General features: G+C 40.7%; 2 protein-coding genes and 1 long non-coding RNA gene across 5 annotated transcripts in view; all 3 read left to right on the forward strand.

Annotated features, from left to right (window-relative positions):
• The first annotated feature begins 2,213 nt into the window (after positions 1 to 2,213).
• Positions 2,214 to 5,998, forward strand: LOC144696526 (uncharacterized). Its single transcript, XR_013580187.1, has 3 exons — positions 2,214 to 2,313; positions 2,390 to 2,473; positions 3,841 to 5,998. It is a non-coding gene; the product is annotated as an uncharacterized LOC144696526 (long non-coding RNA).
• A 5,931-nt stretch (positions 5,999 to 11,929) lies between these two features.
• Positions 11,930 to 29,681, forward strand: LOC144696521 (ras-related protein Rab-21). The gene is made up of 7 exons (XM_078567911.1): positions 11,930 to 12,218; positions 18,088 to 18,147; positions 20,773 to 20,880; positions 22,369 to 22,432; positions 26,553 to 26,607; positions 26,714 to 26,802; positions 27,681 to 29,681. The coding sequence occupies exons 1-7, from the start codon at positions 12,078 to 12,080 to the stop codon at positions 27,812 to 27,814; spliced, it is 651 nt and encodes a 216-aa protein (XP_078424037.1). The 5' UTR covers positions 11,930 to 12,077; the 3' UTR covers positions 27,815 to 29,681.
• Positions 29,682 to 53,232: 23,551 nt separating this feature from the next.
• tbc1d15 (TBC1 domain family, member 15) overlaps positions 53,233 to 72,089 on the forward strand; it is a 67,249-nt gene continuing 48,392 nt past the window's right edge. The window contains exons 1-5 of one of the 3 annotated variants that reach the window (XM_078567912.1): positions 53,233 to 53,322; positions 58,693 to 58,788; positions 62,860 to 62,934; positions 64,349 to 64,490; positions 69,723 to 69,936. In XM_078567912.1, the coding sequence (XP_078424038.1) occupies positions 53,305 to 53,322; positions 58,693 to 58,788; positions 62,860 to 62,934; positions 64,349 to 64,490; positions 69,723 to 69,936 (545 nt within the window). In that variant the 5' untranslated portion in view covers positions 53,233 to 53,304. Of the gene's footprint in view, positions 53,323 to 53,354; positions 53,464 to 58,692; positions 58,789 to 62,859; positions 62,935 to 64,348; positions 64,491 to 66,737; positions 66,774 to 69,722; positions 69,937 to 72,089 lie in introns of those variants that run through there. The other 2 variants (XM_078567913.1, XM_078567914.1) reach the window with 2 other exon arrangements.

Below are 72,089 nucleotides of genomic sequence, written 5' to 3' on the forward strand. Positions count from 1 at the left end.
GTGATAGTTCAAATTCTTTCCTTTCGATCACCTGAGGAGTCACAGTGGATTAGGACTAGTTGTAAGGAAGATTAACACCAACATTAGTTGGACGGAAGATTTTTTTCATTTGAAGTTTTAGTCAAAGGTTTTATTTTCCTTTAAATTTGACATTTGTCTCTTGCCACTGTTGTGCTATCATTTTTTACATTTTAGAGATGAGCAGTGATAATAGTCAGGAAGTGTTTTTTTTCTGGTCTTAGCATGAATGAATCAAGCATGCATCTTGTAATTTGTTTTTATAATCCCTTACTTGATTTTTATTATCCTAAATCCAAAATTGGAATTATGCTATCTAATATCCTACCTGGCCCTCCCCTCAAGTTCAGGGTAGTTGACTTTTCCCCCCTCTGCTTGTTTCTTAGAATCAGCCTTAGCCCTCCTGTGTATCATGAAACTACAGCTAGATACAGTCTCACCAAAGCCAGATGCATATTTCACTCTCTTAAAAACTCTAAATAGGCAGTTTTAGCCAACGAAGCATTCTGACCTCTTCCTCATCTGTTGCCTCAGGCAAATTGCAATATAAAATATAATCCACTTGTTCTTCTACCTAGTATGATTTATGACATTTAACTTATTTATGCTAGATATGAGAAATGAAACTTTAAAATTGCCTAGATTTTAATTAAAACCTATTTTTGTGGAACACATGGAAATTTTGTAAGGGACATATTCTGAATTTGGGAAACAGTATGCTAAATTACAACTTGACTATCTCAACTTGGATTTTTAAGAGCACTTTGCAATAACTTTATCTAATATAGCTTTGAAAGGTACATACCTAAAGCAGCAGATGAGCTTACAGCTGGAGACTCTTTGCCTACACTGCTTGCAAAGAAGTACAGTTCAAAGATGTTGTTTTGGGAGTTAGAGGTAAATTAGGTTAAAAGCATTCAGTGGATCCTGAAAGGCTGTTGTCAGATGAGTCGAGCTTGAAGTTCCTCTGGTTTCAATCTATCGGTATTTGCTGAAGAGGGGGTTGGTTGCACTTTGGACCTTGTGTGCTTTACAGTTCTCCCTCCCCCACCAACTTCAACAGCCTGTCCTAGTTTTGACATGAAGGGTTTTACTTGCATGTTTAAGGTTCATCACCCTCGTGCTTGACTAGCCTATAATCCTGTTGAGTGATCTGTGATTGCTTCGACTATTGCATGCTCCGAAATCTTTAAAATGGTCACCTTTGACATGCACCACATCTAATCTAGGACGGTTGTGTATTTCTGGAATGTGTTAATTCCTTATTTTGTGACCTAGTTAGATTCTTAAACTAAAGCTCTTGCAGTAACCAGTTAGCCTTGTAGCATTTGGTCTGATTGGAGTATAGATCAAGCAACCTAAAGGGCCAATAATTCCGTTACGATCAAAATTTGAGTATTAAGACTGAAAAGAGCATTTAATTTGGGATGTGCCAAGCTTGACTTTTAAATCTAGAAATTTGTAATAGGACGAACTGAAGGAGGTAAGGAGTTTCTCAGTATTGAGTCTTAAAATTTTGGTTGGTTGCTTGCTTCTCCATCTGAGCCATCTTAAACTAGAGGGTAAGACACTCAGATGAGTAGCTAAGTTACTGATGGTTACAAAACAACTTGATAGGTACAGTTTAAACAAATACATTTCCTTTTATGCAAACATACATACCAACATACAAATTAGGATCTGGAGTAGGCCATTCAGTCCTTGAGCCTGCTCTGCCATTCAATAAGATCATGGCTGGTCTGATTTGTAACCTGAACCCCACATTCCTGCCTACTCCAATAACCTTTCACTCCCTTGTTAATCAGTCTATTTAGCCCTGCCTTAAAAATATTCAAAGACTCTGCTAACCACCCTCAGAATTTCTCCTCATATGTCTTAAATGAGTGACCCCTTATTTTAAAACAGTGACCCCCACCCCCGATTCTCCCACAAGAGGAAACATCCTCTCCACGTCCGTCCTGTTGAGACTTTCGATCTTAAAGGTTTCAATCAAGTTGCCTCTTACTCTTCTAAATTCCAGTGGATACAAGCCTAACCTATTCAACCTTTCCTCAGAAGACAGCCTGCAATTTTTTACACCTTTTTTGACTATGGAATGTGGCATTGTAGCCTCCAATACTTGTTTTGTCTATGGATGCATACATTGAACAGTATCAGCCGTAACCTTTTTTCCTCTGCGTTCTTTTCTCTACCAGATTTTGAAATGAACACAAGCAAAGCTTTGACTAAGCACAGTGACCCAAACCAACAGCCCCCAACTCCAAGTTTAACAAAGAGAAAACAGGCACAGGAGAAGTAAGCTTTTTAAAATTCAAACAATTGTGACATGCATACATAGTATTCACATACTAACTACATTTTTCATCTTTAGGAAATTCTTCCGAAGTCCAACTGACAGCATGCTTTCTCCATGCTCTCAAAGGCTGATGAAACCAAAGCATGTGAACCATACAGAGTAAGTTCTTGCAATGTGTAATTTTAACATTAGATATTCTATGTAAATTACACAGGCTTAAATGGCACATTTTAAGTCTTCAATAACTAAATGGAAAAATGTGGCAACTGAACTTGGTATCTGTAGTTATCAAGTAGTTGGGGTGGCTTTTTGAAGAATGGAATTCACTTTGCTTCTGCAATATAACTTATAGTCAAGAAAACAGCATACTGACTAATTACATCATGTGATCATAATGGTGAGTTGATATTTGTGTACCATTAGATGTTTTTGAGTTATCAGTTACCTTGGAAATTAATTACAAGAACGTGCCAGCTTTTATAGATGAGCTGCAAGACTTTCCCAGATGTCTCTACTCTGGACCATTGTGGAATATAATGTTGGCCCCAAAGGTCACTGGGATGAAGCTGTTGCTGGTGATCTCCCAAAGGCTTACTACTTTTGCTCCCTATGGAGTCAGGGGAATAGTTTTAGTACATTTCTTTAAACCGAAAAGGCTTAATGGATCCACTTGCTGCACACTTCATTGGGTACTGATTCAGCATTATTTTCATTGTTAAATTTGTGTAATAGCGTCAGCTGAGATGGATCAGGCTTCAACTGATCTTGAGCCCAGCTTTTAAAGTGCACAATTCTGAAAACAATATAATCTTGGTTTTCTTAAATTTTGTGCTTCAGAAATTGATCTCTCAACTATTGCCTCTAGTTGAGGACTTCCTGCAAACTGAATAATTGAATTTCAAATGTAGCTAATTTCCCATGGGATCTTCTGCTAGCTTGAAGCCACTCCTGTGGTTTCCCTCATTAATGTTTCAATCTTCAGTTATCTGGCAGGAAAGAGCTGTTTAGAGATCAAAGTGGCATCAGCCAAACCACTTTTTTTTATTTTTGGTTCAAGTCTCAGTATAGACCAGCCATTCCAGTTACAGGCCTGGACAGTAGCCCTCTTGTGGTATTGCTAGGAGTTTAAAACTGGACACCAAAATGGGCCTGTTTTTCTTCCCCTTTATCATGGTGATGAATGTTTTGAAGTTGATTATTTTCATAGATATACTTTAACATTGATTTGCCTTAACTTTTAGTTTGAACACGAATACTATTGAATTGGCTATTAAACAGCTATCTGAACCTGTAGAACAGTTGAAGTAGGAGGTATGCACTAGTTTTGCAATTATTATCTATGGGAATTTGACTAAACCACAGATGAGAGGTTGCTGTATAGTGGTACACATTCTAATGTGCTGTCATAAGAATAACATCCCACATAATTGAATGATAGTAGGTAGACACTTAATGCTAATTAGAATATCAAAAGATTACTTTTTACATAAATGTTGATAACACCTGTTGTTTAAATGTGTCCTCAGGCTTCAAAGCAACGAGATTACTACCCAAGTTCATGAATTCTCTTTTGGAGATAAAGAGAATGATTTTACTAATCTGGAACAAAGACTTTCTTTTGGAAGAAGTACTAGTTAACTTTATTCTTTGGATTTTCTTCTTTTGGAAAGGGTAACAATATTTTTGATCTTGTACAGAGAAACATACATATTCTATTTCCTTTCAAATGTAACTCTATCTCCAGGACTAGCTATACTTTAAACTGGATGCTTTTTACAAGGTGCAATCCTCTAACTTCAGTGGGATAGTTGCAATTTTTTCACTATTTATGCTGTTACTTTATTTTGTCAACTAATTGTACAGGTGTATTTTGATCACTGAAATAAAAGAAGCTGTATCTAATATAATTATACCATCGAATGGTATGATCTTACACAGTGACAACAGCCTGAATCAAGTTATTCAGCTTGTGCATTGGCAATCAAACCTTCAGTATTGCAACACATTCAATTAGTATCAAAGCTTAGTTCTTCAGTAGTACTTGGAAACAAAATTTAAGCTTTCAACAACAACTTGCATTAATTGCAACATTCCATGGTGTTTCACAAACAATGTCAGACATTTGACAACCAAAAAATTAGGACAAATGACAAAGCTTTGTCAGAGGTGGATTGTAAGGAAAGCTTGAGAGAATTCCAGGGCTTGGGAGCTGGACAATAAAGCACAGCTGCTCAGTGGTGGAACAATGAAAATTTGATAAGAGCCCTAAATTGGGAGAGCAGAGACTAAAGGTTGTAGAGCTAGACAAGGGGTAAAGCTATGAAAGGATTTGCATACAAGTTTTAGCACTTTTTATATTTAGAGGTTTTGGGTGCACAGGAAGCAATGTAGTGAATTGATGAGTGGACAGGACTTGGTGTGAGGTAAGGTATGGGCAGCAGAGATTTTGATCTGCAAATTTGCAGATGGTGGTAAGTTAGCTGGGGAGCATTGGAGTTGTCATACCTGGAGGCAACTGACAATGGATGAGAGTTTCAACAAACCAGCTGATGCAGGCATGGAGGTGGTTTTGTTATGGAATTGGAAAAAACTGTTATAGGAGACTAAGGTTGCAAATAGTTTCACTCAGACTCTCCCCAGGGAGGGGATGGAGTTTATGGTAGAAAATGAAGACAATGGTTTCGGTCTTCACTACTGCTCAATCAACAAGTTGCTGGACAGGTCATGACAAGTTGAAGGCAGTGGAGAGATCAGAGATGTAACAAGGTAACATGAACATATTTGTATGAGAAAGTAGGATAAATATTTTTGTGTAGCTATGGATTTCCATCCCCATAGGAATACAAGAATGGGAATAGGCCATTCAACACCTTGAGTTTGGTTTTAATTTGTATCTGCTTCCACCACCCTTTCAGGCCATGCATTCCAGATCATCATAGCTGTGTCAACAAATGTTTATGTTGCTCTGGCTCTTTTTGCTATTACTTCAAATGTTGAAGGAGAACAGCCCAGCTTCTCCACCTAACTGAAATTTCTCATCCCTGGTACCATTCTAATTGATCTGTTCTGCACCCTCTCTCAGGACTTGACATCCTTCCTGAAGTGTGGCACCCAGAATTGGATGTAATACTCCAGCTGGGACATAACCAGTGTTTTTAAAGTTCAGTATTTAACACTAGCTGTTTTCTGCACAAGTTATTATTTCCTTTCTCTTCTGTAAGATTGCAGTTATGTTGCGCAGTGCAAAAAGTAGACACCACTTACAAATTGTACTGGGAGATACAAATTTCATGATCTGAGAGCAAGGGCACTGCATCTTGTTTGTATATCTCATTCTGCTTCTGAGTTTCCAGTTTATGCACCAAATTTGGAAAAGCATCAGAAGTTGCCCTCAAATTTTGGGTTGAGATTCAGTTCCCTTCAGTTATACGCCAAGCAATGAGATGACTTTCTTCAGAGACTTGCACTGCATTTTAATGTATTCCAGAATTTGATCAACATCTAACTGGTATTATACATGCATACTAGTTTTTATGTGTATGCAAAATTGCTTTGTATTAGAAAATTTGTTAATATAGCTGTTCCCTAACATCTTTAATTGTGGTGTCTATCCAACATATTATAAATATTTTCTTCCATTGCACAGATCCAAGAATTTTGAAATAAAATGTTCATTCAAATTGTCATATGAGAGTTAATTCATTTATTCTGTTACACAATACTTAAGTGTCAAACACATTCACAAAATCATTACTGGCTGAGAGGATTTTTGAGGTAAAATATCCAGGATTATATTCATTAGTGCAAAGTTGAGATCTAATTGTTTTGAATTTTTACAGATACAATACATTTAATTGAATCAGCTATTGAACTTAATGCTGCCTAAAGTATGGCAATTAAATCAGTAACAAAAAAATTGTTGGATTATAGTCAAAACATAGGACTGGAGTAGATAGCTCTGATTAGAGAGGCAAGAGTGACATCATAGAAATAGTACTTTAAACACAAAAGGAGACTATAGGCTTAAATCCAACAACTTCTCTCCTTGCTACCTTTGCCTTCTGAAGTAGCAAGCTGCATCTTGCTAGGCCTATGCACATCCTGGACGTTGAGCTGGAAGGGAATCGTGAATTGAACTAGGGATGACAATTCAGGTTGTGTGTGTATATAGCAAAGATCTAATTTTCAGCTGAGGTGTATGGGATTAGATAGGACTCTTGTACTTAATTTTAAAACAATTTGCATATTGTTATTAGTTTCAAAAGTGATCCAAAAAGCCCTGAACGTCATTAAGTCCTCCATTAAAAAGGATTATTTATATTTTAGAGATCATACATTTGGTAAACTTTATCAGCACCAGTTTTTAAATGTTTTTGCAAGTGTAAATTATGGAATTTGCTCAGCAAAACTTTGACAAAAAATAAGAGCTGTATCATAAAGAATTTGACATTTTTGTTAAGATAAATGGAAATGCAAATGGTGTAAACCTAAACTGTTGACGAAGATCCTTAATATATTAAAACAAAAAAATCAATTATCCTAAACTAACTATTTCCTTTTATATAATGCTTTTAATGTAATAAAACATCCCAAGGTGCTTAACAGGAATGTTATCAAAATATGACATAACTTTGCAACAGCTTGTGTACATATAAATATCTATAGTACCCATTAACATACCTGCTCCCTTGCCCTGCTCCTGAAGCATCAGCAGACAATGAACCAAGGACCTGCCTTTGGGCAGAGTACATGAATGAATGAAAATGATCATTTAACATGCTATCAAGCAATATTTGACACTGAGCCACAAGGAAATGTTTTTTCATATTCCTCCATGGGATGTGGGCTTTGTCGGCTAAGCTGGCATTTATTGCCCATCCCTAATTGCCCTTGAGAAGGTGGCAACCTGCCACCTTAAACTGCTGCAGTCCATGTAGTGTAGGTACACCACTGTTGTTTGGGAGGGAATTCCAGGATTTTGACCCAGCGACAATGAGGGAACAGTGATGTATTTCCGAATCGGGATGGTGTGAGGCTTGGAGGGGAACTTTCAGGTGGTGGTGTTCCCTTGTATCTGCTGCCCTTGTTCTTCTAGATGGTAGCGGTCGTGGGTTTACAAGGTGCTGTCTGCGGACTATTGGTGAGTTCCTGTGGTGCATCTTGTAGATGGTACACAATGATGCCGCTGTGTGTCGATGGAGGACGGAGTGAATGTGGGTGAGGTGCCAATAAAGCAGGCTGTTCTGCCTTAGATGGTGTTGAGCTTCTTGAGTGTTGTTGGAGCTGCACTCATCCAGGCAAGTGCAAAGTATTCCATCACACTCCTGACTTGTGCCTTGCAGATGGTGGACAGGATTTGGGGGATCAGGAGATGAGTTACTCACAAAATTGTTATGGTGTAGAAGGAGGCCATTCGGCCCATCATTTCTGCACCGGCTGTCTGAGCATTTTAACTTAGTGCCAATCTCCTGCCTTTTCCCTGTAACCCTGCACATTGTTTCTATTTAGATAATCATCCAATGTCCTCTTGAATGCCTCAATTGAACCTGCCTCCACCACACTTCCAGACAGTGCATTCCAAACCCTAACTACTCACTATGTGAAAACGTTTTTTCTCTTCTCGCATTTGCTTCTTTTGCAAAATACTTTAAAACTATGCCCTCTGATTCTCGATCCGTTTATGAGCAGGAACAGTTTCTCCCTATCTACTCTGTCCAGGCCCCTCATTATTTTGAAAACTTCTATCAAGTCTTCTCTGAGCCTTCTCGTCTCCAAGGAAAACAGTCCCAATTTCTCCAATCTTTCCTCATAACTGAAGTGTCTCATACCTGGAACCATTCTCGTAAACCTCTTCAGCACTCTCTCCAATGCATTCACATCTTTCCCATAGTGTGGCACCCAGAACTATACACATTACTCCAGCTGAGGTCTTATATAAGTTCATCATAACCTCCCTGCTCTTGTACTCTATGCCCCGATTAATGAAGCAGAAAATACTGTATGCTTTAGAAAAAGTTCTCTCTACCTGTCCTGCCACCTTTAATGATTTTTGTACATATACACCCAGATCTCTGTGCTCCTGCACACCCTTTAGAATAGTATCCTTTAATTTATACTGTCTCTCCATATTCTTTGTGCCAAAGCGTATCACCTCACACTTCTCTGCATTGAACTTTATCTGCCACCTATCTGCCCACTCCACCAATGTGTCAATGTCCTTTTTGAAGTTCTATACTGTCCTCCTCACAGTTTACAATTCTCCCAAGTTTTGTGTTGTCTGCAAACTTTGAAATTGTCCCCTGCACACCAAGATCTAGATCATTTATATCTATCATGAAGAGTAAGGGTCCCAATATTGACCACTGGGGAACTCCACTACAAACCTTTTTCCAGCCTGAAAAATACCCATTAACCATTACTTTCTGTTTCCTATCACTCAGCCAATTTTGTATCCATGTTGCTACTGCCCCTTTTATTCCATGACCTATAACTTTCCACACAAGTCTGTTGTGTGGCACTGTATCGAATGCCTTTTGGAAGTTCATATACACCACATCAATGGCCTTGCCCTCATCAACCATCTCTGTTACCTCTTCAAAGAACTGCAGCAAATTAGACACAATTTTCCTTTAACAAGTCCATGCTGGCTCTTCCGAATCGATCCAAATTTTTCCATGTGATTATTAATTCTCTCCCGAACAATTATCTCTAGAAGTTTCCCCACCACTGAAGTTAAACTGACTGGTCTGTAATTGCAGGGAAGATCTTTACAAGCATTTTTGAACAAGGGTGTAATGTTTGTAATTCTCCAGTCCTCTGGCACCTCCCCCGAATCCAGGGAACATTGAAAGATTATGGCCAGTATCTCTGCAATTCCCATTCTCATTTCCTTCAATATTCTTGGATGCATCTCATCCGGTCCCGGTGCCTTATCAACTTTAAGTACCGACAGCTTATCCAATATCTCCTCCTTATCAATTTTAAACCATTTTAGTAACTGAATTTCCTCCTCTGTTAACATGGCCCTGGCAGCATCTAACTTGTAGGTAAAGACAGATGCAAAGTATTCATCTAACTCTTCAGCCATGCCTCTTGCCTCTATGGATAAATCCCCTTTTTGATCCCTAATCGGTCCTACTCCTCCTTTTACCACCCTTTTACTATTGATGTGCTTATAGAATACTTTGGGATTTCCTTTAATGTTAGCTGCCAGTCTTTTTTCATAATCCCTCTTTGCTTCTCATATTTGCTTTTTCACATCCCTTCTGAACCTTCTGTATTCAGCTTGGTTCTCAATTGTGTTTGCTACCTGACACCTGTCGTATGCACACTTTTTCTTCTTTAACTTAATTCCTATCTCCTTTGTCATCCAGGGAGCTCTGGATTTGTTTGTCCCATCCTTTCCTTTTGAGGGAACATACCTTGACTGTGCCTAAACCACCTCCTCTTTGAAGGTAGCCCATTGTTCAGCTACTGTTTTTCCCACCAACCTTTGGCTCCAGTCTATCTAGTCCAGCTCCGTTCTTGCTCCATTGAAGTCTGCTCAGTGCCAGTTGATTATTCTTACTCTGGATTGACCAATATCCTTTTCCGCCGTAATCCTAAATCTTTTGATACAATGATCACTGCCTGCTAAATGTTCCCTGGCTGTCACTTGATGTACTTGGCCCACCTCATTCCCAAGAACCAGATCTAGCAGTGCTTCCTTTCTTTTTGGACTGGACACATACTGCTGTAGGAAATTCTCCTAAACACAATCTAGGAATGCTTGTCCCTCACTGCCCTTTACACTACCACCATCTCAGTCAATATACAGGTAATTAAAGTCCCCCATTATAACTACTCTATGACGTTTACACCTCTGTAATTTCCTTGCAGACTTGTTCATCTATATCCTTCCCACCAGCTGGCGATCTATACATTACACTGGGCAATGTAATTGCACCCTTCTTGTTCCTTAGCTCTAGCAAAATTGATTTTGTCCTTGAATCCTCTAACACACCCTCTTTCTCCGGCACTGCAATACTCTCCTTAACCCCCCCCCGCTTTTTTCCCTTTCCTATCTTTTCTGAACACTTTGTAACCAGGAATATTTACTCGCCGCAGGATTCCTAGCCTTTGTCCTGCTTTTGTAGCCACAGTATTTATATGGCTAATCCAGTTCAGTTTCTGGTTAATGGTAACCCCCCAGGATGTTTATAGTGGGGGATTCAGTGATGGTAATGCCATTGAATGTCAAGGGGCAATGGTTAGATTCTCTCTTGTTGGATATGGTCATTGCTTGGCACTTGTGTGGCACAAATGTTACTTGCCACTTTCAGCTCAAGCCTGGATATAGTCCAGGTCTTGCTGCATTTGGACAGATCCTGCTTCAGTATCTCTGGAGTTGCAAATGGTGCTGAACACTGTGCAATCGTCAGTGAACACCCCCACTTCTGAACTTATGATGGAAGGAAGGTCATTGATGAAGCAGCTGAAGATGGTTGGGTCTAGGCCACTACCCTGAGGAAGTCCTGCTGTGATGTCCTGGAACTGAAATGATTGACCTCTAACAACCACAACCATCTTCCTTTGTGCTAGGTATGACTCCAACCAACGGACAGGTTTCCCCTTGATTCTCATTATCTCCAGTTTTGCTAGGTCTCCTTGATGCCATTTTTGGTCAAATGCTGTCTTGGTGTCAAGGGCAGTCACTCTCACCTCACCTCTACAGTCTAGCTCTTTTGTCCATGTTTGAACCAAGGCGTAATGAGGTCAGGAGCTGAGTCATCCTGGCAGAACCCAAACTGAGCATCAGTGAGCAGGTTATTGCTAAGCAAGCGCAGCTTGATAGCACTGTTGATGACCCCTTCCATCACTTTATTGATGATCGAGAGTAGACTGATGGGGCGATGATTGGCTAGGTTTGATTAGTCATGTCTTTTGTGTACAGGTCATCCCTGGACAATTTTCTACATTGTTGGGTAGATGCCACATATGAGGACAGATGATCAAAAGCTTGGTCGTAGGTAAATTTTAAGGAACATCATAAAGGAGAAAAGAGATGCACAGAGGTTCAGGGAGGGAATTTCAGAGTTTCGGGTTTAGGAAGCTGAAGGCACAGCCAGAAATAATTGAGTGATTAAAATCAGGGATGCTCAAGAAACCGGAATTTGAGAAGTGCAGATATCTCAGATGGTTGTGGGGCTGGAGGAGGTTATGGAGATACGGGGGTGGGGGTGAGGGGAGGCCATGGTGGAATCTGAAAACAAGGATGAGACTTTTAAAACCGAGACATGGCCAGGCCTGGAGCCGATATAGGTCATTGAGGGTGATGGCGAACGGGGTTTGATACAAGTTAGGATATAGGCAGCAAAGTTTAGTTGGCATCAATTATTTGCCAACGTGGGGCATATCCTGTATCTCAAAGGTTGAAAACGAGAGCTCACGTGAAATCTTTGTTTTGTTCAGTGCTGTATACTGAAGCACAATTGGAATTTATTTTTTTGGAGGGAGGTATCGTGTTGCCAAGGTGCAATGGAAATGCGTGCTTCCTTGTTGCTGCAGCCCCTGCCTAGCCCCGCCCCCCACCTTCCTGAGCTGTCAATCAGAGCCTGTTCCCTGGAGGGCTGACGCAGGAGGAAGGAGACGCCATTAGACAAGAGGGCAGCAGCTTGTTTACTGTCGCTGGCCTGACTTACTTCCCACTTCCAGCAGCTCTCTGCCGTCAAGGGTCTCATGCGATTGTGTCTGAGCTTTGCTGAGCTGCATTTCTCTGCTGATAATGGCGGGTGCCGGCGCCGGGGGCGGTAAAACCTATTCGTTTAAAGTTGTCCTGCTGGGGGAAGGCTGTGTGGGAAAGACATCTCTGGTGCTGAGATACTGTGAGAACAAATTCAACGATAAGCACATCACCACGCTCCAGGTTCGTCTTCCTCCTATTTCTCTTCCACTTAGTTTCCATTTCCCTCAACCCTCATTTGGACCCTTTGCCTCCTTAAAGGGGTCAGTCTTCCCAGTAAAGAGAAGGCCCTCGTGCCAAACGTCGATTGTGAAAATCATCTTTCATTTCCTATTGCACAAATATATTTTAAATGCCAACCAACTGGCTGTAAGTTGCGTGACTTACAAATATTTGTCTTGCCAGAGTATTTGTTGCAAGAGAACAGTGGTTGAAAGTGCAATAATCCCTGCATGTTTTTAGGGAGCTGGCAGGAGGGGAAGCATTTTCGCCCCTCACGGTTACATTAGGGGTCCCTTACAGTTATTTCGACATACTCCTCAAATGATCGATTATCACTAGCATTTGTGCCACGCGTTATAATTTCAGTCATTAAGGGACGCCAAGTTTTGCCTCAAAACTGTTCTCAATCTCAGAATATCACAAATGAAACCTAAGATTTATACATTATCGCATTGAGTTTATGGATCATTGTAACTTTTTGTGTATAAGACCATTTTTTAAAGGCGTGTACAATTCAGTGAATCATTCAAACCGGAACTTCCTCATCTAATGCTTTTTTGGGTGTGTGGGGAAGAATTTGATAAGTCACTAAAAAAAATATAGAATTTGCTATCGTAGGTTCGCTCCTTGCATTAACCTCTGAGAAGTTACGTGTTATCCTTGCATAATTTTTGGTAATGAAAAACCAAATTTCACATGACAGTAGGGCTTGGTCAGGGGGTTTTGTAATTCCGTTTTTATTTAACTGCTCATGTTCTACAGAGTAATTCAAATGACTTGATCTTTGAGTATTATTCAAGGAATAAAATGAAAATAATACTGTGCTGCACAAATGACACATGGTTAAATTTCTGGAATACTGATTTTTGAAAGATTACTGATTATTGCTTTAGGTAATCTGTTCACTGTTCAATCCATTTTTAAGCAACAAATTTGATTCTGCAAATGGTTGTTTCAGAATTAATGCAGCTTGGAAAGACAGCTAGAGGCATATAAAAATGACAGGCAAAAGTTGGTAAATACGTAATTTCTCCAGTATTTTTGTCTCTAATAGCATACATTTCATTCATTTCAAACACTTGCTTTGAATGTTGCTATTAACCTTCCTATATTTTATATTGCAGCCTGTGCTCACAATCTCTTTTCCGTTCATTCAAATTTGATGCTAAAAATGAAACTTCCTGTTTTCTGTTGGTAATAAGTTGAAAATTGGCCAGTGCCTTTGTCAGTTATGCAGTTAAAGATTAGAACCCTTAATTTTAATTGTATTTTAATAGTCTTGTGCAGAAGAAATAAATGTACAGAACTTCTTACGCTGGTTGACCCCATCACACTAATTAATTGATTTCAAATTTGTTGCACTTTTAGTCAAACTACACTCAATATTGCTAATTTATATTTTCTTGTGTTCAAAGGAATTGGAGTTAAGTTTCATTGCCCTTATACTGCTTTCACAAAAATACAAAGAAGGTTTCAGTATACATTGACGGTATAGTTAAAAAGGCATATCAATAACCCATTTCACAAGCATTCTGAAATAGAAAGACTTGAGGCTACCTCCGGGTTGCAGGCGCATAACTCAGATTTCATGAACCAGAGCACCATCAACAACTTGCGTTTATATAGTGTCTTTAACATAGTAAAACATCCAAGGTACTTCACTGAAACATCTACCAGATAATATTTGATACTGAGCCGCATAAGGAGATATTAGGACAGGTGACTAAAGATGCAAGTTTGAAGTGTGTTAAAGGAGTGGAGCAAGAAATGGTGAGGTTTACAACAACAGCTTAAATTTATATAGTGCCTTTAACATAATGAAATGTCCAAGAACTTTGAATTTTTTGAGGAGGTGACCAGGTGTGTAGATGAGGGTAGTGTAGTTGACGTAGTCTCTATGGATTTCAGCAAAGCCTTTGACAAGGTACCACATGAGAGACTTATAAAGAAGGGAAATGCACATGGGATACAGGGTAATTTGATAAGGCGGATTCAAAATTGGCTTAACTGTAGGAGACAGAGGGTGATGACAGAAGGATGCTTTAGTAACTGGAAGCCAGTGGCGTATCACAGGGATCTGTGCTGGGTCCCCTATTATTTGTCATTTATATAAACGACATAGATGACTATGTGGGGGGTAGGATTAGTAAATTTGCGGATGACACAAAGATTGGCCGGGTGGTTAACAGTGAGGTTGAGTGTCTTGGGCTGCAGGAAGATATAGATGGGATGGTCAAATGGGCAGATAAGTGGCAGATGGAATTTAACCCTGAGAAGTGTGAGGTGATATACTTTGGAAGGAGTAATTTGACAAGGAAGTATTCAATGAACGGCATGACACTAGGAAGTTCTGAGGAACAAAGGGACCTTGGCGTGTGTGTCCATAGATCTCTGAAGGCAGAGGGGCATGTTAGTTGGGTGGTGAAAAAGGCATATGACACTTGCCTTTATCAATCAAGGCATAGATTACAGAAGTAGGGAGGTCATGTTGGAGTTGTATAGAACCTTGGTGAGGCCACAGCTGGAGTAGTGTGTGCAGTCCTGGTCGCCACATTATAGGAAGGATGTGATTGCACTGGAGGGATTGCAGAGGAGATTCACCAGGATGTTGCCTGGGATGAAACATTTAAGTTATGAAGAGAGGTTGGATAGACTTGGGTTGTTTTCGTTGGAGCAGAGAAGACTGAGGGGCGACCTGATCGAGGTATACAAGATTATGAGGGGCATGGACAGGGTGGATAGGGAGCAGCTGTTCCCCTTAGTTGAAGGGTCAGTCATGAGGGGACATAAGTTAAAGGTGAGGGGCAGGAGATTTAGGGGGGGATGTGAGGAAAAACTTTTTTACCCAGAGGGTGGTGACGGTCTGGAATGCACTGCCTGGGAGGGTGGTGGAGGCGGGTTGCCTCACATCCTTTAAAAAGTACCTGGATGAGCACTTGGCATGTCATAACATTCAAGGCTATGGGCCAACTGCTGGTAAATGGGATTCGGTAGGTAGTTCAGGTGTTTCTCACGTGTCAGTGCAGACTCGATGGGCTGAAGGGCCTCTTCTGCACTGTGTGATTCTGTGAACTTCACAGGAGCATTATGGAACAAAGTATGACACTGGGCCACATATAGAGATATTAGGTCAGATAACCAAAAGCTCAGATAAACAGGTAGTTTTTAAGGAGTGTGTTAAAGGAGAAAAGTGAGGTTGAGAGGTTTACAGAGTACATTTCAGACTTGCGACATAGACAGTTGAAGGCAGGGCCACCAATGGTGGAGTGATTAAAATCAGGGATGTGCAAGTAACTGTGACATTTGTGGTGTTGAAGAAGATTACAGATATGGAGAGGGGCGAGGTCATGGAGGGATTTGGAAGCAAGGTTGAGAAGTTTGGAAAGGCTGCATTTGCTGCCAACGCTGTGCATGTGCAGTTGTAAGTGCGGCCACCATCTTCATAGGAGGCAATGTGCAACAGGGTGCATGCGTGGCCATCACAACCTGGAATTGCAAATATTACACTGCCGGCAGCATCAAGTTAACACGTTTTACTAAAGAGAAGTAGCTTCTTTATAATGTTTGCAATTGCGGCCAGCCTGCAGTTTCTGAATCTCCTGCTTGGAGTCTCTTTCCTTTAATCCCGGGTCTGTCACCGGGAACAAGCCATGGAGTTGCAAACAGAATTGTGGCCATCATTGGGTGGATCAGAAACATCCCCTATCTCTCCATTACGATCCCCAGAAATTGCAAGGAGGCCGTGCCCCCACTACCTGTCAGCCACGGGGCTGGGTTCAGGATCCAAATAAGATCAAACCGGCACTGTCTCCTGCAAATTATGTCATTGACTTCTGCGCATGCTTGCATAAGTGCGTATGTGGGAAGGTGGCCATCTTGCGTTGGTACGTTTTAAAGACACGTTTTAAAATCAAGACATTGTTTGACAATGTAGGTCAGTGAGCACAGGGGTAATAGGGAAACATGACTTGGTGAGAGTTAAGACACTGGCAGCAGAGTTTTGGATGACCTCAAGTTTACAGAGGCTAGAATTTGGGAAACCAGCCAGGAGTGCATTGGAATAGTTGAGTCTTGAGGTAACAAAGGTATAAATGGGGTTTTCACCAGCAAATGAGATGAGATGGACAAGTTGGGTGTTGTTACGGAGGTGGAAATGGGCGGGCTTAGTGATGGCATGAGTAGGAGGTTGGAAGCACATGTCGGGATCAAATGTGATGCCAAGATTTAACAAACTAGTTTAATCTCACACTGTGTTGCCAGGGAGAGGGATGGAATCAGTAGCTGTGGAACAGAATTTCAAGTGGGAAATGAAAACAATGGCTTCAGGCTTCCCAGTATTTAATTGCATGAAAGTTCTGCTCACCTTGTACTGGATGTTGGATGAGCAGTCTGATAATTTAGCAACAGTGGAAATTCAAGAGAGGTGGTGGTGAGGTGGAGCTGCTGCCATCAGCGTACATGTGCAAATCAATGTTGTGCCTTTGCATGATGTCACAGAGGAGCAGCATGTGGATGAGAATAGGGGACCAAAAATAGATCCTTGGGAGGGCACAAGAAGGAACAGTGCAGGAGCAGGAAGTAAAGCCATTACAACTGATTTTCTGACTATGTCAGATAAAAATGGAGCCAAGTGAGAGCAATCCCACTCAGCTGGACAACAGTGGGGAGGCGTTGGAGGAGGATAGTAGGGTAAAGCAATTGAAGGTTGCAGACAGGTGGAGGAGGACGAGGAGGGAAAGTTTACTGTTTTTACATCTACAAAAGATGTTATTTATGACTTTGAGAATTGTCTCGGTACTGTGGCAGGGCGGAAACTTGATTGGAGTGATTCGAACATGGAATTCTGGGAAAGTGGGATTGGATTTGTGAGGTAGCAACATGTTCAAGGACATTTTATGGGGAAATGGAGGTGGAGATAGGACAGTACTTTGCAAGGACGGTGAGTGAAAGCTTTTTTTTTTGAGGGGAGGTGTTATAACAGCAGATTTGAAGGCGAGGTGGACAACGCCTAAAGAGAGAGAATAATTTACAAACCGGCTAACATGGGGAAGGAATTCCAAGTGGCTGAAGTCATGGCCACCATTGGCAGAGTGCTGAAAATCAGGAATATGCAAAAGATGAGAATTTGAGGACTGCAGAGATCTTGGAAGGGTGATAGGCTGGGTGAAGTTAGAAGGGTGAGGTCATGGAGGGATTTGAAAACAGGGATGAACATTTTAAAATGGAGGCTTTGCTGGGTGGGGGAGCCAATCTGGATTAGCAAGTACAGCTAATAATATAACTGATCTGTCTATTGCATATCCATAATTTTGTTTCCAGAATCACAATATGAGAACTAACTAGATTGTGGTACCTATTGGCCAAGACTAAACATGCTAAATCTAATACTACCCTCCACATACTGCAACTTTAGCAGTTGCTAACCCTTTGGAACTTGGCAACTGCTCCGTTCTCTACTAGGGGACCGGAGGTGAAACTAACATGTGTTTTATCAGTGACATATTTTGGTTGGTTCTTGAAGCCATCCTTGAAAGGGGCCTGTCAACTCCTCAACTGGGTCAGTTTCATTTCTCTGCAGTGATGTTTTTTTTCTCTCTTTCAGAACTGAACTGTTTTTTGTCAGTAAATTTAGGGAAGTTTCAAATTACATTCAGCTCAATGTTAAAGACTGCATCTCCTCAAACATCCACTGTGCCCACTTTGTTTTAGTTAAACATTGTTCTGTTGTTTTGTTTTTCTTTCAGTTTTGTTTTCTTTGGCTTCCTGTGTGTAATAGTTTTTACAACAAAGATATTCAATCTGTAGTTTCACAAGCTCTGTTCATTTTTAGGCATCATTCTTGACCAAAAAGCTGAATATTGGAGGCAAAAGAGTAAATATTGCAATTTGGGTAAGTACTCTAATTTATTACAAAGTGTTTGTGACCAAATTAAGCTAATTTGATTTAGATTTAGTGTTGGTGTGGAATAATTCCAGATTTGCACCAAAGCTTGGATTGTATAAAGTAAAATTAGGTGTTAAACATGAACTAATCCCCCCTAATAGGGGGAGGTGATAGTGTAGTGGTATTGTCACTGGCCTAGTAATCCAGAGACCCAGGGTAAGGCTCTGGGGACCAGGGTTCGAATCCTACCATGGCAATGGTGAAATTTGAATTCTGTAAAAATCTGGAATTAAAATTCTAATGATCACCATGGAACAATTGTCGTAAAACCTGTTGGTTTTACCTGGTCTGGCCTATATGTTGACTCTTAAATGCCCTCTGAACAAGGGCAATTAGGGATGGGCAATAAATACTGGCCTAGCCAGCGACGCCCATATCCCACGAACAAATTTTTAAAAATTCCCACGGAAGAGGAGTGAGCCGCCCTTCTTTAGGAAGGAAGTTTAGAAAGTTTTGCGCCACTTCACTCTGGGCTTTTAAGGAAGTTCAAACTACATCTATACTCTAACTGCAATATCTGTGCAAAGCAGAACTGCTCCTCTAATGATGCTAGTTAAACTTAAACTAGAGAAACATTTAGAAAATTATAAATGTGCTTAAATAAGAGTTGAATGGGTTTTGTAAATTAATTTCCTCTACCTTCATCTAAAGCTGTTTTTGATGTCAGATTGTAATGGTTTTGTTTTGGTTGTGATTGCCGTACTTACTTTAATCCTTTTTGTTGCAAGCTATTTGAAAAAGAATTAATCCATAATTATTTCTGGAATATAGATAAAATTGTGCCCTTGTTTGGTTCCATTCCCACCTGTTGGAGCACAGCCCGTGCAACTCCAGCAATAGTTTCATTCACCTTCAGGGTCCCCTTAGGATCTGTCCTTGGCCTCCTCTTCCTGATGTATAAGTTGTTCCTTGGCAATATTATCTGCGAGCACAAGAGCAGCTTTAACATATAAGCTGATGCTGCCCAGCTGTACTTCATGACAGTCGTGGCTGCCATTGCACTATTGAGGCTTGTTAAGTCTCTGCCTCTGCCAACTCAATATCGCAAAGGTGAAAGCCATCATCTTTAGCTTTCTTTTTCCATTAACTCCAGCTCCACGTCCTCTTAAGTTATTTCCTGGTGAATCAGATGGTTTAAAGTCTTGATATCATGTTCAGTGTGATCTGGAAATATGAAATTTCATCAAGGTGGCATACTTCCATTTCATGTTTTTCCTCTACATCTGCTCAAACCCTTATTCATACCTTTTGTCATCTCCAGTCTTGAACAACTATATGTTTACCTTGCTGACCTCCCATCCTCCACTATCCGTAATCCCCAGTCTAAAATTTCGTATCTGTCCTCTCTTGTCCTGATGTGTATTCTTCTTGGGCAGTCCCTCAGGATTGAGGATGTATTGCGTTTCACTGTGTTCTGAGATAGCTGATAAGTCCTATGCATGATCTGCAGACTTTGCCATATACAGGGTAGGTGGTGCTTGGAGGGTCATACAGAGGAGGTGTTGGAGGTTTTTTGCACTCTCTCTGTGCCTCGACTTTGCCTCTGTGTGCTCCCGCCAAAGTGTCTCTGTGTTTAGTGCCTTCCCGAATGAACCTTCTCCGTTTTGGCTGGTCAAAGCCATGGGCTCCCATGAGTTGGCAGGGAATGTTTGATCTCTTCAGGAATGCTTTGAGCACATCTGGAAAGCATTTCCACTGTCCTCCTGGGAGCCTCCTGCTGCAACTGAGCTCAAAGTCAAACAGTTGCATCAGAAGCCTGATGTCATGCATACACATGACATGCCCTCCCAGCGGAGCAGGTTTTGAGTGATTAGCTCCTCTATGTTGGACGTGTTGGCTTGGGAGAGAATGTTGGACCACTTTTCCTGCTGCCAAATTTGAAGAACCTTGCAAAGGCACCACTGGTGGCACTTCTTCAGTGCTTTGAGGTGCCTGCTGTAGATTGGCCAAGTCTTAGAGGCATACAGGAGCGCCAGGATCACTGTTGCCTGGTAAACCATGACCTTGATCTCAGGTTTGAGACCCTGGTCCTCAAATACTCTCTTCCTCAGTTGGCCATAGGCTAAGATAGAACATTGAGGCCGAAATTCATCAAAGCGTCCAATGCCTGCATTCGTCAAGAGATTCCCAAGGTATGGAAAATAGGCCATGTTTTCCAGGGTCATGCCATTGATATTAATCAATGGGGAAGGCATTGAACTGTGGGATCTGGTGGGAGAAGACCTTAGTTTTTCGGGTGTTTAGTGAAAGTTCCATAGTGGGTCCCATACTCCCAAAATATTCCAAGTTCCACCCACCCTGATACCATCAGCCCACTATTTTTGGCAGTACTTCGTCCCCTTAATTGGAACCACACCGCTGCATCTCTCTCCACTTTAAGCCAGAACCCATTACCGTGACTTAGCCTACTGTTGCCTAACTCTGACTTCTTGAGTTGGTGACTCTGTGTGCATCTGTGAAGCACTGAGGCTTCTTAATGTTAGTGGTACCGTGGAAATAGAAATTGTTGCAAATTGTATTGCTTTGGAATTAAAAGTGATTATGAAAACAAACCTTTGTGTTCTAAACCAGGATACAGCAGGTCAGGAGAGGTTCCACGCTTTGGGTCCAATTTATTACAGAGATTCCAATGGAGCTATTTTAGTGTACGATATCACAGATGAAGACTCATTTCAGAAGGTGAGATCGTGAAGAATTTATGCATAAAGATACAGTTGAGCCTTAAAGCGGCATGGTTCCACAATTTTCCATAATGACATAAGTATCCGTATCATCAAATTGAGTATTGCAAAAGAGAAATGCCATGATGAGTTGCTTTCATTTGGATTTTGCGAAATTCTGTTGTCCTTGTTAGTTTGAATTCATGAATTATACAAATAAGCTCATGCTTTGGCAGACACAAAGTGAAAAAAATGACGTCAGCCCCAAAATGATTCGACCCATATAACACTTGTTGTGCACAATTCTTAGGCATCCCTTTGCACTGCTACCAGATGATGATTGATGTGCCTTGTTGATTTATGTAGTGTCTATTAAGTAGCTGCAACTACGTCTATAGAAGCTATTGTATGAACAACTTGTAGCATAACTTGGACTCTAAAAGCGTCAAGGGGTACGGGGAGAGTGTGGGAGTATGGCTTTGAGATAGAGGATCAGCCATGATCATATTGAATGTCAGAGCAGGCTCGAAGGGCCGAATGACCTATTCCTGCTCCTGTTTTCTGTGTTTCTATGTTTCTAACAGATTTATCAATAAAAATAATAGTACAAAATTATGAAGTATGCTTTGCTTTAAAAGTTATCGTGGATCTGCTAGTCTTTGATCGCTGGGGATTGAAACAATTTTCTTATTATTCCTTTTTCCCTATGATTATATTCATCCTGAAAATGGACAAAAAAATAGAAGCTGTTTGGTTAATTGAATTTTTCTATGTTGCATTTTGAATATTTGGGATTCTTAAGTTCTGTTCTTTCCCAACCCCTCCCCTTTCTTTGAGAGAGACTTGATGGAGTGATTGTTTTGTACACAAAATCTCAGCAAGAGAAACTAAAAATTTCAAAACAGAGTCTCTTCCTCAAACTAAGATTGTCCTGAAACAGCTTATAATTTTCTCTTAAGAAATATGGAAATGAGAGATGTGTATTTATGTAGCACCTTAAAGCTATTCCAAAGAGCTTTATTTTTAAAGTGTAGTCACTGTTGTTATGCAAGAAACATGTCATCCAACTTGTACACTGCAAGCTCCCACAAATAGCATTATGATACTAACCAGAGAATCTGTTTAATTTTTTTTAGTTGGGGGAATGTTGATTGTGGGGTAAATATTGGCCAAGGCAGAGGTAACTCTCCTGGTCACCTTTGAAATAGTGCAGTGGGATCTTTTACATCCACCTAAGAGGTCAGGCGAGGTCTTGGTTTAATGTTTGATCCAAAAGATGGCATCTCTCTAACAGTGTAGCACTCCCTCAGTACCGCACTGAATTTCAGCCTGGATTTTTGTGTTCAAGTTATGGAGTGGTACTTGAACCCTCAACCTTCTGACTAGGAGGTGAGAATGCCACAGCTGACGCTTAGATGAAAATGTATATTTTTTTAAAATGCTGAAATCGTTAATGAATGCTAAAACTGTACACTGATATTTACAAAATCTAATGCTTTGTTCTTAGGTGAAAAATTGGGTGAAAGAATTGCGGAAAATGTTGGGAAATGATATTTCTTTATGTATAGTGGGTAAGTGTTCATCTCTTTGTCAGCAAATAAATCACATTTATTGTTTCCAGATTGGGTAATGGCCTGAATTTTAGTTTGCAGGTGTGTTCTATATTGTAGGGGCTGAGGGTGCGTGTGCTGTTCTGAGGTCGTGTAACCTTGGAAGCATGAGTTTTCTGGGTTTTGAATTTTTTTTTCTCTATTGGTCCCTGCCCACAGCCAGCCTGACAGTCTGTTTGATAGCAAAACCTACATCACAAGATTGCAGCTGAGTTGCTGTGTGAGCTGTTGTCAGGGTGGTTTTGGGGGGTTATTGTGGGAGAGCTAACTAAGGGGGTTGGGGAGTGGAGTAGGAAGAGAAAGATTGCAAGAAGGGAGGGGGAGTGGGCGATGAAGAAACATTGAAGGAGAGTTGGTTGGGAATGCGGGCTTTACTTGGTAACTCGTTGGGCCTGCAAAAAGTATTTGTCCTCCTAGCCCACAAGCTGTGCTATAAAGGCATTTATTCCATGATTTGGCCCTTCCCATCTCCTTTTACCTGCCAAATTTCCCGAGGCCTGGAAGTCAGACCACCTGTGATTAAAAATAAATAGAATCATTGTTAGAGTGAAGGCACGTGTCCTCATCAAAATATTTAAATGACCAACTTGCTTATTTTGTGTGTATTTGACTAAAAGTGTTTCACTTTTTTAGACCGTTACTATTTGTGGAGCAATAAGGTCACTAGATGCCCCCAAAATGATACATCTCATTGTCCACAGGACATTGATATGAAAATGCAACCTCTGACCAGAAAGCTGGTCACTGAGCCAAATCCTTTGTTTTTTTAGGAATGCATGAGGGTGAGATTATCCTGGGGTATTTAAGCTAAGAAAAGGTTAAAAGATTCTCAGTTTTGTTTTAATGAAACATATTTTCCCGAACTTTTAAAAACATCTTGTATTTTAAAACACTACATGAGAAGATTTCTTCTATATATTATTTTTAGCGAAATTGAAAATAGTCTTTTGCATGTATGATCTTGCTATGGGTATTGTCGAGAAGAATCTTTTCCCTACTGTCAAATGCCTTTTTGCACTTCTTATTTGCACGTCAAAAGATTGAGGAAGACATCTAGTACACTGGCCACACAATTATGCAAACTGTTATGCCATACACTCAGCTTGGTATAAATCTCAAGTTGCTTATGATATTAGTCACAAGGATAAAGGTTTTAAAAGTCTATCTTTATTAGTTTAAATCATCTTTTTAAAAAAAAACAGAAATTGAGCCAACTTTCAATTTTATGTTGCATGAATATCAAAATATTTTTGATCACCAATCTAACATCTGCAGCACAACTAATAATTTGGTCATTAGCCATAGTCCACGAAGGACCGCAAGCAGCCTTGTCCATTAAAGAGAGATACAATTGGGTTACAGAGCTTGAGGAGCACCACTCCACGTTAAGCTTGGGGCAAGGCAAGGAGGCAGGCCTTTGTGCAAAATACTTTCAAGTGGACAAAATTTTCCCAATTTAGTGTAATTTTCAACTGAAAACTATTATCCATTATTATTGATGTGCCTGAAACTTGGTTAGATATTGTTGATGAATCCAAAGTGGAGTTCAATGGTTAAAGGAAATTTGGTACATGGCTAGGGCATATTTCTGTAACTCCTTTGTTTTGTTTTCAAAAAAAGGTGATTAAGCTAGTGATGCTGTTCTTTTAAACTTTCTTAATCCTTGGATTCATATTTTAAGTAACAACATATTGAGAGTTGCAATCTTCCCACTGATGCATGATTGTAAAAGTAAGTGAAATTTGAAGAATGGTAAGGTCAGAATCCAGTTTTTTTAACTTTAGAGTGGAGATGTGGCTTCCTTTTTAATGCATTACTAATTTATGTTCCTATTTTATCCAAGTGAAATAGTTCTGACATTTTTTTCCAGTAAGTTGTCACCAGTGTTATAATTTAGGATTGCAATACAATGGTAACTGTCATGAGTATCAAATTATCAAGCAGTGAGACTAATGTCCAAGTGTTAGAATTCTAACATGATCATGGGATTTGGATTTTGAAATAGCCAGAAACAAAAGTTCAGTTTAAGAACTTCATCTAAATCACAAGATTGCGATCAGCCCTCCAACAATATGCCCTCAGTGAGTGTGTTTTGTACTTGAGCTAAAACTTCTTTGAAACTGTAGTGTACTAATGAATGATTTAAGGTAATTATATCAGACATCAAGCATAATAAAGTAATATTCTTTGCCTTTATAAAGATATCTGTAAATGGACTACAGTGTTTTCCAGTTGTGCTTTGTGATGAGTTTGCTCAAACCTGAGCCCAAATACCAAATAATTCTTTAAATTTTACATTGGATATTTTTACAGTTTAATTTATAGACCAATTTAGAAAATGATACAAAAACAGAAAATGCTGGAAAAGCTCAGCAGGTCTAACAGTATCTGTGGAAAGAAATGCAGAGTTAATGTTTCGAGTCTGTATGACTCTTCAGAGCAATGATACCGTGGAATAACTGCCATGGCCCACTGAGTCTAGCATTTCTACGCAATTTAAAATGAAAGTAGCAGGCTAGTGCAGCGGCACAGCTTCTTGGGTATGCCATGGAGCAGCAAGATGCAATTTAAAACCCAGGCTCGTTGCCAATGTAAACCAAGAGCTTATATATTTGCCCATAAGGGACAGTGTACTGGATTGGAAGTTTCCCTTACTACTTTTGTGTATTTCATCTTGGTGTGATCAAAAATACTAATTGGATGTTGTTAAGAGAAAATTTAATGTTTTATAAGTTAAGAGTTTTGATGGAATGATATCCCCTCTGGTAGGGGAGGTGACAGGGAGTCATCTGTTTAAAATTGTTGCAAAAAAGAGTGAAGAGAGAAGTTAGCAGAAATCTCTTCACGTAGAAGATTGTTAGAGCATTGAATGCCTTGCCACAGGTAATGTTTGAGGCAGAGACCACTGCATTAATGCATCTTTTAAGGAAAAAGTGGTATGTGTTTGAAGTAGAAAAAAAAAACTCAGTTCTGGGAAGAGAGCATGGCAGTGGGATTAGTTTTGAACTGTTCTTGGGAACAGCTAGTGCAAGACTTGATGGGCCAAATATAAACATATATCTTCTCGTCTAGAGATATAATAAATAAGAGCAAGTGTAGGCCACTCTGCCCTGTGAGACTACTGCATCATCCAGTATGATTGTGACTGGTCTTCTAACTCAACTCCACATTCCTGCACTTTCCCAAACCCCTCAATACCCAAACATCTATCGATCTCTGTCTTGAATATACTCAATGACTGAGCATCCACAGGTCTCTGGGGTAAAGAACTCCAAAAATAATGAAATTTCTCCTCACCTTCAGTCCTAAATGGCCAAGCTCTTTTTGTCGACTATGGCCTCTTAATTCTAGACACCTAAACCAGGGGAATCATTCTCCCAGCATCTACCCTATCGAGCCTCTTAAGAATCTTGCATGTTTCAATTAAATGCTGTAAAAGACCTGCATTCGGATAGCACCTCTCACAACCATTAGATGTCCCAAAGCATTTTCATCAATGAATTACTTTTGAATTGTAGCCACCGTTATAATGTAGGAAACTTGGCAGCCAACTTGCGTACAGCCAAATTCCCACAAACCGCAATATGATAATGACCACATAATCCATTTTTGTGACATTGATTGAGGGATACTGGTATGAATTACCTTGTCTGCCATATCAAATCTGTTATTCACTATTTTCAGTGGTGAAAGTTTGAATTCCCATGCAACTGGTTTAAGCATAAAGATTATCTGAATTTTCCAACAGTTTTATGATTGTTGAACTTTCTAAACATCTATATTGTCTCAAGTCTATTTCCAAAACTTACTTACATATAAGTATGTAGGATTTTAATTATATAAATATCTTGAGTAAACACACATATATATTTAATTAATAAGTAAGTTTTTGGTTTTCATTATTAGACTGATGGAAGCATGGAATGGTAAAAATCCCAGAATCTTACTCTAAACAGAATTTGATCCTGATTTAAAAATAATTGGCCGTGATTTTAAAGATTAGTGGGCCCTTTGTGTATTATAACTAATTAGAAAGCATTGTATTGCTGTAACTAATATTTTTGTGCTTTTTAAAAAACAGGTAATAAATTAGACCTTGAAAAGGATCGTCATGTATCAGTGGAAGAAGCAGAGGTGTAAGTGCATAACAAATTCTATCATTCTCTAATTACACTGACTGTGTTACATAATCACCCTTTAATAATGTAGATACTTGACATCAACTGACTTACATTTTTACAGGTATGCGGAATCAGTTGGAGCAAAACACTTTCACACATCAGCCAAGCTGAACAAGGGAATTGAAGAACTATTTCTTGATCTTTGTAAAAGTGGGTGAAATTTTGCCTGTTATTTACTTGACATGATGTAATGGATGTTAAAAGTTTGGTTAAAAGTGTTAAAATCCCATTTAACTGTCAGGAGTAACAAAGGACTCTTCAACATTTCAAATGTATCATCTCCAATAATTCAAATGTCTGTTACAAAGTGCAAACACTACTTTGTATAAATTTTAAGTGGATTATTAATTTTGGTGCAGAAATGTTACTGGAATGCTTTTATTCAAAATTTCAGCTGATTTTAACACATTTTGTTAGTCACATAGAAATGTTGAATGGGTGCAACCCTTTCCAAACATTGCAAAACATTTCTGACACATCCTTTTAGCTATTTTGATGTTTTGTTTCCAAGAAATGTTTTCAGTCTGTGAACTTCACTATTTAGGCAACTTAGTCCCATCCCCCTTCTTAAGGTTCCTTTTTCTTCGTGTCCGCTTCTCTTTCACATGAATTCTGTTTCTACCACTATTTCTATTATAGCACTCCATATCATAAATCTGCAAAAAACAAAAATTCTCCTACTGCCCCCCCACCCCCTCTTTATTCTTTTGTTGCTGATAAATTTATGCCCTCTGGTCATGTCATTCAAACCGCTCATCATTTTGAACACTTGTATCTGATATTCTCTAAACTTGTACTAAAGAAAAAAGCCCCAGTCTCTCTTGTCACTGCTCATAACTAAGGTCCTGTATGAGAGGTACCATTTTAGCGATCTATTCTGCATCTTCTTCATAATTTTCATGTGTTTTCTAAAGCAAGGAACAAAAACTGTGTGTACCATTTTCTAATCAATGTTTTTCTTTTAAATATAGATTCAATGTTACCTCTACTTTTGTACTGAATGAGTTTTCTTTTTGTTCCATATTTAGGAATGATAGAAACAGCTCAAGCAGAAGAAAGGGCAAAAGGCAATGGCAATGGCCAATCTGCAAACACAAGACGAGGTGTACAGATAGTTGACGATGAACCCCAACAACAGAGTAGTAGAGGATGTTGTTCTTAACTGACCAAAACTGTTGAGCTCTGTTTTTGAAATGAAGACTGCCATTTGCCACATCACATTTCTTATCAGCAGAATGTTAAGTGTTTTAAGATAAAACTCACCTTTATAGGACTAAAAGTGCTAAACAAAGTGGAATGTGTGACCAGAAGGTTTTTTTCCTCTTTTTTACACTTGTCTGAACAGAAATGATCAATGGCCTTTGTCATGAACCTTATTTAGAATTGTCTTTTTTAATTGAGAAGCTGTATAATTTGCATGAAGCATCTTAGTATGTAGAAGCTCTAATTGTATTGTCCTTTTAAAATCAGATCTCTATTATTTAATAACTTATGTACATGTGTTGAATAGTATGCATTTGACTGGTTTTGAACAATTACTAAATGTGCAAATTCAGTCAGATTTTATAGTTTGAGCAGGAATTTGCACAAGGCTCTCCCTATTACGAGTTTATTCCAATCTGTCCCTTTAATATGGTGAAAATATGCATAGAAATTTCATATTAAATATTTTGCCCATTTTACCATCCTTGTACATGTTATAAACTTTCAGTTTTTCCAAGAGCCTTTGTGAATAGGGATTGAAAACATTTAAATAATGGCCCAGCTTTTGCTGTAACAAAGGATCTAATTGCAGCTGCTGTGAGATTTGTCCTTGCATGGCAAATTGCTGAAAGTGTGAATTGATAATGCTGCTATGAGGAAAACATGGCGTCTGGGGCCTGAATGAACAGAGCAAGCAAGTAAATCTCCTTAACCAATCAGGTTGAAGGATTGAGGTGGGGTTGTGGGTGGATAAAGGAACAATGAAGAAGGAAGTGTAAATTACTGATGAATTCTATTTCAAATTAGATGGAGAAAGAAAGATTGGATTTAGAGGGGGAAGAAAAGAGACCAAGGAAAAGTACACTTAAAACAAAATTAAACTTTATATTTTTAAAATTGTTAGCAATTAATACCTGAAGTAATGCAATTCCACACTTTTAATAGTTAATTTTCAATGCCAGAGGTCATGGATGGCAATAATTGACAGATATTACATCTTTTAAAAGATATTTGCATTTGTAGTGACAAAAATTAACTTTATGACAATTTTAGCTTGTGTGCAGTGTACAAATACAGCAACTTCACAGCATTCATTGCACATCAGTGATGAGGCAAACTGTGAAATGCCATTTTCATGAAGTTAACTCAAACAGCAATTTTAAGAAACAAAAACAGAAAATGCTGGAAAAACTCAGCAGGCCTAACAGCATTTGTGGAGAGAAAAACAGTTAACATTTCTAGTCCATATCACTCTTCTTCAGCTCTGAAGATCTCAGTTAACTCTGTTTTTCTCTCCACAGATGCTGTTAGACCTGCTGGGTTTTTCCAGCATTTTCTGTTTTTGTTTCAGATTTCCAGCATCCACAGTATATTGCTTTTATCCCAGCAACTTTAAGATATTGGTATTAACTATGGATCAGCTTCTCTCCTGAATTTGCTGTACCATGTATTCTTAAATAACAGCAAAAACCATTAGTCTGTTACTTTGATGGTAAAATCTGGGCCATTGTTTCTGTCAAAATACACTCCTCATCTCAACTATTATTTTAAATAAAGGGGGTGAAATTGGTCTTTGGCAGGATGCCAACGGGCAGCAGCCCGTTTTGCACACAATCTGAAGACCAGTTTCAACTCCACATATTTTTGGAGGTGAAGTTATGCTTTGCAAATTGACCCACAAAGGTCTGAAGAAATGTACAATTTGTTAAATGTTTTGTCTGCAGTGTCTGTGGGGAGAATGTTTTATTTGATTATGGTTTAAAAGTGCAATGCAAAATTTCTTACCTGTAAATCTAAATCAATGTAATAAATGCACTAAAGAGTCATCTGTTGTTCTAAGCACTGCTAGGTGTTTCCTTGACTGGGTTTTCTTGCATAATACATCATATGCATAGTATACCATATTAAGGGAATTGCAATGTATCTTAACCCATTTTGAAAAATGGATGTTGATTGTAACATAACTGCAGTGGTTATAAGGTAGGTTTTGATTGCTATGAACTGATCTTAAATCATTATTAGTGAAGTTAAGTATTTTACTAGCAAATGATCTCTGTAGTGAACATGTTCTAATCGTACTGCATTTTGGGCAGACGTGTCTAAGAACTGTGAAGCCATCTACCTCAAGCTGACCATAGAATGATCAAGTTTAACAGAGATGGTGGTAATGACTAGACTAGCAATCCAGAGGCCCAGGCTAATGCACTGGGGACAGGGATTCAAATCCCACCATGGCAGCTGGTGGAATTCGAATTCAATTAATAGTGACCATGAAACTATCACTGATTTGTCCTAAAAGCCCATCTGTTTTATTTAATGTCACTTAGGGAAAGAAATCTGCCATGCTTACTTGATCTAGCGTACGTGTGACTCCATACCCACAGCAATGTGGTTGATTCTTAACTGCCCTCTGAAATGACTTAGCGAGCCACTCAGTTCAAGGGCAGTTAGGGATGGGCAACAAATGCTGGCCTTGCTAGTGATGCCCATGTCTCATGAAAGAATAAAGAATTTTTTTTTAATATAACTTTCAAGGGCTAAATTCGAGATGAGAAGATTTTAAAATAAATGGATTGAAGAGGGATATTCCCAATTGGAATATTCTTTAAAAAAATGGTGCTGGTCATCTTTAAAATCAGCAAGCTCAGACAAGCTATATCCTGAATGGATTATCAAACAAATAAAAAGAACAATAAGGAAGGAAAATTATGTCTACAAATTCTCCATCAAGGAGAAGGGGTTCACTGAAATGAATACAACATCACATATAAACAAGTTAAATGGGTGATCAGAATGGCCAAGAGAAACCTAGAAGAATATGCATATGTATCAACAAATTGAAACAATAAAATATATCAATGTAGTAGAGCAGTGGCAGAGAATGCCTGTAGACATTAAAAGCTGCAATGAGTTTGAAATTCAGGATGGGCAAGTAATAGTAAATATAATTGCATCATCCCAAGAGAAGATACAAGCAATATTTCTCCAGGGAAAAAGTATCAAGACAAAATTCAGGACTTTGATGTAAATGAGATGGAATACTTAGATAAACTGAAAAGATTTATCCCTGAATTTTGACAGGGACTTGCAAGAGACTAATAATCATTAAGAAATCAATGAACTCTGAAGATGCTTTGGCATTGCAAAATGGCTAATGCATGGGTTTCTATTTCAAAAAGGGTGACGAGCATGGTCAACTATGGAGCCATTATCCTTTTAGTTCTGCGTAACAATTTTGTTGATTATCAGGACTCAACTCGAGGATTATCACGGCAAAAGCAATCTAGTAAACTGGGGAACACTTCTTTAGACAACTTATTTAACTCATGTCTTTTACCTAATAAAACATCCCAAGGTGTTTCACAGGAGAAATATAAAACAAAATGTGACATTGAGCTAGATTTTTTTCTCATTCTTCATGGCATGTAGGCATCGCTGATGAGGCCAGCATTTGTTGCCCATCTACAGTTGTCCTCGAACTGTGTAGCTTGCTAGGCCACTTCAGAGGGCAGTTAAGAGTCAACCACTTTGCTATGGGTCTGGGGTCAAGTGTAGATCAGACTGGCTAAGGATGGCAGATTTCCTCCCCTAAAGGGCATTAGTGAACCAGATGTATTTTTACAGCAAATGATAGTTTCATGTTCAGTATGATTGAGTCTAATGTTACAGACAGGAGATGGACAGTTCAAACTGCATTGATTTCCTCTTACCACCTGTCTGTAAGCAGATAGAACCATAGAAAAGTTACAGCACAGGAGGCCATTCGGCCCATCTTATCCATGCCAGCCTGAGGACACCCAGGTGCCCTTTCTAATTCCACCTTCCCGCACCCGGCCCATAGCCCTGTAGCTAACAGCACTTAAAGTGCAGATCCAGGTACATTTTAAAAGAGTTTAGAGTTTATGCCTCTACCACCAACTTGGGCAGCGAATTCCATACACCCACTACCCTCTCCTTAAAAAATTTCTTCCTCATTTCCCCCCTTCACCTTCTGCCACTTATCTTGAATCTATGTCCCCTGGTTCTAGAACTCTCCACCAGGGGAAACAATTTTATCCTGTCTACTCTATCACCCCTCAGATGTTTTGAATTTTTAAAAAAAGAACACATGGTGGCCTGCGTTCCCAATTCCTCTTTTTTTGTGTGATCCAATTGTACTAATAATAAACAGCAAACCCGAGTTCGGATTAACTCGAAAGGTTAGTTTACACATTCAAAACCCAAAAAAAGGAGTGTTCATCACTTCCCACTCCAGTAAAAAGTTGGGGTAGCAAAAAGAAGTTTTGCAGTATAAAACCAAAGAAAAATGAATATTAGTTCACGTGAGTTCCAGACTCCAGAGGGTATTTCCTTTGTGGTGGAGTTCCATTCCAATGAGTTTCTGGTTGATTAAATGATACGAAAACCCTTGCAACAAATGATGCTGCTGCACGATAGACCACGGTAAGCATTGGTAAACATTGATCAGAGACTTTTAGAATCAAGCAGGCTTTGTGGAGTTGAGACTGCTTATCCAGCCTGGCTGCTGGTGTTCTGTCCACATTTTCTCTCCATAATGACTTCAAAAGGGTTGTTTATCCAACGTCTGGAATTGGCTTTGATTTCGGGACTGAATATCTCATTAGTTGTTGAAAGGGGTGCCATCTATGTTGAGGGTCTGGTGTTTGGGAAGCCATTGTCTCACTGACTCCGATAGCAAGGTTGGCTTATCAAATGCAAATGCCATCCTTGTAGTTCTCTTCGAAACTGGTCTGAACAGTCCCAGGGTGGGATATGAACCTGTTGGTAGCTCTGTAGGCATAACAAGATGGACATTCCAGAAACTGAGAAAATAATCCTTTGCCCTTGAAGCTTCTGGGGATCGCTCCTGGAGGGATAACCTTTGATTAGGTAACTTGTAGCAGCCATCTTAATTTTTTTTTTGTTCAGAAAATGTCCAGTTTAAAATAAAAATAGCAATAAGGATAATGTGTTTTTAAATATACGGTGTTGGGTTTCTTTTCCGTGTCGTAGAAACCCAACGCTAGTTTTGTATAATTGAATTTAAATTCCACCTGCTGACATGGTGGGATTTGAACCCATATCCCCAGAGAAGTAAAACAAAAACAGAATTACCTGGAAAAACTCAGCAGGTCTGGCAGCATCGGTGGAGAAGAAAACAGTTGACGTTTCGAGTCCTCATGACCCTTCGGCAGAACTGAAGTATAGTTAGGAGAGAGGTGAAATATAAGCTGGTCTAAGGTGGGGGGCAGGGGGAGAGAGAAGTTGAGGGTGGGGTGGTTGTAGGGATAAGCAAGCAGTGATAGGAGCAGATAATCAAAAGATGTCACAGACAAAAGGATCAAAGAGGTGTTGAAGGTGGTGATATTATCTAAGAAAAGTGCTAATTAAGAATGGATGGCAGGATACTCAAGGTACAGCTCTAGTGGGGGTGGGGTGGCAAGACTAACAAAGTATTAGTCGTAGATTTAAAAATAATGGAAATAGGTGGGAAAAGAAGAATCTATATAAATTATTGAAAAAAAAAGGGAGGGGGAAGAAACGGGGTGGGGATGGGGGGAGGGGGAGTTTAAGATCGAAAGTTGTTGAATTCAATATTCAGCCCGGAAGGCTGTAAAGTACCTAGTCGGAAGATGAGGTGTTGTTCCTCCAGTTTGCGTTGGGCTTCACTGGAACAATGCAGCAAGCCAAGGACAGACATGTGGGCAAGAGAACAGGGTGGAGTGTTAAAATGGCAAGCGACAGGGAGGTTTGGGTCTTTCTTGCGGACAGACCGCAGGTGTTCTGCAAAGCGGTCGCCCAGTTTGCGTTTGGTCTCTCCAATGTAGAGGAGACCGCATTGGGAGCAACGAATGCAGTAGACTAAGTTAGGGGAAATGCAAGTGAAATGCTGCTTCACTTGAAAGGAGTGTTTGGGCCCTTGGACGGTGAGGAGAGAGGAAGTGAAGGGGCAGGTGTTGCATCTTCTGCGTGGGCATGGGGAGGTGCCATAGGTGGGGGTTGAGGAGTAGGGGGTGATGGAGGAGTGGACCAGGGTGTCCCGGAGGGAACGATCCCTACGGAATGCCGCCGGGGGGGGGTGAAGAGAAGATGTTTTTGGTGGTGGCATCATGCTGGAGTTGGTGGAAATGGCGGAGGATGATCCTTTGAATGCGGAGGCTGGTGGGGTGATAAGTGAGGACAAGGGGGACCCTATCATGATTCTGGGAGGGAGGAGAAGGCGTGAGGGCGGATGCGCGGGATATGGGCCGGACATGGTTGAGGGCCCTGTCAACGACCGTGGGTGGAAAACCTCGGTTAAGGAAGAAGGAGGACATGTCAGAGGAGCTGTTTTTGAAGGTAGTGTCATCAGAACAGATGCGACGGAGGCGAAGGAACTGAGAGAATGGGATGGAGTCCTTACAGGAAGCGGGGTGTGAGGAGCTGTGGTCGAAGTAGCTGTGGGAGTCGGTAGGCTTGTAATGGATATTGGTGGACAGTCTATCATCAGAAATTGAGACAGAGAGGTCAAGGAAGGGAAGAGAAGTGTCAGAGATGGACCATGTGAAAATGATGGAGGGGTGGAGATTGGAAGCAAAATTAATAAATTTTTCCAGGTCCCGACGAAAGCATGAAGCAGCACCGAAGTAATCATCGATGTACCGGAGAAAGAGTTGTGGGAGGGGGCCAGAGTAGGACTGGAACAAGGAATGTTCCACATACCCCATAAAGAGACAGGCATAGCTGGGGCCCATGCGGGTACCCAGAGCCACACCTTTTATTTGGAGGAAGTGAGAGGAGTTAAAGGAGAAATTGTTCAGTGAGAGAACAAGTTCAGCCAGACGGAGGAGAGTAGTGGTGGATGGGGATTGTTGGGGCCTCTGTTCAAGGAAGAAGCTAAGGGCCCTCAGACCATCCTGGTGGGGGATGGAGGTGTAGAGGGATTGGACATCCATGGTGAAGAGGAAGCGGTTGGGGCCAGGGAACTGGAAATTGTTGATGTGACGTAAGGTGTCAGAGGAATCACAGTTGTAGGTGGGAAGGGACTGGACAAGGGGAGAGAGAAGGGAGTCAAGATAACGAGAAATGAGTTCCGTGGGGCAGGAACAGGCTGATACGATCGGTCTGCCAGGACAGTTCTGTTTGTGGATTTTGGGTAGGAGGTAGAAGCGGGATGTCCGAGGTTGGGCGACTATCAGGTTGGAAGCTGTGGGAGGAAGATCTCCAGAGGAGATGAGGTCAGTGACAGTCCTGGAAACAATGGCTTGATGTTCTGTGGTGGGGTCATGGTCCAGGGAGAGGTAGGAGGAAATGTCTGCGAGTTGACGCTCAGCCTCCGCGAGGTAGAGGTCAGTGCGCCAGACAACAACAGCACCACCCTTGTCAGCGGGTTTGATGACAATGTTGGGGTTGGACCTGAGAGAACGGAGTGCAGTAAGTTCAGAGAGAGACAGATTAGAATGGGTGAGAGGAGCAGAGAAATTGAGACGGCTAATGTCACGCCGACAGTTCTCAATGAAAAGATCAAGAGAAGGTAAGAATCCAGAGGGAGGGGTCCAGGTGGAGGGAGAATATTGGAGGTGGGTAAAAGGATCCATTGAACGGGGAGAGGACTCCTGCCCAAAGAAGTGAGCACAGAGACGAAGGCGGCGGAAGAAGAGTTCAGCATCATGCCGAGCCTGAAATTCATTGAGATGAGGGTGTAAGGGTATGAAACTAAGTCCTTTGCTGAGCATTGAATGTTCAGCAGAGGGGAAGGTCAGGGGGTATAGTGAATACGCGGCTGGGGCTGGGATTGGAAGATCGGGTGGGGACGGAGGGACAAGCAGGGGTGGAGGGTCCCAGATGGGTGTTGGTGTCGATGAGTTGTTGGAGCTTGCGTTCCTTAGCACTTGAGAGAAAGAGAAAAAGTTTCTTGTTGAGGCGACGGATGAGGCGAAGAATAAAATTAAACTGGGGGCACGCGCAGCTTTGAAAAAGGGTGCGGCGGTGCTGCTGGAGGGAGAGGTCGAGTGTGTTCATATGGCGGCGCATGGCACTGAGTGTGGATCTCAGAATGCGACGGGAACAGCAGTCCGAGAAACGTTTTATGTCCCGGAGATACCTGTAATCCTGGATGGGTTCGAAACAAGAGGGATGGAATTTCAGTTGAAATCCACGTGGGGTGAGTCGGAGACGGAGACAGTCACTGAGAAAGGAAATATGGCTGTGAAAGCGGGTTTTAGTAAACACCTTGTCAAACACCAGGAGAGAAATGGAAAGCAATGAAGGTGAACAGGGCAGAAGAGACAGGCGGAAATCCTGTCGGAGAACAGAGCAGTACTTCTTCAGGGGGTGCATTTCTTGAAGAGAGGTGGCAGTCAATTAAACACAGAGATAAAAACAGAGATCACAGAGATAAAAAGCTTTTAGCTTTTTGTTTTTATCCCCAGACAAGTAGCCTGGGCCTCGGAATTACTAGTTCAGTGACACTACCATCTCCACCTGAAGATAGAAATTTTAGGTCAGAGATGGTTTTACAAATTGTCTTAAAGGATGAAAGTGAAGCACAGAGGTGTAGATGGAGAACTGCAGACTAGGACCGAGGCAACTGAAGGCATATCTACCAATAGTGGCGCGATTAAAATTGGGATCCAAAGAGTCCAGAGTTGGATGAGCGCAGATATCTCCAAGGGTTGTGGGATTAGAGGAGTTCATAAAGATAGGGAGGGATGAGGCTATGGAGGGATTTGAAAATAAGGATGTAAAATTTAATAAGACATTGCTGACTGGGAGCCTGTTTACTAGGTTGTAGGTTGGCGAGCACAAGGGTGACAGGACTTGGTGCGAGTTAAAACGATGGAGCTTTGCTGGAGGAGAATGGTGTTGTCAACTGAGTCAAAAGCTGCAGAGAGAGCAAAAGGAAGAGGAGGGATAGTTTACCTTTGTCACAGTCACATAAGGCATCATATGTGACTGATAAGAGCCCTTTTGGTAGTGCGGCAGTGGTGGAAAACTGATTGGAGGAATTCAAACATGGTGTGGGAATGATGGGCACAAATTTGGGAGGCAACAACACGTGCAATTGAACCACATTGAGGGAGATGTGTAAGAGTGCTCTGGTTGGACAACACCTTGTTTCTGGATGGCAAAAATACAAAGGCAATGTTGAAACATTGAAGGTTGATACCTAGCTTCAGAAGTCTGAGCCAGACTTTCAGCCTGGAGAGATGACCTTACAGAATTGTATAAAATAGTAAATGGTTTAGGAAAAGTTAATCTGAAGTACAGTGGGAATAGGAGAAAGGAACACAAATTCAGATTAGAAAAGGTACCTTGTTGACTGCTTATGAAGTTCTGCTAATTTTCAGGTTTATAATTTTGACATTCGCCGGATGTTTATCCATTACACTAATAACTTCTGACAGCCAATAAGTTGGACCTAAATTTTAAAATTAGTAAATATTAATGCAAAACTTTTAATTGGGATTAAAGTGGTGAAACGTAAATCATGACCTATTTTAACACGTATTAAATGCACATCATTGTCGTAGTCTAAGTGCCATGCTGAGTGGCATAGGCGACCATGGTCTTTCAAACTTTAGGATCATAGAAACAGTGGATGACCTCATTGTTTGAGTTCTGGTTAAGCCAGTCTTTAAGGTTGTCTAGCTGCTTTCTTCGCTGTCGGCCTTTTACTCTTCTTCCATTAATCCTTCCGGTGGTGATTAGACTCTCCAACCCTTCTGCACGGATAACATATCCAAAGAACTCTATTTGTCGTCTTTTGATATTATTTAAGAGTTCTCTTGTTTTTCCGGCCTCATTCAGTACTTCATTAGTTCTCTTCTTCACCCAACTTACCCTTAGGACCCTTCTTAAGCACTACATTTCAAAGCTGTTGATTTTTTCTTCCTCTTTCCCAATGCTTCAAGATTCACATCCGTAATTCATTATTGATGGGTCATAACATTTTAGTACACAGATTCTTGTTTCAGGACTTAAGCTGACATCTTAGAATATTGCTTAATTCTGTAAAAACACTTCTGTCTTGTCCATTCCTTTTTCGGATTTCAGTAGGGCTTTGACTTTGGATGTTATTGTGCTTCCTGGATTGTTGAATTGATTGATGTGTTTTAACTTGCTTCTATTTACAGTGATGTTGCATACTGGAATGCCCCTTTTCTTTGGCATTACCATAGTATACATTTTTTTGCAGCTGAGTGTAAGCCCATATCTACCACTTAGCGTTACAACTGTTATGATTAACCTTTTGCAACTCTTTATTTGTTGCTATAAGTACGGTGTTGTCGGCATAGCAGATCTTATTGATGACTCTCCCTCCTACCTTTATACCGTCCATTCTTTCAATTCCCCAGAGAATGTATTCATTGTTTAGGAAGAAGCAGTCCGGTGAGAGAGCACAGCCTTGTCTAACTCATCTTTTGATCGCTTTCCAATCACGCATTCGTTCTCATATCTGACCATTGCTACCTGATTCCAGTAAAGTTCCTGATGAATTGTAGATCTTTCCCATTGATGTTGATGCCTTCCAGCATTTTCATGTGATGATTATGTTGGACTTTATCAAATACTTTAGTATAATCAATAAAACATGGGTAGGTGTCATTTTGCATTCCAACAGCCCTTTCTGCCAAGGTTTTTAAAAGATAGATTGCGTGTTCCTTTATCTTCTATACATGTAGATAGCCTGATGAATAAGTAGTGTTTCAAGTAACTGAGAAAATTTAGTAAGGGCAGAATGTTCTTCCTTCCAGTCAGTGAATTCATGATCATGAGACATGAACTTATTTTTCATATTTGTTCTAGAGGTGTGGAACACAGAAAGAAAGGCTTGCATATATGTGTGTGTATATGTAATCCTGAGAACACATGGGATCTTTTATGTCCACCTGAACGGGCAGATGGAATCAGTTTAATGTAAGCAATGCTGCGTTTATTGCCCATCATTAGAAGATGGTAGTGGGCTTTCTCCTCAAACTGCTGTTATACCACAATGATATATAGGCAATTCCTGTATTTTGACCCAATTACAGTGAAGGAATAGCCCTGTATATCCAAGAGACGATGGTGTATGACTTGCAAGGGAACTTTGAAGTAATGATGTTCTTACAATATTCTTGTTATTTTCTGTCCTGTGATAGAGATCCTGTGGCTAGTAGGTGCTGCAGTGCATTCTGCAGGCAATACATACTGTAGCTGCAGTATGTTGATGGTGGAGGGGGTAGAATCCAGTAGAGGAGGTGTCAATAGATTGAACTTTTCTACCCTGGATATGTTGAGCTTCTTCAACATTGTTGCAGCAGCTGCAGCTATCTAGGTAAATGGTGAGTATACCATCACAAATCTGACATGAACCTTGTAAACGGTGGAGACTTTGAGAGGTCAGGAGATGAGCCATTCATTACAGAGTGCATGGCCACTCTTCTGTTATTGGAGCCATGTGTTGACATGGCTGTTCAAGTTAAGCTTCTCGTCAACACTAATTCCCAGAATGTTGATGATGCTCCTATTAAAGATCAGGAGGAAAGAATTGCACTTTTTCTTGTTTGAGATGGTCGATACCTGACATGTATGTATGTGGCATGAAAGTGACTGGCCACTTGTTAGCCCAAGCCGCAATATTGCAAATCTTGATATAGCTCCCATTATCAGATGAGCTATGAATTTAGCTGAACACTATGGAGTTGTCAGTGAACGGCCTCAATCTTTGTTTTGTGATGGTGTTATGATCCCTGTAGGGACTGATAACTTTCAAAAAGAGATGAATCTCCCAAATGACCAATGGAAATAACCAAGGGAAAAGATTTAAAATTTTAAGACTTTTAATATAACAGACAAACCAAAATCAACAATGCACCGAACTAAAGAAAAGGTATTTTTGCGTTAAGTAATTAATGCAATCCAGGTATGTCTTACAACTCATTTCGTTATGTATCACAGATGTGTAGCATTACAAGAACAAGTCCTATGTTGCTCCCGGATCTCCAGCAGGCTCATTTCTCCCTGCTGCGCTAGGTTGCAACTTCTGCGTAAGCCATTCCATATGAACAAACAAAATAGCAGCAGAAGTAGGCCGTTTGGCCTCTCAAGCCTGATCCCATTCAATAAGATCATGGCTGATCTGATCCCACTCAGTCTGAGATCTCCTAGATCTGACTTCCACCGGCAAGGCCCACTTCTGTGACTCCTTGTTCCTAAAATCTCCAAAAGTCCTGTCTATTCTGTTCCTTTCCTTTTGAACAGAAAACACATTCTTACAAGTATTCTGTTCTATCCTGATTCTCCACAGTAGTCGCGGCTTTATTCCTCCACAAAGCAGTAGCTGCCTTGTCTTTCTTTGCCTGTGTCTCAGAAAAGCAGCTGTGCCTTTACTGTGAATCACTGTGGAAAGATTTGAAAACTGTCGTTTGACTTCAATAGGCTTCTGTTTGAGTTTCACCCCCATGGCAACCAGACCTGTCTCCTAGCTCCAATTTTACCTTAAGTTAATGGAGAGATTTTAAAACATTACGTGAAACATAAATTCCAGCATTTGTAACAATAGAGGAAAAATCACTGAAGCAACTGAAGATGATTGGGCTGAGAACATTGCCCTGAGGAACTCTTACTGACATTGTACTGGGACTGTGATAATTGGCCTCCAAAAACTATGACAAGCTTACTTGTTTGGGGTTTGATTCCAGCCACTGATAAATTTTCTCTTGACCCCCACTGACTTTAGTTTTGCTAGGGTTCCTTGGTGACATAACTGGTCTAATGTTGCCCTGATGTCAAAAGCTTGATTAAGATATGTGGAAATTGGAGATCAGTTGGGACGCTGGAGAGGCAGAAACAAGCACATGAGGCAACAATATTCCATGAGAGGTCTTAATAGCTGATTGACCAAAACAATGGAGGCACTGAAGCTAATTGATAGACTTGCTGTAAGATCTCATTAACCATCTAGGATGGTCTTAATTTCCCCTCATGGTCTTTGGAAATACCAGGTAGGAAACTACAGGTTAAGCTAACAATAGTCAAACAGGATGACTATTGTCTGTTGACTGAGATGGTCCAGGGGATGGGATACATGTAATTGACTTTTCATGGGACAAAAATACAGTCTGCAGCTTCCCTGAAGATTCCATTCCTTTGCTTTAAAAGCAGAGCAAAGCATAGGTTCAAAACTAGGAGTCACACCAATGGAGTGTGCATTAAAGGGAAAGGAGGAAGCGGAAGCTTGATGGGCACCTGGTGAACAAGGCACTGAGCCTAACCCAGAATAGGAGCAGGTAATATCAATTCTTTCCCTATTCGTACTGCTTAAATATTTAGATGGATTAATCTTTTACTGGTCGACAAAAACATAGTCACTATAACCCATATTGATGTCAGTCTTCACCATGCGACCTTTCCTCCACATCTGGCATTTAGCTCATTGGTCAACCTGTGTTGAGTTCTGGAGCTGAATGAGCACTGACTATTGATGAGGACCTACATGCAATGCAAGTCAGGGTTTGTTGGAAAACTTCTGTACTATGGACTATTTTGTCAAGGTTGGTCTTGTGACGAAGGATCACTATCAATTTGGAGTGTCTGAACATGAAGGATTAGGCCACTCAGTCACTTACGACACTCAGGCACAAGAAAGTGGATATGTGTCCGGGGTCTCCAAATCGAACATTATGTTTTATATGGCTCGAAGGGGGATATTCAAAGCATTAATTGGTGGATGCAAGTGGCATTTATTACAACTGTTGATTCATGTTTGTCTTGCTATGTCAACTGTAGGGGTTTCTCTTTTCTCTCAGAGACCCTCCCCACACTCAAGTTCGTGACACCAGATTCAAAAGTGTATGGCTTGAACAGAATGACCAGCGAGACAAGTTTCTTCTGATAATTCACAATTGCTTTATTGAATCACACACAGACCCACAGTACAAAACCCAAAATTTAAAACAACCTATTCCCAGTTCCCAACACAAAGTCACCATGACTCAGTTAAAACTAATAAAAACGCAGGCAAAACACCACATCCTGTCCTGAAACCTTAAGAAAAAACCCTCAGACCAATATCACCAAGATATGGCTGAAACAAGTTACAAGGTACCCACAAAAAAAAACAAGTTTTCGCCCCAAACCTTCACAAAACTCTCAGACCAATATCACTACGATTTGGCTGAAACTTACAATACCCAACATGGCTGGTCTGTCCAGTGTTGACTGTAGGCCAGAGTCAAGGTGACCAGACTCTACACTTCTTCCGACTGCAGTCCAAAACCTTCAGGCCAGTGTCACCACAATATGGCTGAGAACACTTATAATTCCCAACACAGCTGGTCATTCTGGTGTTGACTGTAGGCCTGAGTTTTTTTGAAAAATATACTTCATTCATAAAATATCTGAAAGAACATTACAAAACATTTCTAAATCGCCATCACGAAAGGTGCAATCAGATTCAACTTTTACACATGGATCACGAGGTGCTTCAATACAATCAATGAATATTACTGTAATTTCAATATGGTCATTACAGACAGTCAGACAATGCAATGGTATTGGAGTTATCAACATACATCGTGTTGCACTCTGAGCTGCTTCAATACAATTATAATACAATTAGTATTCACTAAATACATTTATTGTGAGCCATACAGCCCGAGAGGTCTATACCTTTTCCAGCCCCTCGGTGCACTATGGCAGAAAGGTCTTAGACAGCGACCTTTCCCCATTGGGCCTTTGCGGCAGCTGCCCCAAGCTTTAGTGCATCCCTCAACATGTAGTCCTGGACCTTGGAATGTGCCAGTCTGCAACACTCAGTCGGGGACAACTCTTTGCACTGGAAGACCAACAAGTTTCGGGCAGACCAAAGAGCGTCTTTCACCGAGTTTATGATCCTCCAGCTGCAGTTGATGTTTGTCTCGGTGTGTGTCCCTGGGAACAGCGTGCAGAGCACAGAGTCCTGTGTCACAGCACTGCTCAGGATGAACCTCGACCGAAAGCACTGCATCTTTCTCCAGACCTTCTTTGCAAAGGCACATTCCACAAGGAGGTGAACAATGGTCTCTTCCCCACCACAGCCACCTCGAGGGCAACGTGCAGAGGGGGTGAGACTCCTGGTGTGTTGGAAGGATCTGATGGGGAGGGCCTTTCTCACCACCAGCCAAGGTACATCTTGGTGCTTGAGTCAAGGTGACCAAACTCGATCCTTCTTCCAACTGCAGCCCAGATGCTCAGATCTGCTTTGCTCTTATAATAATTTATATGTAATTTACAATAACATGTCAAAACATATTTCCTGTTGTTCCAATGTCCATTTAGTTGAATCCAAGCAAAGCCCAGACAAATGTTATCAGCTCCTGTTGGTTGAAACAATACAGGGTTTTCCATGGAAGATGTATCCAGATGAATATTATCAGCAATGAGCAATTCCCCTGCTGTTTGAGGTGGCACAGTAACAGCACCTGGCTTCAAAGTTAATGAGGGTTTGAATGACCCTATTCCAGTACTATTATCTGTGGTGGTTGAATAATTCCTTGAGTGTATTGTATTGATGAGGTGTCCTTTGTGCCATTGTATTGGGTAATCAGACTTCTTGATTGCATTAGTCAATGTCCAAAATCTTTTGATGAGTCACTGTGTTTTCACTAAATGTCCGAATTAACCCCTTGCTGCCCAGCGCTGTGCTGCTGACTGCAGCTTTTCTTTTTGTAATTTATAGTTCCAATCATGAGGTCAAAACATGTCCATGGGTTTGAAATTATGTTCCATACATTTCCCAGTTGGAGGGGATTTCGATCTTACACAACTTCAGCCTGGATACATTCCTTTGTGACCGTACTGAGATTAGTTTACTGCACTTTAGTTTATCATCAAGGATAGCAAAGTCAAAGTGCACATAAGATATGTGCATAAGGTATGTGTATATTGTTGTATAAGATAGGTGTCCAAGTAGTTCTTTTGTGATTCAGAACCCAGAGGCATGCAACAGAAGAGTTTCCCTTGGCCCATGTATGAAAGCCAGGATTTCAAAATTGAGACTGATAAATTTTTGTTAGACAAGGATATTAAGAATTATGGAACCAAGGCAGATAAATTGAGTTAAGATACAGATCAGCCAAAATTTAATTGATTGGCGAACAGGCTCAAGGGTGGATTTATGGCAAAAGGGGAAGCACCATTACCATCAAGCCAGGGGATCAACCCTGGTTCAATGAAGAGTGCAGGAGGGCAGGCCAGGAACAGCACCAGGCATACCTAAAAAATGAGGTGTCAACCTGGTGAAGCTATAACACAGGACTATTTGCATGCCAAACAGCATAAGCAGCAAGTGATAGACAGAGCTAAGCAATCCCACAACCAATGGATCACATCTAAGCTCTGCAGTCCTGCCACATCCAGTTGTGACTGGTGGTGGACAATTAAGCAACTCACTGGAGGAGGAGGCTCCACAAATATCCCCATCCTCAATGGTGGAGGAGCCCAGCACAGCAGTGCAAAAGATAAGGCTGAAGCATTCGCACCTTGCTTCAGCCAGAAGTGCCGAGTGGATGATCCATCTCGGCGTTCTCTGGAGGTCCCCAGCATCACAGATGCCAGTCTTCAGCCAATTCGATTCACTCCACATGATATCAAGAAACGGCTGAAGGCACTGGATACTGCAAAGGCATTGGGCCCTGACAATATTCTAGCAATAGTACTGAAGACTTGTGCTCCAGAACTTGCCGCGTCCCAAGCCAAGCTGTTCCAGCACAGCTACAACACTGGCATCTACCCGGCAATGTGGAAAATTGCCCAGGTACGTCTTGTACATAAAAAGCAGGACAAATCCAACCCGGCCAAGTACCGTCCCATCAGTCTACTCTCGGTCATCAGTAAAGTGATGTAAGGGGTCATCAACAGTGCAATCAAGTGCCACTTGCTTAGCAATAACCTGCTCATTGATGCCCAGTTTGGGTTTTGTCAGGGCCACTCAGCTCCTGACCTCATTACAGCCTTGGTTCAAACATGGACATAAAAGCTGAACTCCCGAGGTGAGGTGAAAGTGACTGTCCTTGACATCAAGGCAGCATTTTACCGAGTGTGGCATCAAAGAGCCCTAGCAAAACTGGAGTCAATGGGAATCAAGGGGAAAACTCTCCATTGGTTGGAATCATAACTAGCACAAAGGAAGATGGTTCTGATTGTTGGAGGTCAGTCATCTCAGCTCCAGGGCATCACTGCAAGAGTTCCAGAGGGTAGTGTCCTAGGTCCAAATATCTTCAGCTGCTTCATCAATAACCTTCCTTGCATCATAAGGTCAGAAGTGGGGATGTTTGCTGATGATTGCACAATGTTCAACACCATTTCCAACTCCTCATATACTGAAGCAGTCCATGTCCAAATGCAGCAAGACCTGGACAATATCCAGGTTTGGGTTGACAAGTGGCAAGTAACATTTGCGCCACCCAAATGTCAGGCAATGACCATCTCCCAACAAGAGAGAATCCAACCTTCGGTCCTTGATATTCAATGGCATTACCATCACTGAATCCCCAACTATCAACATCCTGGGGGTTACCATTGACCAGAAACTGAACTGGACTAGCCATATAAATACTGTGGCTACAAGAGCAGGTCAGAGGCTAGGAATCGTGCAACGAGTAACTCACCTCCTGACCGCTCAAAATCTGTCCACCATCTACAAGGCAAAAGTCAGTAGTGTGATGGAATACTCTCCACTTGCCTGGATGAGTGCAGCTCCCACAACACTGAAGAAGCTGGGCACCGTCCAGGACAAAGGTGTCCGCTTGATTGGCACCACATCCATATACATTCACTCCCTCCACTACCGACGGACAGTAGAGCAGTGTGTACCATCTACAAGATGCACTGCAATAATTCACCAAGGCTCGTTAGACAGCACCTTCCAAACCCACAACCACTACCACCTAGAAGGACAAGGGCAGCAGATAGATGGGAACACCACCACCTCGAGGTTGCGCTCCAAGTAACTCACCATCCTGACTTGGAAATATATCGCCGTTCCTTCACTGTCGCTGGGTCAAAATGCTGGAACTCCCTTCCTAACAGTACTGTGGGTGTACCTACACCACATGGACTGCAGCGGTTCAAGAAGGCAGCTCACCACCACCTTCTCAAGGGTAATTAGGGATGGGCAATAAATGCTGGCACAGCCAGCGAAGCCCACATCCTGTGAATGAATAAAAAAAAAAAATCTGCAAGCATGAAAAGATCTCAAATACATATTCTGACAACAGAACCTTAGAAAAGGTTCGGCACAGAAAGAGGCCATTCAGCCCATCATGTCTGCGCCAGCTGGAAAAAAAAAAACTAGCAGCCCATTCTCATCCCACCTTCCAGCACCCAGAACATAGCCTTGCAGGTTGCAGCACTTAATGTGCAGCTCCAGGTGCCTTTTAAGTGAGTTGAGGGTTTCTGCCTCCACCACCAAACCAGGCAGCAAATTCCAAACACCCACCATCCTCATGTCCTCTCTAATCCTTCTACCAGTCGCCTTAAATCTTTGCTCCCTGGTATTTGACCTCTTAGCTAGAGGAAACAGGGCACCCCTGTCTACTCCAGCTAGGCCCCTCATAATCTTGTACATCTCGTTCAGGTCACCCCTCAGCCTCTTCAGTTCCAAGGAAAACAACCACAGCCTATCGAATCTTTTCTCATAGCTGCAATTTTGAAGTCCTGGCAACAGTCTTGTAAATCTCTTTTGTACCCTCTCCAGAACAATTATGTCCTTTCTGTAATGTGGCGACCAGAACTGTACACAAAATTCCAGCTGTGGCCTAACCAGCATTTTATACAGTTCTATCATTACATCCCTGCATTTGTATTCTATACCTTGTCCAGTAAAGGAAAGCATTCCATATGCTTACTTTACCACCTCATCCACCTGTCCTGCCACTTTCAGGGACCTGTGGACATGCACCAATGCCTCTCACTTCCCCTACCCCTCCCAATATCCTCCCATTTATTATATATTCCCTTGCTTTATTTTGCCCTCCCCACATGCAATACCTCATACTTCATTAGATTGAATTCTATTTGCCACTTTTCCACCCACTCACCAAGCCATTGATATAATTCTGGAGACATCAGCTATCCTTTTCACTGTCAACTACACGGCCAATTTTTGCGTCATCTGCAAATTTCCCAATCATGGCAGCAGCATTTAAGTCCAAATCATCAATATATACAACAAACAGCAAGGAACCCAACACTGAGCCCTGTGGAATGCCACTGGAAACCATTTTCCATTCACAAAAACATCCTTCAACCATTACCCTTTGTTTCCTGTTGCTGAGCCAATTACGCAGCAACCATAGGAGCTGGCCCAGGGAGGGTGCTCTATTACCAAAGCCCCTCAAAGATTTAGCAGCTAGTGAGGAATTACCCTGGTATGGTGGCTTGAACTTAAACGTCCAGAATATCAAGGTGACTAGTATGGCAAAAGCTGCTCTTTGTAGTTCTTTCCATGATGCTAAATTCAATAATTGATAAACAAACTCCAAGACTTGGATGGTGGCTACCAGATGGTGTAGCTTAATTTAAGATTATGCTCTCACATCCAGGGCATGATGCCATCCTGACTGGGTTACAGACAGATATGCAGCTATTGTTGAAGCTTTGCATCTATAACTGGTAAACAATCGATATAGTGTGCACCCAAGCAGTAATGAGAAAGATGTGCTTACACTTATTATGGTGAGTTGTCCTGCTCATCAGAACATTATAATTATTTCCTTGTACCTGCTCAAATGTGTGATTCTTAATTGTCTAAAGATGAACCATCTGGGCATGATAGTTTGTCTAGATAAGCAAGGCCTCTCTGGGATCGAGATGGCCCCGAGATGTCATATTGGAATTGGTGATCAGCACCAAGTCAATGTAGTATGGCAGACTTGGTAATTCAATTCCAGGCAAGGCCACATATTATCCATGATATTGATGATTGAACAGCTAGCCAGGCTGCCTACAGTGGTAGACATGTTCCCAGAACCTTGTTGTAGTTCTGTAAACTCAGGAAGAGCTTCTGAGTCTTGTACGGTTGAACATTAAGTGTTTATTGATAACACATAAATATGTACATATGTACAGTCACCCCAATCCAATGAAGAGTTTGGGAAACTTGTTTTTAAATTTGGAACCAGATCCTTTCTGGTTGACCTCATCAATTTCTGAAAGAGGTTGAGGTCGACACGGGCCTTTCTGCTTAAAAGGGAAAATTCTTGATTGTGGTCTACAAATAATGTCTCCCGTATTTGTTTATCTCTGTATTGGAGTGTCAGGTGCAATGTACCTTTAAACTGAGAGCTTGATACCACCTGCTCCATATGGCTATGTTGTGGGTGGCATCAGGTGTTGTGTCACCAGCAATGGTTCCTTGTCCGAGAAGACCATAACACTGGCTCCCACTTACCAAGGTGTCCGCATTCCAAAAAGAGAATCCAGGGTCCTTGACCTCAACCAATAAGCACAGTTGGATCTTTTCCTGGTGTGGTATCTCAATCTCATGGATTGCTTTGGGATCCTCCGCCTGTCTGGATGTCTTAGCTTTCCGAAGTTTCCCAGACGGTTATGGTTGAAACACTGCACTGAGATTGTTGGACATTGCTCTCGCCTGTGAGGTCATTTGGCTCCACAGTGCTGACATGGTCACCCACTCTCTTGTGATCAGTTTGGGTATTGCCTTCCTTAGTCTGGAGCCTCTCTGCTCCTTTGTTGTTTTAATAGCCGGACAGTTGGGGTTGCTCTGTACCATGACTTACATTCGCCATGTAAAATGGATCGATGCTGTTGGCAGATTTCAGACTGTCTATTTGGATGGCATTTTCTAGAATCAGATCTTCCTTGGCCTGTAGTCTGCAAGGACATTGTCAGCGACTCTAACAACAATTCTATCTGTAATGAGTTCTGATTTAAGGTCACCATAGTCACAGTCTTCAGCTAATCTGTATAATTTGTTTATAAGAGTCAATTGGTTCTCCAGGCTGTTGGACACGTTTGTTGAATTTCGCTCTCCCTAAAATTTTGTTCCTTCTTAGATTAAAATAAGTATCGAATTATTTTAGAACTTCATAAAATTTATCTGAGCATTTGTTTATTCCTTTCCTCGCAGCAATATCATCAGCTATTGGACTTACTGAGTAGTGTATTCACTTGTTCAGGTTCCGCCTTTTTATCTAATCCTGAAGCTATCATGTATCTTAACAATCTTCTCCACCAAGGTCCCCAATTTTGTGTTTGGTCTGGCTCTTGGATCAGTTGAAATTGGTCTCGTAATGGTGATTTGTTGTCCATAAAAACAAAAAACTACTGCGGATGCTGGAAATCCAAAACAAAAACAGAATTACCTGGAAAAACTCAGCAGGTCTGGCAGCATCGGTGGAGAAGAAAAGAGTTGACGTTTCGAGTCCTCATGACCCTTCAACAGAACTGAGTAATATTAGGAGAGGGGTGAAATATAAGCTGGTTTAAGGTGGGGCGGGGGGGGTGGGGGGAGAGAAGTTGGGGGGCGGGTGGTGGTTGTAGGAACAAGCAAGCAGTGATAGGAGCAGATAATCAAAAGATGTCACAGACAAAGGAACAAAGAGGTGTTGAAGGTGGTGATATCTAAGAGGATGTGCTAATTAAGAATGGATGGCAGGACACTCAAGGTACAGCTCTAGTCGGGGTAGGGTGGAAAGACTGACAGGGCATTACAGGTATAGATTTAAAAATAATGGAAATAGGTGGGAAAAGAAAAATCTATGTAAATTATTGGAAAAAACAAATTACTTTCCAATAATTTATATAGATTTTTGCCAACTCCAGCATGATGCCACCACCAAACACATCTTTCATTCACCAGCCTCCCCCCCACCCCCCCACCCCCCACCCCTCCCACCCAGTTGGCATTCCATAGGGACCGTTCCCTCCAGGACACCCTGGTCTACTCCTCCATCATCCACAACATCTCATCCCCCTCCCACGGTGCCTTCCCATGCAATCAGAAGGTGCAACACCTGCCCCTTTACCTCCTCCCTCCTCACTGTCCAAGGGCCCAAACACTTCCTTCAAGTGAAGCAGCGCTTTACTTGCACATCCTTCAATTTGGTCTACTGCATTCGCTGCTCCAAATACGGTCTCCTCTACATTGGGGAGACCAAACGTAGGCTGGGTGACTGCTTTGCAGAACACCTTTGGTCTGTCCACAAGCATGACCCAGACCTTCCTGTCCCTTGCCATTTCAACACCCCATCCTGCTCTCATGCCTATATGTCTGTCCTTGGCCTGCTGCAATGTTCCAGTGAAGCCTAACGCAAACTGGAGGAACAGCACCTCATCTTCCAATTAGGCACGTTACAGCCTTCTGGACTTTACATCAAGTTCAACAACTTCAGACCATGAATACTCTCCTACATCCTCACCCCCTTTATAATCCCCTTTTTTCAATATTCATTTTCGTTTTTTTAATTTTTTCATTTTTAAATTATTTTTATCCACTTATTTTTATTTATTTTCATTTTTATTCATTGTTTTATCCTCACCTTTTATCCTTTCTTCAGTCTTTCTTCCCACCACTGACCCCTTCCCCCACCCAACCCCCACAAGGACGATCTGTCACTTATTCATATTGTTCTTTCCAGAGTGCTTACCCTTATCCTGCTATTATCGCATTCTGCTTTCTGACCTTAATGCCATCATCAGCACCACCTTTAGTCAGTACCACTATCATTAACACCCCTTTGTCCATGACATCTCTGGTAATCTCTCCTTTGCCTCCACCTAGCACTGGCCTTCTATCCAGCTTCACCTGCTCCATCCCCCTTAAGCAGTATAAATTTCATCACATTTTTAGTTCGTTTTAGCTCTGAAGAAGAGTCATACGGACTCAAAAAGTTAACTCTTTTTTTCTCTCCACAGATACTGTTAGACCTACTGAGTTTTTCCAGCATTTTCTGTTTTTGTTTCAGATTTCCAGCATCTGCAGTATTTTGTATTAATTTGATTACTAGGGAAGTGCTCCTGATCTGGAATAGCCCCATAACGGGTTAGGGTTATAATCCGCTTCACCACAAATATCCCCACCCTCAATGATTCAGGGGCCCAGCACTTCAGTGCCAAAGACAAGGCTGAAGCATTTGCAACTATCTTCAGACAGAAGTGCCAAGTGGATGATCCATATTGGCCTCCTCCTGAGGTCACCAGCATCACAGATGCCAATCTTCAGCCAATTTGATTTGCTCCACATGACATCAAGAAATGGCTGAAGGCACGATATACTACAAAGGATATGGGCCCTGACAACATCCAATAGTAAAAATACAAAAGATTTGTGCTCCAGAATTAACCGTACGCCCTTGCCAAGCTGTTCCAGTACAGCTACAACACTAGCATCTAGCCAACAATGTGGAAAATTGCCCAGATATGACCTGTCCACAAAAAGCACGACAAATCTAACCCGGCCAATTACCACCCGTCAGCCTCCTTTTGATCATCAGAAAAATGATGGAAGTGTCATCAACGGTGCTATCAAGTGGCAGTTAAATAGCAACAATCTGCTCATTGATGCTCAGTTTAGGTGTTGCCAGGGCCACTCAGCTCCAGACCTCATTCCAACCTTCGTCCAAACATGGAAAAAAGAGCTGAACTCCAGATGTGGGTAAGAGTGACCACCCTTGACTTCAAGGAAGCATTTGACCAAGGTTGGCATCAAGGAACTTGAGCTAAATTGAAGTCAAATGGAATCAGGGGAAACTCTCCACTAGTTGGAGTTATACCAAGCACAGAAGAAGATGGATGTGGCTGTTGGAGGTCAATCATCTCAGCCCCAGGTCATTGTTGCAGAAGTTCCTCAGGGTAGTGTCTAGGCCCAATCTTCTTCAGCTGATCTTACCTTCATCATAAGGCCAAAAGTGGGATGTTCGCTGATGATTTCATGATGTTCAGCACTATTCCCAACTCCTCAGATACTGAAGCAACCCATGTCCATATGCAGCAAAGACCTGGATAACATTCAGGTTTGGACTGATAAGTGGCAAATAACATTCACATCACACAAATGCCAGGCAATGGCCATCTCCAACAAAAGAGAAACTAACCATCTCTCCTTGACATTCAATGACATTACCTTGGCTAAAACCCTCACTTTAAACATCCTGGGGGGTGTTACCATTGATCAACTGAACTAGGCCAGCCATGTAAATTCTGTGACTACAAGTACAGGTCAGAGACTGGGAATTCTGAGGCGAATAACTCACCTCCTGACTCCCCAAAGCCTGTTCACCATGACCAAGGCAGAAGTCAGGAGTGTGATGGAATACTCCAATTGCCTGGCTCCAACAACACTCAAGAAGCTCGAGACCATCCAGGACAAGGCAGTCCATTTGATTGGACTCCTTTCACTAAATTATATATACACTCCCTCCACCACCAGTGCACAGTGGCAGCAGGGTGTACTAAACATAAGATTCACTTCAGCAACTCACCAATGCTCCTTTGATAGCGCCTTCCAAATCCGTGACCTCTACCACCTAGAAGGGCAAGGGCAGCAGACGCCTGGGAACACCACCACCTGCAAGTTCCCACCATCCTGACTTGGAACTATATCACCGTTCCTTCACTGTCGATGGGTCAAAATCCTGGAACTCCCTTCCTAACAGTAGTGTGGGCGCACCTACAGCACATGGACTGCAGTGGTTCAAGACACAGCTCACCACCCACCTTCTCAAGGGCAGTTAGGGATGGGCAACAAACGTTGGCCTCGCTAGCGATGCCCACATCCCATGAAAGAATAAAAATATCTCAGCAGCTTGGCTTAGACACACGACAATGGGTTTCTACACATATGAGACATTGAGGTGATCAAGATAATTTTCTAAAAAGAACAATAAATGGACAGATGAGCAGTAATCTCGATTGATCCTACTATTTTGGGCAAGGGGTATATGAGGTAGAGCCATGTTATGCAGTTGGTATTGACCTGGGACTTGCTGCCGTGGGCGGTGGAAGCGGCAACGATTCATGATTTCAAAAAGAAATGGCACTTGAGGGAAATAAACTTGCAGGGCTATGGGGATAAGGCAGGGGAATGGAGCTGACATCAGAAGTTCAAACTTCCCGGGGCAATTTCCCACAGCGGTCAGCGAGCCCACTCGTCCGCGAGGTCCCAACGCGCAACTTGCGTCGTACGTCCAGCCTCCGGCGATCCGGATCGCAGGTTCCTTACTGCAGATTCCATGCTCTCGGGGTTTTTGACAGTTGGACTGCCAATTTTTGCCGTTTGTGGCCATGGAGTTGGTGGTGTCGCTGTAGCGGGTGCTGTCCGATTCTGCGGCACTAGAGCTCCCCTCTTGTCCCTTCCTGCGGTTTGAGGGCCTTTGATAAACGGGGGGTGGGGGGGGTGGGGGAAGGCGCCGATGCGCGCGCAGCTCAACTGTTTTCCTTCCTGAAGCACGTGACGGACCGGACGTCACCAGCAGCAGCGACAACATGGCGGTGGCGGCTAAGGTAGAGTATTTGTGTTTTGCTGGTTTCCATGTAGCTCCCACTCCCTTTTTAATTAAACCGCTTCATTGCTTTGTAACCGGCCGCTCTCCGTCTCCAGCATTTTGGTCGATTTTTTTGGAGAAGTAACTACACTTTCGATTAGTGAGTGAGGAGGGGATTTTTCTTTTAGAGAAAATGTATTTCGACTTTAAAGAGCGAGAGGAGAATGCCATCGGAGGCTGGGCAGTGTTGACAACTTGTCATTGGGGAGATGCCACGATTGCAGCACCTGCTGGCGCTGCCGTCTGCTTAAGACTGGCACTCAGTTGTGCCACTCACTCCCCTTGTTCTCAGTGCTTTCCCCTGCAAGCAGATTGGGAACTGTTTGCCAGACTGATAGAGGAATGGAGCCGGAGGATTTTCATTTCAGAGGAATTTACAACTGTGCTAGTGATCATTAACTTTATACAATGTCATTTTGGCAACTCTAGTCATGCAATATCAGGGATATAACCCACACGTTAGTATTTTCATGAGAGAAAGGATACGTTAATTGGGTAAGACGAAGTAGGGTGGGAGGAGACAATTGTAGAGCATAAACATTGACATTGACTAGTCGGTCTGAAAAATCTGTTTTTATGCTGTAGTATCTGTAATACATATTACGAATAGTTTATGCACTTAGCATTCAGATGTAATTTTGTGAAAAGAAAATGTCAGTTAGTATTAACTAAAGTAAGTCTACATATTTATCGTGGATTAGTAGGAAATTAATGTTAGAACTTTATTTTTTCCCATATGTTCACTATAAGTGGCCTCAATTTTAAAATCTTATCCTTGTCTCCAAATCCCAGCTTGAGCTTCTCCTGCTTTACAATATTTTTGAGATTTCTGTGCTCTTCCAATTCTGGCCTCTTGCACATTTCTTCTTTTTACTGTTCCACCATTGGTGGGAGTGTATTCAATTGCCGCAGCCCTGACTGCTGGAATTCCATCCCCGAAGCCCCTCTGCCTCTCTTACTCATTCCTCCTTGAAGACATTTCTTAACATTTCCCTCTTTTGACCAAGCTTTTGCTATCTGTCTTCACATCTCCTTGTGTGGCTTGTTTGCTAACACTCCTGTGAAGCATCTTGGGAGATTTCACATGTTGAAAAGACAAAAATACCACAGGCCTTGTAGAAGGTTGGGTATACAATCAGCTGTTTCATTTGTTATTATTAAAAATTCCTACATTGATTATGTATGTACTTTAGAAATATAAAACTCTGAGAGGAACTAAAGAACATGAGATTGCTCACTGTAAATTGTTAAGCTAAAGTGAATATTTGATTATTACTATATGAATTGCAGTTTGGCTGAAAGTTGTGTAATTGTTGGATGAATTGTCAACTACTACTGGAAGCAAATTGCATAATGAATGGATAGACCGTACACAACATGAAAATAACACAGAAAACCTGAGATTGGATGCGGCAAAAATTGTGATGGATGGTCATCCTAGCAGGTTGACATAGCACTGAAAAGTGAGGGAAAAATTGTTGAATTACATTAATACAGAGTTATTGAATGGATTATAACCTAACAAAAAAGCCCCACATATTGAATAGCTTACAATTAATGAAACAGAGCTAGAAAATCCTGGACAGGAATGAGATCTGCTTTACCGTGAATAGGTTGAAAGCAGAGGAATGGCCAAGATATTCAAATGGCAAACTTTCCAGAAAGGCCAAGTTAGTAAAATAAGGGTTTGAAAATCAGCAACAACTTCTCACAAGATCACAGCAGCAAAGGAGAATTCCTATAACTGATTTTGTTATTTAAATGGCAGTTACAGGAAATTGTTTGGAAAATTTTGAGAAGTGCATAGACCTGTACAGTACATAGTTACATCAGCAAATATGTGATTGACTTGAACATTGTGAAACAGGAAACAATGATTTCTTTTTTGTGAAGTGACCTGCAGTCATGGAACTATGGTACAGTTGTACCAGACTGTTTTTAACACTCTCTGACTTATACAGTTACATCGTGATGATCCAAACCGTGACCTGCAGGCCACAATCAGCCCTGGGATTTGACAATCTGGCCTGTGAAGACCACTTTAATTTGAGCTTACTGACCTAGACTTTTCTGCTCATTTCATTGCAAATAGATAGACAATTTTGCATGTAGTTCATGTTAACTGGTTTGTAATGTCTCCATTTGTGGACATGGAGGTTTGTAAATGATTGCTTTTGCACTATTGCCCAATTGGTGGATAAATCCTGGATGAGAATGTTAAATTTGTTAACTTTAGATATATGCGTATTATTGGGAATTTATGTATGTTGCTTGACAGTCCATGGAAGCTGAAAAGACAACAAGCTTGATCTCCCCTGAATTCAGTTGCCTTTGCCACTTCCCTCCCTTTCCCTAGTCCACCACCCCAAACTTCTCTGAAGGTTCTCTTCCCCAACCCTCACCCTCTGATTTGAATCCTTGTCTAGTTTCTCTCCTATCTCCTCTTGTGCCCTCTCTGAGCTCATCTTGTCCATGTGACCAATGTTGCTTTTAAAATGTATTTAATTGCAGGCAGCTCTTTCATTGCAGTTCCGCTAAAGTTTTCGGACAACCATGCACCTTTGGTACTTATGGAACAAGGCCTGTGTGGTAACTTCTGGTTGCTGAGTGGTCAAGCACCTGCGTAGCTTAGCGGAAACTTTGCATGACAGCCATGTCCTGTTGCCTCAGACCCTGTTTCCATTAATCTGCTGACCACACACCTTCACTTTCTGGCACCAATCTCAGCTGATATGAACATTTCTCTCTCTTCGCTTACTGCTCCCTCTCTTTCACCCCACTCCTCAAAAAATCAACCCTTGACTCCTCTGTCCTTGCAAACTACTGCCTCATCTCTAACCTCCCTTTCTTCTCCATAGCCCTTCAACATGTTACCTCCCAAATCCATTCCCATCTTTCCCGGAACTCCATGTTTGAATCACCTCAATCAGGTTTCTGTCCCGTCACAGCCCTGAAACAGCTCTTATCAAAGCCTCAAAGACATCCTAAGTGACTGTGACAAAGGTAAATTGTCCGGTTGATCACACCATCTTTGTCCAATGTCTCTTCAGGCCATCCAGCTGGGTGAGACTGCACTTGACTGATCCTATTCATATACTTGCAGTGATCTCCCTTCCTGTTCCCACACCAATTCCACTGGTGTTTCCTAAAGGTCTGTCCTGGGTTCCCTCCTATTTCACATCTACATGCTGCCCCTCAGTGATGTCATTTGAAAACACAACATCAGGTTCCAAGCGTATGCTGACAACACTCAAACTCTACCTCACCATCAACTCTGTCAACTCCTTCAGTGTTGCAAATTTGCCTGACTGCTTGTCTGATATCCAGTATTGGGTGAGCAGAAGTATCCTCCAGTTAAATATTGGGCGGACTGAATTGTCTTCAGCCCCCACCACAAACTCTGCTCCTTCATCATCGACCCCCCTGTCAACTGTCAGGGGCTCAACCAATGTTTGCAACTTTGGTGTCACATTTGACCCCAAGATGAACTTCTAACCACCTATCCATGCCATCACTATGATCACCTAGTTCCACCTTTGTAGCAAACCTTGGCTCAGCTTGGCTGCTGCTGAAACCCTTTGTTACCTCTAGACTTTACTATTCTAATGCACTCCAGATACGCCTTCCACATGCTACCCTCCGCAGATTTCAGGTTATCCAAAATTTTGCTTCCCATGCCCTCACTTGTACCAAGTCCTGTTTACCCTTCACCCCTGTGTTCGCTGACCTGCATTGGCTCCATGTTGAGGAACACCATTTTAAAATTATCATACTTGTTTTCAAAACTCTCCATGGCCTCCACCCCCATGCATATCTTTGGAATCTCCTCCAGCCCCACAACCCTCTGAGATATCTACATTCTTCTAATTCTGGCATCTTGAGCATCACTGATTTTAATTGCTCCACCATTGATGGCCATGCCTTCAGTTGCCTGGGCCCTAAGCTCTGGAATTCCATGTCTTTCTTTCCTTTAGACACTCCTTAAAACCTATCTCTTTGACCTCATCTACACTAATTTCTCCTTATGGGATCAGTGTCAAATGTTGCTTGAGTGATCCTACGGGACACTATTTTGTTAAAGGTACTACTTTAATACGAGCTGTTGTTGAGTTACACCAATCTTTTGTTTCTTTTAGTGGAGAAAGGCATCGTTTACTGACTTTAGGTGGTAGAAATTGGGAATCTCTGTATTGTTATAGTTCAAATTGTGAAAAAGAGGAGCACTTTATTGCTGGGTTTCTTACAGTTTGAAAAATGAGCTCTCTCTTGACCTGATGCAAAGAAGGACCAAGCACTTAGCTTCTGGAGAACCATTGCTATACGTGCAAGATGTTGGGGGGAATAACATGCAAATTTCAGTTTTGCTCACAGGAATTATGAGTGTTGGAGGTGTAATATAATTGAAAGTAATATTTTGAAATGTTTTAAAATTCTTATGAGATTTGTATGTTTACTGTTTTGAAAGTGAACTGAATAGCATTGTGACTAATCAATATGGAGTTAAGTTTTCTTATTTGAGGTTTAGTTGATGAGTACTGTGTTGGAAAGACTCAGTAATTTGCTTTTAGTATTTGACTATTTTAATCCAGTTGTATAATGATGTTACATTAGTCAAACAGTACATTGATGTAATACTGTGCATCGGGGGGGAAATCATGCTAGTTATTTGGTTATCAGCATGCGTAATAAGTTTCACATGAACCAAATAAATGAGCATTTACAACTTGCATATATGTAATACTCTTTCGAGTTATCAACAGTCACAGATTGCAACTCTTTTGAGTACAATCACAGTTCTTGGTTTCCAGGAGTGGGACATGAACCCACAACCCTCTGATTGAAATGTCTGACCTGTCCTCTGATGTCCTAAATTGCTTCAAAGCCAATTAATTATCTTGAAGTATAATTGCTATTGTTATGTAGTCAAACTCAGGAGACAGTTTGCATGATAGCAAGGTCCCACAAACAACAATAACCAGTTGATATTTTTTTGCTGGATTTGGGTGAGGGATAAATGTTGGCCATGATGCTGAGAGAGTTCTTGTGCTCCTCTTTGAATACTGCCGTGGGATCTTTCATGTCTCTCTAAACAGGCACATTAGTTTTAATTTCTCATCTGAGATGCCGGTGACCCCTTCAAACGCAGTTGAACCAAGCGGCCACTCAGTATGGTTTAACTCAGTTTTGCAACCGTTGAACATTTGTCTTAATTCTGGACATTTGTAAAGTTGCTAATTTGAAGGACAGACAGCCTTTCGTTTATATGCTATGTTTTCAACCAAATGCAAACTTTTCAAAAAAAAATTCTGTTCCACCTTTGTTTTTCCAGGTTGTATATGAACAAGATGGAGTCTTCATTCATTCATGCTCTGAAAGAATTGGTGAACAAGATACACTTCCGGGAATATTGAGGGTGATTGATAAGGTACTTCAGCCAAAGAATTTGTTTTCCTAGTTACACCTTTGTAACAAAAACATTTACACCGGTTTGGATTAGATTGTGCAACTATATAAATGTTGAAAGCACAAAGTTTCTTTGCTTTCCGTGATGCCAAATCCAGTAGTGCTGGTCACAATAATTTCAACATTTTGCTTTCCATCTCTTTTTTCCAACTTTAACTTTGTGATTGAAGACTGTTATAAAGAACCATTTCAGTGTTTTCATTGTATAAGCTGCACACTGATTAAAAAGCTATTAGAATCTGAGCTCATTTTAGGTGTCATTATATTTCTGGGCATATTTTGTTACCATTCTGCTACCCCAAGAATGCCACTGACTATTAATCCTATTAGGCATCAATGTTCTTGGAAGTGACTATAGTTCGTGTGAGTCCACATGATTGAAATTAGTTCATCCGTTTGACCATTGTTGCCTCTACCAACCTGCAAGTGATTCCTGGCCAAATCAGTCTTCGTAAAGAGTTGATGCAGAAAATTCACTGTATGTTTCTAGTTAGAAGGTCACATGCATTTGGAGCATTCCCTGGAATTAAATCACATATTCCATGCATTCAATTCTTTAATGCATTCTCTGAAAGAGAGTGGAGCTTTTGACTGAACATATTTTGTTCACTATGAAAGATTACAATGCTATACAGACAGATGAAACTGTGTTCATGTTTAATCAAATGGAGGCAATATGCACCCCAAGATTTGATGCATCTTTGTGATGCTATCCAAATAATCCAAGGACATTACTTCGTGAATGCTGAGTATCAAACTTAATTTGTTTCCTTTCTCCATCTTAGCCAAGTAACAGCTGTTAATTCTACCAAAGTGGCAGGCAGACTTGAAAACTGGATGAAGTATTTTTCATGAAATAAAGCTGAAATACTCCTTTGATTTGCATTTGGAATGATTATTGCCTTGGTGTTATGGAAATGTGCACATCTTGGAACTGAACATAAGATCAGGGGTGGGCCATTTATGCTCCTGAGCCTGTTCTGCCACTGAATGAGAACCAGGCTAATCCGTGACCTAGCCCTATATACTTGCCTTTGCTCTATATTCCTTGATACCTTTGATTAACAGATACCTATCGCAAGCTTTGTAGCACCTTGTTTGCATTACACTGAAGTTTCAAACCTGCAGGGCTGTTTCTCACCTTATGCCTTCATAAATTTTATTTTTTTGTATTTAAAAACAGGACGTCCTGTACTTATTACCAATGTGTACTACTGTCTCCAATTCAATGCCACCTGTCAGTGTTTGCTAGTCTACCTACCTAGATCCTTTTAAATGTTGCCAGTGTTCTTTTGAATAGATTATGCAACCAAATAACTTGAAGTAATCTGAAAATCAGTTGATGGATTTTCTCATGGTGGGTCTTCAGTAGGGTTGAAGACATGGGTGAATGAAGACAGGATGAGAGTTGGGGAAGTGGTCTTTGGGAACATGATGGCTGTTTCAGAGAGAGTGGTAACATGCAATTTTCATACAAAGATATCCTGAAGTGATATAGCGGAGTGTTTAAATATGGCATAACTTTCCCAAGGTTATCATTAGGGGGGCCCTTTAAAGTAAATTCAGCTCAGGGTTGGAATGGGTGTGATATGGCACACCAGGGAGGGGTCAAGCAGCAAAGAGTCTGTGGTTTGCTTTTAGTATCTTTAAAAATTAGCACCAGCTATCTTGAAAACCCAGCTGGGAGGCCCCCAAGGTTAAGTAAGTGATAGCTTACCTTTGAGAATTCAATCAGGAAGTAAATAAAATCACTGGGTAAGTTTAACAGTGGTAGAAATGAGGCATAATAGAAACTTGCAGAAATTAAGTGGTAAACAGGAATTTATGTGCAGACATAAGCATATTTGCACTTCCTGTAATTTATATTTTAACATTTAACATGTAAGCTTCCTGTGTAATCATTATAGTATACTTCTCTATCCAAACAATTATATAAACCTATTCATGATGGAAAACCATGTAAACATTTCAATGTTTAACCCCCTTAAAAATATAAACACCTTGAACCCTGATCACACACACAAACATCCCTGCTGATAAATTTAACACAATTTGTTCATGAACTAAAAGGTATTTTGTCTGCCAATTTTCACAGTAACTGAAAGTTCTTTTAAGGTTCTAAACAAAAAGGCTATATACTTCACAACTTACATTATTAAATTTATTGAATTTGTTGTACCTTGCAAAGCCTTCATTAAAACCTTAACTTGAAAGCTTCGACCTTTCCCAAAAGCTTGACCTTGGTCTTGATTTTTTTTTTACCCAGAGCAGTGACTCTGTTATCTGAAAGCACACTATAGCCTGAGCATTTGCAGACTACTCAGCCTCCCAAGATACATCATTAGCATTTAAGCTAAGTGGTAGAATTCCACCCCCCGCCCTAACAAAATATATTTGATAGATTTTTAGAACTATAAAATTAGTGGATAAATTTCAAAAGCTTTATGTGAGTAAAATTTATAATTAATATTTAAAATATAGAGGCTGCATATAAAAGAACAGACATACTGTATTGACTACACACCTGTTTTAGCTTTGGTTAGTGTTTGAATTATAATATCCTATAAAATTCCAAAGATATATTGGTTTTAGGAGGGAGAGAGGAATGTGTCCTTCCTTATCTTAATTTCTCCAGTAGTCACCTGCTCTGGTGTTTTTGTTGTTAGTTATAAAATTTAAATGCCTTGAGCCCTGATCTCTCTCACACAAACATTCCTGCTGACATATGCTAGTTGCTGGTATCCCATCAGTGAACGAAGCCACACATTTCATTCCCCAACCCCATTCCCAGTTATGTCAAACGCTAGGTTCCTGTTGCACCAGTGATCCAGTCAAAAAGACTTCTCACCATGCTGCCAAATCTACCAATATTGTAGCAATTCTGGCAAGTCTAGGATCCCATCACAATGCTGCCAAGCTTAGGATTATAGCCTAACAACTTGCATTTATGTAGCACCTTTAATGTAGTAAAATGTCCTAAGCCACTTCACAAGAGGGTTACCAAACAATGTAAGGAGCTTTTGGTACCGGTGACCAAAATATTGATCAAAAAGGTAGGTTTTAAGGAGTGTCTGGAGGAAGAGAGAGAGATGGAGAGGTTTAGAACTGAAATTCCAGACTTTAGGGCTTAGGCAGCCAAAGGCATGGCTGCCAGTGGTGGATTGATAAAAATCAGGGATGCATAAGTGGCTAGAATTGGAGGACTGCAGAGATCTCAGTGGGTTGTAGCGCTGGAGCAGGTTACAGAGATAAGGATAGACAAGGCCACGGAGTTATTTGAAAACCAGCATGTGAATTTTAAAATTGAGGCATTGTCGGACTTTGGGCCAGGTCAACGAGCACGATCGATGGGTGAATTGGACTTGGTACACAGTTAAACCAGCTCTCTCTACCCAGTACTGACACACAAAACATTTAACTCTTATCTATTACATGTTGCATGCCTGTTTGCTATATAAAATTGGCAGGGTATAAATTTTTTCTATCATTCTAAATACCACTCACTCACAGTTATCACAGAATAATGGAGAGTTGTAGAATTAAATCCCCAAAACACCAGTTTAAAAAAAAAACCCATGTTACTATTTATTAAAGATGTATTTGATATATTCAATCACTAAATTAGTGGCACTGATGTTATTCCCTACATAGCATAAATACCCCTATTATAAAATAGTGCACCCTCTGATTGCCTGTAAACAATGCCGTGAGAGGCTTGCTTGTGCAAGTTGTATTAACTACATGTAATGGTTCTCATAACTTGATAGCTTTATTTAATAGGTGTTTAAATTGCAAAAGATTCCTGCCTGATAGAGTTAATGTGGTCTAAATGGTATGCATTTATCAGACTGAATCCACAGTATAATCAACAACTGAATGAATTACCAATCATTTCTGGCACAAAACACATCCATAAATCTTTGTGAATAGGTATTCTACCTTGCATCATTATTCAAATTTAAAATGCAGTTTTGTTGTCTAAAATATTTGCATTGGTTGGTTAGTTGATGACGTCTTATATTTTTTCCCCCAGGGTTCAGGGGCTGTAGTGGATTGGACACCAGTGGATGACTCTCTGGATTCTTCAAATATTTTTTGTGCGGGAAAGGTAATTTATCGCATAACTAAACGGAACAGATAGATTTCAATACTGTTTCTGGTGAAGTGAGCAGTTTGACAAAATCTGTAACTACACTGATATGTCTAATATCCAGTTACAACATATTTAATGTGGTATACATTTGTGTAATGTGATAATTAGATGAACTAATGTTTATTTGTGCACCTTCAGATGTTTGTCTCAATGATTAAAAAATGATTAGTGCCTTAATTATGTGATCTTTCTAATGTGTGTTTTGTGATTTAATTTACTGGTACACCTCGTTTTGTCAAATCCTGGCATACCAAAATTTCAGCTTTACCAAAAGGCCTCATTGCAATGAATTACAAATTAGATATTAATATCAAAATGCTTATAACTCAACTTCTGGCCTGCCAAGTGGATCTCAGTTCACTTTACTTTGGTAGGGTTGAATTCTATTAATTCTTTAAAAAAAAAGTCTTCATTAGGCGATCGCCATTTTGGATGTTCATTCTTCCCTCCTCTCTGAAATAATTGAGTTGTTTTAATCCACAATTTAATCAACTACCGAATGAATTGCCATTCATTTCAGACTTCGAACATATCCATAAAATTTTGTTCATATGTATTCTTGCACCATTATCCAACTTTAAAGCTTGTCTAAGTTTTATTACCTGAAATGGCGGCAAGAGAATGTCATTTGTGCTGGGGCTGAAGACAGCAGTCACGGAATATTAAGGCTGTTTCAGTGCTGTGGCAAGGGTAGAAACTTGTTTGGAGAGACTTAAATGTAGGAAAAATGGATGTGATTTTAGAAGGTAGCAGCATATTGAAGGAATTTAGAGAGGAAAATTAGGTTAGAAATTGGCAGCAGTTTGCAAAGTCAGAGAAGTTAAGAGCGCAATTTTGGAGGGAGGGGTGATAACAGTGGTAATTAAACAGTACGGGGAAACAATACCTGAGGAGGCAGCACCATTTACAATGTCAGCTAGCACGAGGGCCAAATAACCAAGCACATTTTTAAAAATTGTATGTGAATAGCAACGTAGATGCTGAAATAATTATGAAAAATTGTGTTGTACAATTCCCATAATTTCTCTGTAAATATGTTTGTATTGAAAATCCAAAACATTGCAGGTGTACTTTATTAAAGTATTATTTGGGTGGCTCATGTGTCGCAGTTTAAAGTCTGCTGGTTTTCTGTTTAATGCTTAGTGAGCTTTGAATTGAAAATACATACCTTTTAAAGGATTTTACTTCCAAAAATAAAAGAAGACTATTGGTATTCCCTCCCCAAATTTCATTGTTTTCTGTCTTTATGGACAAAAGAAATAAATATGTAAAATGTACATATATCATTTTTATATAAATTTCAATGTAAAGCAATTAAAAGGAAGAAAAATTGATGAAGTTCATTTTTATTGAAATTATTTTCTCTTAGGATTCCAGTTCAGTTGTTGAATGGACTCAATGTCCGAAAGAAAAATCTTCCAGGAGTACAATGCACCAAAACAGTTGTGAAGCTGAATGGGACATGGTTAACACAGTTACTTTCAGAAGGAAACCCTTTATGAATGGTGATGGTATGTAAAATACACTAAATGGAATGTTTACACTGTAATTATTGCATTAAGGTGTACATGTTTTGGGACTAGTAATCTCACTAGTGCAAGTAAATTATTAGAAGCCACCAGCAGCAGGAAGCACAAATTGAAAGGGAGAAATCTGAATTGGGTTTTACAAAACGACTCCAGCATAAACTTAAAATGCAGCTGAAGCTTCTTATAGTATTGGATTAGTATTTTTAGCATTATTAAAAAGGTAATGAATATTCTCAGTCTGTGTTGGATAAAGCTGGTTTCATCCAGTTGGAATAAATTCCTTTGTTTAAGTTTATAGCATAAGCTGTAACATGAGCCAAATACAACCATTAAGTAATGAATCAAATTAAATGGAATTGAAAAAAAAAATCTGGTCATGCAGAATTTTATGCCATGGAGGTTTAAGATTGGTTTATGCCTATTCTTTAGGCAGTAAGATGATGATATTTTCTCTATTTGAAAAGGTCAGTGTTGAGTGGAGGCCAGGCAATTTTAACAGCAATGAAGGCAATACCACTCCCTACTTCTTGGCATTAAGTCCAGTAGTGAATTTGGAGGGGGAGATTTTTCTTTTCTCTTCATGCCTTTTATATTTAAAAAGTAAGTGTTTGCTATTAGAAATGAAGTAATGACACTAGAAAAATGAAAGCAAAATATTGCAGATGCTGGAAATCTGAAATAAAAACAGAAAATGCTTGAAAAACTCAGCAGGCCTGGCAGCACCTGTGGAGAGAGAAACAGTTAACGTTTCGAGTCCTTATGACCCTTCAGAGCTAAAGAGGATTAGAAATGTGATGGATTTTATATTATTTAAGAGGGGGTGAAGCAGGATAGAAGGTCAGGGTTAGGTGCGAGTTAAGGAGTGATTGACAAAGATGTCATGGACACAAGACAAAGGGAGTGTTAATTGTCATGGTAAAGACTAAAGAAGGTGCTGATAGCGGGATAAAGGTAAGAGCAGAATGTGCTAATAGCAGAACAAGAGCCAACGCCCTGAAAGCACAACATAGAACCAAGTGACAGATGGCCCTGTGGGGGCGGGGGGTGAGGAGGTGGTGGGGTTGGGGAAGAAGAATAAAAAAAATGAATAAATAAATATAAAAATAAATAAATGAAAAATAAAAATTAGATAAAAATATTGAATTGAAAAAGGGGTAAAGATGAATGAGAGAGCTCATGGTCTGAAGTTGTTGAACTCAATGTTAAGTCCGGATGACTGTAAAGTGCCTAATCAGAAGATGAGGTGCTGTACCTCCAGTTTGCGTTGGGCTTCACTGGAACATTGCAGCAGGCCAAAGGACAGACATGTAGTCATGAGAGCAAGATGGTGTGTTGAAATGGCAAGCGAAAGGAAGGTCTGGGTCATGCTTGCAGAATGAGTGAAGGTGTTCCCCAAAGCAGTCACCCAGTCTGCATTTAGTCTCCCCAGTGTAAAGAAGATCACATTGGGAGCAGCGAATACAGTCGACCAAATTGAAGGAGGCGCAAGTGAAGTGCTGAAGTGACGAGGGAGGAGGTAAATGGGCAGGTGTTGCACCTTCTGTGATTGCATGGGAAGGGGATGAGGAGTTAGGGGTGTTGGAGTAATGGACCAGGGTATCACGGAGGTAACGGCCCCTACGGAATACTGATGGGGGAGGGTGTTAGGGGAAGATGTGTTTGGTGGTGGTATCATGCTGGAGTTGGCAGAAATGGCGGAGGATGATTCTTTGAATGCAGAGGCTGGTGAGGTAAAAGTGAGGACAAGGGGGACCCTATCATGGTTCTGGGAAGGAGGGGAAAGTGTGACGACAGAAGTGCGGGAGATAGGCCAGACATGGTTGATGGCTCTGTCAACCACAGTGAGGGGGAAACCTCGGTTAAGAAAAATGGAAGATATGTCAGAAGCGCCAGTGTTGGCTTGAATGGATTATTGAGCTGTTTGAGATCTTTTATGTGACTTCAATTGACCCTTAATTGATACAATCATAGCAGGTACATATAAAGCATTTAAATAATGTGAATAGCGGCAATGCTTTTGGAAAAGATAAGAAATATTGGGATAAATAATAAAGAAATGAACACTAGTTTGCTTGGGTTTTTGAAGCTTTACAATATAGGCGTATAAATAATAAAACGGTGGTAAAAGGAGGAATAGGGCCAATTAGGGACCAAAAAGGGGATTTACACATGGGAATAGAGGGCATCGCTGAGGTACTAAATGGATACTTTGCATCTGTCTTTACGAAGGAAGAAGATGCTATCCAGGCCTTGGTAAAAGATGAGGTAAGTCAGACACCAGATGGGTTTCAAATTGAAAAGGAGGCATTGGATGGGTTATCTGTACTTGCAGTTGATAAGGCGCTGGGACTGGATGAGATGCATCCAAGGAAGTGGGAAGTGAGAGTGTAAATTACAGAGGCACTGGTCATCATTTTTCAGTCTTCCTTAGGCTCGGGTGGACCAGAGGACTAGAGAATTGCAAATGTTACACCCTTGTTCAAAAAAGGGTGTAAAGATAAGCCCAACTGACAGGCCAGTCAGTTTAACTTCAGGGGTGGGGTAACTGCTAGAAGCAATAATTCAGGACAAAATTGCGGGTTAATTAAGGAAAGCGGGCATGGCTTTCTTAAGGGAAAGTCATGTTTAACTAACTTGCTGGATTTTTTTGAAGAGGTAACAGAGAGGGTTGATGAGGGCAATGCTGCTGATGTGGTGTACACGGACTTCTAAAAGGCATTTGATAAAGTGTCACACAAAAGATTTGTGAGCATGAAATAAAAGGCACAGTAGCAACATGGATATGGAATTGGCTGAGCAACAGGAGACAAGTGTAGTGGTTAGTAGTTAATGGATGTTTTTCATGCTGGAGAAAGGTTTGTAGTGGAGTTCCCCAGGGCTCAGTGTTGGGACCCTTGCTTTTCCTGATATATATTAATGACCTAGGCCTTGGTGTACAGGGCACAATTTCAAAGTTTGTGGGTGATACAAAACTTGGAAGTATTGTGAACTGTGAGATAGTGTAGAACTTCAAAGGGACATAGACATGTTGATAGAATGAGCAGACAGATGTTAGATGAAGTTCAATGTAGAGAAATGTAAAGTGATTAATTTTGGTAGGAAGAACATGAAAAGACAATATAAAATAAAGGGTATAATTCTGAAGGGGTCCAGGAGCAGAGGAAACTGGGTGTTTATTTGCATAAATCATTGAAGGTAGCCGAATAGGTTGAAAGGGCGGCTAATAAAGCATACAGTATCCTGGGCTTCATTGATAGGAACATAGAGTACAAGAGCAAGGAGGTTGTGTTGAATTTCTGTAAGTCACTAATGCAGCCTCAGCTAGAGTATTGTGTTCAACTCTGGATGTTGCACTTAGGAAGGATGTGAAGGCATTAGAGAGAGTGCAGAAAAGATTCACAAGAATGGTTCCAGGGATGAGGAACTTCAGCTATAAAGATAGATTGGTGAAGTTGGGACTGTTTTCCTTGAAGAAAAGAAGGTTGAGAGGAGATTTGATAGAGGTATTCAAAATCATGAGGGGCCTGGACAGGGTAGATAGGGAGAAACCGTTTTCACTTGTTAAGAGACCGAGAATGAGAGGGCACAGATTTAGAGTAATTAGTAAAAGAAGCAAAAGTGATATGAGGAAAAACTTTTTATGCAGCAGGGTTTGGAATGCACTGTCTGAGTGTGGTGGAGGCAGGTTCATTTGAAGCATTCAAAAGGGGATTCTGTTATTTGAAAAGGAAGAATGCACCGGGTTATGGGACTAGGTGAGTTGCTCATTTGGAGACCTGGTGCAGAAACGATGGGCCAAATGGCCTCTTTCAGCATCATAACAATTCTGCGATGCTGTGACAATAGGGTTATAATATAATGAAAAGTTAGTTTCACTGGGTTAGTTTTTCTTTTTGGACTGGTCATGAAATGTGTTTCTTTGCTCATTATAATACCTGCTCCAATAAGAGCTCTTTTTTCCCAGGAAAAATCTTGACCTGGATGTCTAGATTCTTGAAGCGTAAATTTACCCCATCTCTATTCATGGAAAATGGCCTAGACTTTGCTGTCAACGGCAAAGTGTCAATGCATATTGCTGATCAGGAAGAAAGCTGTCCACAAAGATCTAGTGATCTATGGTGTGGATTTCACCTTCCCCAATGTTAATTTGATTCTGGCACCAACTGTATGGAATCTCTGGCATCCAGCGACAGTGATGTCATCAGGCAGGCTAAGGAGCAAATCACATTGAAGAATTCTCACAGACAGCAAGCAAGAAGTAAAATGAATTAATTATCCATCACCTTTTAATCAATTTACAGAAGTGAAACAAAGATTGGGAAATTTCCATAGGATTAATGTAGAAACTGAAATATCAACAAACTTTAAAAGATAATTGAATTGTTACCATAATGCAGAATTTTGTCATTGTGCAAATAAATAAAAGTAGTTTTTAGGGTCAGAGAGATTGCTTGACAAGAATTATGACTTAGCATGCTGTTTAAAAACCCAGTTATGTATCATTCAGCAAGCTGTAACACTCAGGGGGGGTTTTACAGTGAGATGAGAGCACAAAAAGTGAAAGTACCCATTAATTGATGTCTAACAATTTTCACCTGCAGGGACTTCAACACACCCTTTGGTGGAATAGGGAATCACTGACAGAAACGTCCGTATTTCTGCACATAACTGAGCATGTGCGGACGCCAGAAGTTGCTGTCAGTTTCACAGTTAGAATGACGGCTAACACTGACAGTTCTTATAATTGCACAATCTAGGCCAATGTTTTTTCGTACATGGTTCTGTGCCAAAATGATATGAGGAAATAACTGTAGAATTACTTCAAATGCATTGCTGAAAGATTTGGTGATCTCTGTACAGAATAAGCATCTTTCATTTTATAGTTTACTTTGCTATAGGTTAACAAGTAGAATTCTGTTGGTAAAACAAAATAATGTAAAAATATTTTGGAGCTAGGTTCCCAGAGAAGATTCTTCCTTCAATGTTGAAGAAAATTAGATTTATATGTAAATATAGGATAAAAATATAATGCCTCCTGGGCTTGGAATAAAACAACTAGAAAGAATTAGTTCTGGCTATTACATTGAGCTTTCTGTAATTGTTTCTCAAGCAGTAATGAAATTAGCTTTTGGAGGTTTAAGAATATCTTGTTGTGATACTCAGATCTGTTTTAAGTCAGGAATTACTTTTCTATGTTCTATTTAACTTTTTCAGATGAATCAACATATAATATGAGTAAGAGAAGTAAATGGGCATTCTCCTTCAGCCTGTCTGACCTGAAATCCATCAAAAACAACACAGAAGGCATGGGCTGGTCATACATGGTGTTTTGTCTTTGGGATGATACCTTTCTGCCAGCTCTTCATTTCCATGATGGAGGCAACACAATTCTACTCCAGTGCCTGAAGAGATATGTGCTTCTTAGTGAGTGAGTAATTGAAGAAGGCTTACATTAAATTCAGTTTGGTTACTTTAATTTATGTGTCAACACTTTTCAATTAATTTTTAAAAATATGTTTTTAACTTTTTCCCCCATGTTGCCAACTAAATTATTTCTTGCTCTTCCCCCTGAAGTAAAACACAGTACCTTTTTCAGGAGAAGGAGGGACTTTTGTGGAATTTTCTAGCTTTAGTGATATTTGTAATGTTAATGATCCAGCAAACATTATTCCTTCTTTACCACCATATGTTATGCAAAATGTTTTCTCCCAATATATGCAGTTGTAACTTTTATAGTTTTTAGGCAACGTATGACGATTCTGAAAATTCCGCATCCGGGTATTTTGAGTTCCGGCTCCAAGATATTTGTTTGTGGCTGAAACTGACCATGACGGAAGGAACTGTGAGAATGTTAGATTGTCCGTAAAACCTATTGTTAGTTTTGATACATTCTAGCCAAGTGCACGTTGTAATTGTTTCTAAAAGCATTTATTTATTACAGGATATAAAAAAAAGCTAAAAATGTTGGAAATCAAGCCAAATAGAAAATAACTGGAAATACAGTTAGCTGGCATTTGTGCATGTATAGCCACTAGATGGCATTCCATTATGATTTAATCTTTGATAACTAGCCAAAACCTAATCTCATCATGCTATTAGTACCACAGATTATAGAATCAGAGTCGTTACAGCACAGAAGACCATGATTTGGCCCATTGTGTCTTTGCTGGCTCTCCTAAGGAGCAATTCACATATTGCCACTCCCCTGCCCTTGCCCCACGTCCCTGCATATTTCTCATCAGATATTTAGAAAATGTAGAAAAAAAATTACGGCACAGCAGGAGACCACTTTGCCCATTGTGTGCGTGCTGGCCAAAAAAACAAACCCCCCAGCCTAATCCCGTTTTCCAGCACTTGGTCTGTATCCCTGGAGGTCACAGGACTTCAGGTGCATATCCAGACATCTTTAAAATGGGTTGAGGGTTTCTGCCTCTACTAACCTTTTAGACAGTGAGCCCCAGACCCCTACCAGCCCCTGGGTGAATTTTTTTTTCCTTATCTCCCTTCTAATTCAATTGCTTTAACCCTATGCTCCATTGTCACTGACCTCTCTGCTAAGGGAAATAGTCCTACCCATCCACTCTATCCATGCCCTTCTCAACCTTGTACACTTCAATCAAATCTCCCCTCAGCCTCCTCTGTTCCAAAGAAAACAACCCCAACTTATCCAATTTTTCCTCATAGCTGCACTTTTCCAGTCCTGGCAATACCCTTGTAAATCTCTTTGTATCCTCTCTAGTGCAATTACATCCTCTCTGTAATGAAGTGACCAGAACAATACGCAGTACTCAAGTTTTGGCCAAACTAGTGTTTTATATATGCCTCCAGCATAACCTCCCTGCTGTTATATTCTATGTTTTGGCTAATAAAGGAAAGTATGTCTTCTCAACCACCTTATTAACTTGTCCTACTATCTTCAAGGATCTGTGGACGTCCAGTTCAAGGTACATCATTTCCTCTATACCTGTCAGTAATTTATATCAGAAGCTCAGTCTTTTTCCTCCCCAAGCAATGAGCACAAATTTGATAAGACCCTGTTTTATAACACTCTCTTTTAAATGGCTACTACAAATGACTGGCATTTGTCTGACACAACTTGAGTCCTGTTGTCTTTCACGTTTCTAAATTCTTTTCATCCAGTAGTTATTTCGATTTTCTATATGAAATTCCTCAACATGTTACAAAACAATGCATTTATATGTTCATATGATTTGTTAAACCACTTAAGCTTCACTCTCACATTCTTTGAACCTTCCTAATTTACTGTTTTGAATCACAAATGATAATTCTATGAAAATAAAAACCGATTATGAAATAATTATAATTGTGCTATTACTACATTAGCTGTATAATGTTATCTCAGCGTTTGGTATGTTTTGTTGTAGATTACATTTAAACCATAGATGAACTCTCAAAGAATTTTGGATGATTCCAATTATTTGGTTGCATTGTCAAGCTTATAAATGTCCTGTGTGCCTTTTGATCGTTTTCAGATTAATAAAATAATTGAAAATTATTGGAGCAGGATAAAATGAATCTGAAAGGATGGATTTAAATGAATAGAATCTCGCTATTAAAAAA

This window comes from Cetorhinus maximus, chromosome 22 (assembly GCF_964194155.1).
Source record: "Cetorhinus maximus chromosome 22, sCetMax3.hap1.1, whole genome shotgun sequence".
In the NCBI taxonomy this organism is placed as follows: domain Eukaryota; kingdom Metazoa; phylum Chordata; class Chondrichthyes; order Lamniformes; family Cetorhinidae; genus Cetorhinus; species Cetorhinus maximus.

Bases quoted from the DNA above. Each gene is read 5' to 3' on its own strand.
- LOC144696521 (XM_078567911.1), top strand. From the start codon at position 12,078: ATGGCGGGTGCCGGCGCCGGGGGCGGTAAAACCTATTCGTTTAAAGTT. The intron at 12,219-18,087 runs GTTCGTCTTCCT...GTTCATTTTTAG, and splicing joins AGCACATCACCACGCTCCAG to GCATCATTCTTGACCAAAAA. The intron at 22,433-26,552 runs GTAAGTGTTCAT...TTTAAAAAACAG, and splicing joins TATTTCTTTATGTATAGTGG to GTAATAAATTAGACCTTGAA.